This window comes from Eucalyptus grandis, chromosome 3, assembly GCF_016545825.1.
Source record: "Eucalyptus grandis isolate ANBG69807.140 chromosome 3, ASM1654582v1, whole genome shotgun sequence".
Taxonomy (NCBI): Eukaryota; Viridiplantae; Streptophyta; class Magnoliopsida; order Myrtales; family Myrtaceae; genus Eucalyptus; species Eucalyptus grandis.
In genome coordinates, this window is record NC_052614.1 from 3357987 (window position 1) to 3424991 (window position 67005).

Below are 67005 nucleotides of genomic sequence, written 5' to 3' on the forward strand. Positions count from 1 at the left end.
TAGCTTACTACATAAATTAAGTGAATCCATTTCCAGAAATATATACATGCTTAAGTAAAGGTGGACCAAATTGAGCGAATGAAGATCATGCAATCCTTATATTTACTTGGTAAATAACTAAATAAGGACTTTTGGAATTTTCAATGCGCCGACTGCCTCTTGTCTTATTACAACAAAGTCGAATATTTCCTTATTAAGTATTCTTAAAAAGTAATTCAAGAGCACTTGTCCCCTATTATAAGAATCAATGCACACAGAAATCATAGTTACATTGATCTAAGATGCTTATCTGTGAGATATGTGAATCGCATGCTATGTACTATTCATAGAATGAAATTATATATGCGGTTGACATCAAGTGAACTCATATACCACCGTCTCATAACTCCATAACGCAAAAGAAATCTTTCTACCCTGTGATTCAGAAATCAATTCTAACATACTTTCAACTCAAAGAATGGCAATTCGTTGGCCAAGCTTTCTAGATTCGTTAGGGCGGAGCAAAAGAGTCATACTTTATGTGCAGCTTCTGCAGTATACTGCTTAGGAAACCCCCACCCACAGTTTTTAAGGTTTTGGTACGTAAAACAGCTAATTGTTATGGGATGGCAAGTCACGCGTCATGATTGATTCTTAGCATAATACTGATGCGTTCTTGACATGATTTCTGCAAGTTATTCACGAAACATAACACACGGTCAGCAAGGAAAGAGGAGACTTGGAGGAATTACAAAGGGAAGGAGACAAATGAAGACCATACTAACCTCGGTTTCCCAAGGAAGACATCGTTGACTTCATCAGTCCTTGGCCTTCCATTGAATGTTGAAAGCAAGATGCACTCCTTCCCGGACGGCCTGATTGACTCGTTTGTACAATTCATAAGGGTAGGGGTAGGACATGCTGCAATGAAGAATTATATTTTGTTCGAACTTCATTGAAAACTAAAACAACTCCATCTTTGATTGACAGAGATATGAAGCTCTTTGAAGCTGAGAGATACTGATCAAACGGATATATTAAGCAAAAGCATAAGCATCAGCCTCTCTACATATATTAATGACACATCACGTGAAGTTCTGATTCTTGCCTCCGCGAGGAAGGAATCCAAGATTCTTACTTCCAACATAGTACGCGTCCAGGCTCAGCTATCAGGCAAACTAATAGATGGTCGAAGTTAGAAAATAATCTCCTTGAAAAGAACAGATAAACGAGTTCCAGAGAGTACTGATGTCTTGACATCTACACCATTAATGGATAAGATACTGTTTCGCACACCATCGAGAATCATATTTTCATGCATCCGGAATAAAATGCATACATCCACACACAATTTTCATTCTGAGAAAGCTTAGAAGTTCTTCTGCATTGTCCTTTTTCTTTGGCTAAGCAAGGGGATGGAGAAAGCACAAAGCAGTAAAGGCAAGACTTCTGGCGGTAAGGATGGGCCACGACCAAGGCCTATCCTCGATCGATTCTGGTTTAATTGCATGTAAATTCAATCATTACTTGTGCTCCAACAGTACTTGTACATGGCCATGGCTCTAGAATATGAGGTATGTGTCAGAGATCAGGCAAATTTACCTCGGAACACCCATAATTGGGTATTGAGTCCCGGCAAAATAGAGAAGCCGGAAGAAATAGTGATTCTCAATGATGCACCATACTGCAGTCTCTTGTCCCGTCCCATAGTCTTCAAAACAACTTTCAAGATAAAAAGAATCAGTTCAAATCTAAATCCATCTTTTTTCCACATATTAACATTGTACTTACTTGCATGATGCCACTGGAACCCGGTGAATCCAGGAGGAAAAGAGCCATGCTCATTAGAAAGAGGCAAAATATTTGTTGCAGACTCTGCTTCAACACTGGATGCAGGTCTGCAGTCAAAATGTTGAGCAATGGATTAAGGATGGATGGACATGCAAGCATTAGTTTGAAGAAATTGCATAGTTTCTTGGGGTCATTTTATACAAGATTTTGGCTAATATTTGTTTGAAGAATAGCTTACCCCTGTGACTCTGTAAAACAAAGAAATATGATGGCGAGACGATTTCTAGTAGTCTCTGTTTTTTTACTGAGCATATATTGACCAGCTGCAGGATATGGTTGCAGCCTCACTCGTAGGAAATTATGGGACAAGAAACATGGATACTTTCCAAACATTCGTCAGCTAAGTACTTCGCTAAAGTGCAATTAGAGTCATATTCCGGGCAATGAAAGCCTTCAACTTAACAGAAATTTCAGGACAAACCTTATGCCTAGGATTGATGAGGATGACCGGACGCATTGCCAGCAGATTCAGTCATGCCCCTAAGATCCTGCAATCTCAAAATCAAGTGGTGCTTAGCCATATAGTTGTGACACAAGTCATAAAATGGACATAATTGCAAAAGGATTAACGCAACACTTGCTATCAAGCTCCTTACATCACAGTAACCCACAGCTTTTTCAGGAGCCACTAAGGTAAAAATGTCATCTTGCTCGTCAACCTTTTTGGCACCTATTGCAGATTTAAGGCTTAGTAAAGTGATACATTGTGAAATAATTGCCCAATCAAATTGTTCTGAAAAGCGATACAAGCTTATGATATAAATGCTGCTATGAAAAAGAGGTGGAATAGCCATTTAACATCCAATGCATCAAATGCAAAGGCCATCAAAGCATAAGAGATTGATGTGTGAGTCCTCTCACTATCATAGACATTAAAATTATAAGCCCCCAAGAGTAAGAAAAGAAATAAGATAAAACACAACGTCTAAAGTTGAAAGTATGCACTTCTCACATGTTTTGGGCAAATTCTTGGAAGTCCCACACCATGTATACTTGGATTCTTTAGAGTCTATATATTTGGATCCTGCAAGTATTATGACGACAACCACTTTGTCCGCCAATGACCAAGGAGAGAAGTAGTCAATGGTGTGATCGCCCTAATCTTTTGACAGGCATATGTCATTTAGACAAACTCAATTTCCCAACCATATACCTATAGATCCAATCTTGACAAAGGTTCCTGATGCAATATGATCTCCCCAGTCCATAAACTCCAACATCTTGCGACTACCAGCAAGCTGCAGTGGCATTCCAGCAAGAGCACCTTCTCCCATGGACCCTTGAACACAAACCCGCATGGGATGATTTTCTAACAAATATGAATATAAACGGGTAACAACACCTAATCTTAACGTAGTAGAGGCACAGGAACTAAATCAGATATACCTTAACACGTTTTCCATCGTCAGCAAATGAAAGAGCAATAACCCTGACAAGTTCCATCAGAGTGCCTATTCTATAAACATCCTGTCCAGATTGCATCACTAAAATATGGTTAAATTCCTATTATCTGTTTGACGAAGGACCAAATGTTCTCATACGATCATCTTTCGATTTCTGGGTTTGGCTCTGGGATATTGATTTCTACCTGAAATGTTCACAAGAAGAGCAGCATGAGTTTGGCTTTGGGAGTAACATGCATAAGTTGATGAGGAAAACTCTAATAAGATGAAACAGGGCATATCTGTTTGAGTAGGAGGTTCCCCTTAAATTTCGAGCTTTGGATTCTTTTTTTATCAGTAAAATGGGATCAGCTTGATTTTAAGTATCAAAAGTCAATTTGTGGAACTATAAGAACAAATAAACATACAGAAAATATGATGACTTCGGACATCTAAATCTCTCGTTAGTATCTTTTTTCGAGTAATTCAGGCCAATGAAAACAGCATCAAAGACGAATATCCTACCTTTAGTCTTGTTTTTCCATCATATATGGCTCTCTGCGTAGCTTGAAGCACATCATCATAGAAATATGTCCTGATTTCTCTAGAATGAGGAATGTTATTCAACGTCGTAGGTACTCCCCACCATTTACCCTGTAGAATGCTAAAGCAAAATAAGTCAAGAATATAGCTCAGATATTAATAAAAATTCTGCAGATCCACGATGCAGCTTTCAAACTAGGAACAATGATAAATTATAGTATGAAGTACCTCCTTTTTAGTTGCCTGATTTGATGGCAGTGAGATCCCACATACAGGGTTCCCTGAAAGAAACGTCACAGGCTCACAAGATATTGGGATTAAGAAACTCGACATTTATGAATTGCAAAATCAACCCTTTTCTTTGACAGATCCCTCACAAAAGAACTTAGGTCGATTTTCTCAGCAAAGATAACAATTGTCCTGCAATACATTCCTTACCAGTCTTTCCACAGTACTTCCGTCAGAAAGCAAAACTAATCCTTTACACTGGGCTTCCAGAAGATTCCATGAGAAGTAACTCATCCTTCAAATCATTTAAAGTTAGCTATACTTTCCTAAGCTTTACTACTTAGTTGCTAATTCTACATCAACACATCCTTTTAGTCAATGAGTGGAAGTCACTATCCTTCATTTCTTTCTAAAAGTTGGTAGCCTCCCACTTCAAGGAAAAGAAAAAGAAACTCATGATTGAAGCATCAAAGTAGTGATTCCCGTTGCACTTAGGGTGATATTACTCATGCCTGGTTTTATTGATTTTGCTTTATCTTTTTGCACCCTTGACAGCAGTGAGTCTACTTCACTGAAAACCACATCTTTGGGGCGATTTCCATTAATCTGCACTCTCCAAAATGCAATCCATGACAGGTCGTTACAAATTGCCATACAATTCTTAATGAGAGGTGGAAGAAAGAGTCAGTTGAGAGCATGTGAGGACCTTATTCACTACGCTCAAGTAAGTCGATAATATAGCCTGAGCATTTTGCTTGTATATTTCCAAGCGTGACTTCACCTAATACAAAAATCAAAAGTGAAATTACACAGAGGAAATGCTGGTAGACGACCAAAAGTAGCTAATGAGGTCTATGCACTAATCAGAAAGTGACGGTTATCAGGAAGCATAAGCAGGCATATGTGTCATAGATTCCTAGTCACTAATAGATGTTAATGCATGCCATGTGGATATTCTGATTGTGTTGTGATTCTAGTGTAAGCTGGAGATAACGTTTGATTTTGATGCAAACTAGAATAGCTAGCAGTGGATTGGATCAACAACAATCAACACAAACCTAAGTTTAATATGGGATATGAAAAATTCAGTGGAAAATGATTGAATTCGACCTAATTATTTTACGAAAGGGAGAGGAGATAAAAAGGAAAATAAAAATTGTCAACCTTTTCCTCCTTTCTTTCATCAGGAAATTTAAAATTTTGAATATTAAATATTTTGGGCCAATATGAAAAATACAAATTAAAGAAGGAAGTAGAAAACCCGAATTTAAGTTGTAAGGGGCCTTCTGGTTCATGAAAATTATTTTCGCGTTTGTTTTCAATGAAAAGGAAACTGAAATTTTCCGACCAAAAAAATAAAAAGGAAACCGAAATTCCTTTTTCATTTATCCGAATTTTTTCCACCTATGGAGAACTTTTCCGATTTTCCCCCTGAAGTATCGCGTCAACTTCCAGGCCAGATGGAGCACCAAAAAAAAAAGAATTCCAAGGCAGTGTCTCCATTCCTTGAAATAATTAAAAAGCAAAAGTACAACAGCGGGCTATCAAGAAAAATCGTCTTACCAAATTTACGAAATGCTGATGAAATTGGCAATACATCTCGACAAAGAATAGCGTGACCTGCTTCTATCTGACTTCGAAAGGAAACGTGAATTGTTCCGACATTGTAGCCAAAGTGCTTGACTCATCGAAGCATTATTTTCATGGACCAATTGCTTCTCTGCCGCAGCAGAGCAATGAACATACGAGATTCTATCAAGTTTCATCGCTGAACGTCTTTTTAGAGTCTAGACGCCTTGAGTCCTGGACCTCCGTGATCTCCACAAGTTGATGCGAAATTCAACCCCATCATCATTCCATTAGATCTTTTAAATTTGACAGATGTGGCCAATTTGCTGAGGCCTTGCAGTTGAATCCCTCATTTCCACACATTTCGGACTTTCTCTAGGCCCTGAACATCACGAAGCTTCGAACATCCCACTATGTACAAAGTTTGCAGGTTATCGAAGCACGAGAGGTCTGGTAATGTTTCAATGGATGTGCAAAATCTGATATCCAGAAGTTCCAATTTTTTCAACCTCTCATGAGCTTTAATTTCGACTAGATTGTCGCAGTGGAGAGCAATTAAGCTCTTCAGATGCGTTAATTGTGAGAGGTCTGGTCTTATAAGGCACTCACAGCAACTTATATCCAGCACTTCCAAGTTTTTCAATCTGTCAAGACCCCGAACTTGAACTAGATCATCATTCACTAAGGAAGATGTCAAACTCAAGTATCTCAAGGACTCTGCATATTCAAGGCCATCAAGTTTGGATAACTTGCTTCCGGATACATCCAGATAGACTAAGGATTTTAGTAGTTCCAGACCATTGATTTCTGTTAGCTCAAGGCACCTTTTGATATCTAATCTTGACAACAATTCCGAACTTGACAAACTTGGCAACTCTCTCAACTCATTACAGTTATAGACGCAAAGCTTCGATATTGCTGAGGGAAGCTCTGGTATGGATTCCAGCAATTTGCATTCTGAAATAGTGAGCTCTCTTAGATGGATTAGGTGAGAAAGTTGCGGCAATGTGCGATGTTGATAGGTGACTTTCAGAACTGTTAAACAGCTAGGGAGCTCTGGTAGTGATTGAAGTTTGTAACAATATTCTAAATGAAGGGATTGTAGAGAAGGCAACTTACTCATGCTTTCCGGTAGTGATTGAAGCTTCCTGCATTCTCGTAAGTTGAGTTTCTCAAGACGAGAAAGCTTATCGAATGTGTTGGGGAAGCCACAAACGCCCGTCCAACTTAATGCAAGGATCTTTAGTGAAGACAACCCATCTATAGGAATTTCCCCTTCTAGATTCTTGCAAAGCACAGCATGCAATTCTTCAAGGTTGCTCAACTTGCTTATGGCACTCGATAAATTACTCAAGTTATTTGCAGAAATATCCAAAATTTTCAAGTTCTTCAAATCTCCAATGGATTCAGGTAATTCTCGAATGCTCGTACTTGGCATTATCAAAGAACTTCGTTCCCTCGCTTTGCCTAATGACAGGCGTCGCAATTTCACAAGAGATCCGATACAGTTTGGAAGTCTATCTAAGTTGACGCACTCACTTAAGTCAAGGTCCAACAAATTTATGAGATGGCTAATTGAGTCAGGAAGTCCAACCAATGATTCGCAATTATGGGCGTGAAGTATCTCCAGCTTCTTCAAAGAACCTATACATGGAGGAATTTCCTCTATAGCAGTCCTGCATATGTTTAGTTCCTTCAATTCTTCCAATTTGCCCATTTCTATGGGTAGCGCTCGGAGTTTCAAACATCGTGAAAAGTCCAAAGAGACGAGGGCCCTGACTTCTCCAATAGAATGGTGAATTTGCTTTAGATTAACACAACTTGCAAGGACTAATATCTCTAAATTTTGGAAGGCTGAGAGATCAGGAGTAATTTTGAAATGATTGCAATGTGTAAGATTTAGAACTTTCAACTCCTTCGCCTCCTGCAAAACAAAATGATCGGTAAATTTTCGCTAAGAATAAGCCATTAAAAACAAAAGACAAGACAACATGCTCTCCATCTGACCTTGAAATGACTCCAACCTTCCCAGAGCTCCGAAATTATACTCCATGATAAATCAAGTACGACTAACTTCTTTGGATGAAATCTAGTCACCGCAGGCGTAGCATGCGAGCTCCACTCGAGCCACCGCACCTCAGGAAGCAAACTTTTGGAATGTCCAATCAGATTTCCAGCACCCACTTGGAGGAACCTTAAGTTCGGTAGTTTTTCAAATTGTTTAGTTGTGAGTTCCGTGTTTGGGCTGCATTTGTCGAGACGAAGGGCCCGAACGCAAAGTTTTTCAATTCCCTGTGCATATTGCAACAAATCAGCTTGCAGCAGACTGATATCACTTTGCCCTCGTTCTATAGTGGTGAAGTTGACGCTCAGATCAGACTACATTTTATCATGTACACAAATACCTTTTTTTGGTTAATGAATAATATCACGTAATCTTCCCCTCTAGAGTTATTGCGAAACATTTTATATAATTGTCTTCATATCTTCCTTCTTTGGTTTACGCTATTTCTCACTTTTTCTTCTCTTATCCGATTAAAGAATAAGTGCAATAGGTCACTTCGTGGGAAAAAAAGCACGATGGTTTGAATAACGACAAAGAATGCATTCATGCTAACACCATGTGCATAAGTAACCACTAACGAGCAGGGAGTTAATTGTCTAAACCCAAAAGTTTTCTTTCCTTAGCCTGACAAGAAATGTCTACCATGTATAGATGCTAAGAACATTTCATCCTAATCACATCAAGGAAATAATATGAGGAGAATAATCTCGGCTGTGAGGTCTAAATTGATTCCAATTGAAAGAATTTGCATAAAAAAGAGGGCAGAACAATAGAGGTAACAATTACCCTATTTCTCTGAAGTACTTCCAAGGCTTCCTCATGAAACCACACCCTACTTCGATTCATAGGCGCATTGTAATCTTCTTGACGAACAATTTCCCTACCAAGATCTCTCAGTTGGTCATGCATCTTCAACTCATGATTATCTCCAATTTTTATTAGTGACATAAACCTCAATGTTTCAATCCCCATGCTCGGATAAAAATCACAGGCATCCCACATGTAGGATGCAATTCGTGAATCAGTTCCAATAAAGAAACAAGCAATATCCAAAAATATCTGCTGTTCCTTATAGTTCAGTGCGTCATAACTTATCTTTAGCTTCTTTTGCACTTTCTCATGCGGTACTTTCTTTAACATTTTCAATGCATCTCGCCAGAACAATATGTCTTTCCCACACAAAAATGAACCTATAACCTCGAGAGATAAGGGAAGCCCTCCAGCAGTGGATATGACATCATGAGATAGAGACTTGAATTCATGCGGAGGAGAGTCTCTCCGAAAAGCATGTCTACTAAACAAGATCAAAGATGGATCCTCAGCCATTCCTTTGAGTTCGTATTGGTAGTTGAGCTTAGCATGATCAAGAATAGACTTTTTTCTTGCGGTAATGATTATCCTACTTCCCCTCTTAAACCAGTCATGTTTCCCAATTAAAGCTTTTAGTTGATCGTGGTTATCCACATCATCTAAAAGAATTAGGACTTTCTCATGTTTAAATCTAGATTCCATGATCCTAATTCCTTCATCCTCATTCGATACTCTATCCTTTGTTCCCAGTATATCCCGTATTAATTGCTCCTGCAAACATGAAATGCCCTTGCGCTGCGAGGATTCTCGAATATCTGCAATGAAACTACGATGCTGAAATTGGTCGGAGAGCTTATTGTAGACGACCTTGGCTGAAGTTGTCTTACCAATACCTCCCATTCCGTAGATGCCAACAATTTGAATAGCATTGGGGTTATCATCCAACAATCTTAGAATATCTGCCACAGTATCATCAATTCCGACAAGTTGTTCGGTAACAACCAGCTGAAAGGCCTCTTTTAACTTGCTCAAAACTGTTTTGATGACAATTCTCACCAATTCTCCTTCTCGGCTGTTTATAAAGCATTTGAGCTAAAATGCATTAGAACAATCATATCCTGTTATATCTCATTATTACCACACTACAACTTATAAGAGTAAAAAAAGCAAGCACAAGTTGTGAAACATGAGATAGAATAGCCTCCTCTACAAGCAAGATCCTATTGGAAGAAACTAAATAAGTTTTTAATAGAAATTGAAATACCCGTTAGCAATTTTCTCCGATTCCCATCCCTTCAAGGAAGCCACTTCTTGGAGCGCTTCTTTCCATTTGGCAACGTCTTCCTCAGAATACTTCCCCCTTAAATGGGAGAAAGCCTCTCGAAAGCTCCCTTTCTGGTGTCGTACATCGGCCGGTTCAACTCGGTAAAATATGGGCAAGACAACTTGCCTAGCGCTCTTCATGCACTCAATCATTTGATCGAGCTCTTGAAGGCACCATTTACTCGAAGCGTAGTTCTGAGAGAGAACCGGGATGGAGATCTTACTATTCTTAATGGCCTGGAGAAGGTTGTTGCCGATCTTCTCGCCTTCGTGAAGCTCATCGTCGTCTCTGAACACGTAGATTCCAGCATCGACGAGGCCGTTGTAGAGGTGATCCACGAAGGTTTTGCGAGTATCCGTACCTCTGAAGCTCAAGAACACGTCATAGTTGTTACTTGCTTTTGGAGCGGCGGATGAGCTAGGCGCAGTGGTATCGTCTGCTTTTCGACGTTTGCTATCTTTGTTGCTCTGGACAAAATTGGATGCGAGCCAAGAGAAGAGACGTTTCATTTTTTGCTCCCCCAACAACTCTTGAACCGAGTCTCTCTGTTTGTATGAAAGATTAAAATGCCTAAAGTCAAGCTCTGCCCAAGAAGATGACCATGCGGAGCTGAGTTTTTGACAATTTCTACTTCAAGATGCACATGGATCAAGACGGGAGAAAAACAAGAAGAAGACGAATTAACGAAGAATGACCGAGAGTGAGTCGATGCGTGAAGAGGCTCGACTGGTGAAGAGGGCCTCCTTTTGCTTTTTGACAAATTTCATTTGTAGTGTGTTTCGAGCCACGGTGCCCTTTTCTTTTGGGTAAACTGGATGTAGCTGTGGCTAGCGTTCACCACTTCGTCCCGGAAATCGGAGTGGGAAGGACGTAGCGTCCTGTTCCACCTCAGACTCCACCAACACTTGGCCCACCTTATCAACTTGCTCTTCTTGAGGAGTCTCTAGTTGTTCGTCACTATTAAGCTCATTAGATTAGAAGGGAAGCACTGTTCTGCTGAAGAAATGCCTTTTTCCTCGTTCTTATCAGCAGATCGGTATTCTCGTTGTATAGGCTCACGAATCTTTCATTGAATGGAATCACATGATTGTCATTTATAAATTGTGCATGTTTATTATCTCATCTGATGCTTATTTGGTTTCAATGCAGGTTGCAACTTACTAAGGACTCTGTTCCCTATATTATTATAGGATGATGTTCGACTGGAATCAAATTTTCTCTTCTCATGTTATGGTTTCTGAACACGCTTGACTTGACCAAGAGCATCACCCCTCGTATGACACGTGTCACTCATTGAATGAGTGAAAATGACGTGACACCACTTGCAAATACAATATTTTTTCCTCGATATCTGTCGACGTCTAAATTTAGTTTTTTTACTTATAATTTAATCGCGTTGGAAATTAGGAAATAATTTTTAACCTTTAAACAAAAAAATAATTTTCAATAAATTGCCTCGCTTATAGGCATTAGGAATATTTGCATTACTAATGAAAATTATTAAAATTATAAAAAAAATCATCATTAAAAAAATTATTATTAAGGATTATTATTACTGTTAAGAAAAGGGGCGGACTGAATAGGGCCAGGTCAGGGCTGGGCCCGCCCGGCCCTCCTTTTCTCCTTTTCCCCAGCCCCGCCTCCTTCTCCCTTCTTCTTCTCTCCTCCGCGGCTCGCGTCTTGGGCGCTGGCTCCAAGACAAAAACAGGGGACGCGCGACGAAGGACGAAGGACAAACCAGCCTACCAGGACGGCAGCCGCGGAGAATGTCGCGCGCCCGACGCTCGGCAAGGACGACCTGCGGGCTGGCAACACAGATGGCGTCGTCCTTGGAGAGAGAGAGAGAGAGGGAGACGAGATAAAATGGGACAGGCAGCTCATTCGAGGAGAGGGTATTTTCTTTTTGCTTGTTCGGCTGAGAGAGAGCTTGGGAGAGAGAGAGAGAGAGAGAGCGCGAAGCCAAGAGAGTGGTCCGCCGTCGCCGGAGGCCCGACCATCGGTCGCCGTCCATTGCTACAGCTCATCCGAACCGGGTAGGCCTCCCCGAGCCGGCAGGTGCCCTGTTTTTTGGAAGCATCGGGCTGGAGCTTGCGGCCGACCAATTCTCACGAGCTCCGGTCTCGTCTGTCCTTCATTGATGCTACTGCGTGTTCTGGTTTGCTGTGTTAGGGACCTAGGTCCGTCTTGATTCTCGGTTGAGTCGGAGAAATTGTAATTATTTATATGGTTGTAGAGTAATATCTACTTTTTTTATGATATCATTTTGCCAATAATTTTACTGTTTTTACGTACGTCAATATAACAAAACATAATATCACTTACTTTTGTATTCCAAGTTGAGTTTGGTTGTTGATATATATAATATTTTGACAAAAGTTTCAAAATTATTCTTCCAATTCTAATCATGTTATAGCTTTCTAAAAGCTTATTTTTTAACCTTAAACTGGCCATGATCATTGATAAATTCTTCCCATAATTTTTTTGTATTTATAAATAATTAATAACTAACTGTATTAAAAATATGTTCTTTTGTTGCATTATGTATGATCCACATAAGAAATTATCACTGTCCTTTTTTTTAATATAATTTTCTTCTAAAATTCAATAAATACCAGTGGTTTAACAACACTCAAAGTCTAGTATATAATAATCAAACCATGCTAAGTACACTTTAAAGAAAATATGTGATCTTAACACGTGCAACGCATGTGACTAGTCTATTGAAAGGTAAATCGGCCCTCCAAAGAGGTGGTGGAAGATGTTGATTGAAGTTTATCTCAATTGAAGAATGAGTAAAATGAAGATATTAATTTACTGTGACAAAATCAGGGCACATCAAGAAGATGAAATCCTGTTTGATCAACTTGAATCTTGACCAGCCCATTTAATTTCCATAAATGTGTTCATATCTCAGGAGTAAATTGAGTTACTTAGAGATGTGCCATGAATTTAGGGCTGGTAAAATGACGCTCTTAGCTTAATGCATAAATTAAGCGATCCATGTCCTGAACCGTATATATATTTTAAGCAAATTGAGCAAATGAAGAACATGCAACGCTTATATTTTTAGCATTTTGTTAAGAAGGGCCTGGGACGTACTTGATACATAACTAAATAAGGAGTAGGACTGACTGTCCCTCTTGATATTCGCAATTAAAACTTTAAAAATTGAAAATTTCTTCATTAATTATGCTTAATGAGTGTTTTAAGGACACTCGTTAACAAGATCCATATTATAAAGAAACAATGCGCACATAAATCACACTTGCATAAATTCTAACATGCTCATCGGAGAGATATGTGAATTGCATGCTATGTACTGTGCATATGGAACCATATTGCGGTTAGCATCAAGAGAATTTTTGTACCAACCGTTGTCTCGTAATTTATAATGGCACAAAATCATTCAACCTGATTATTCGGACATCTATTTAAAGATACTCTATACACAAAGAATGGAATTCAATGGGCGATCTTATAGATTCATCGGGGCGGAGAAGTAAACTCGTACTTTATGGCGCAGCTTCCTGTCTACTGCAGTATACGGCTCAAGAAACTGCTACACACAGTTTAAGGTTTTGATATTAAGAAAAGCTCAAGATTAACGAATGGCAAATCACACGTAGTGATTGATTCTTACCATATTCTGGATGTGTTCTTGACTTCATTTCTGCAAGTGATTTACAAAACCATAAGATATGATCAATAAGTCAAGATGAGACTGGGAAGACAAAGGGAAGGAGAAGATTCAAGACAATACTAACCTCGGTTTCCCAACGAAGGCATCGTTGACTTCATCACTACCCCGGGAGCCTTCGAGTGCGACTCGCACACCTTGTGCCTCCGGTGGTACTCCTTGGCGTCTCCCAGCGCCACGTCTCCACTCCATGGGTCTTGCAACCGCCCGCTCGCTTGAAAGTGCCTCTTGCCTAGATGAGGCACGTATGCAGGTCGGCCCGTGCGGGCGGCAACGGCGCGCCCGGCACTCCTCCTCCGACCCCGGCGTTCCCAAAGTGGCGACCGACGACGATCGAGGAGGCAAGGTCAGCTGTGGTGTCCCAGGGGAGGTGGGAGGCGTGGAAGTGACCGTTCAGCGCTTGAGGGTTGGACAGGTACGTGGGCTGATAGGGGTAGGACATCCTGCAATGAAGAATTCATATGTCATTCGAATTCATATGTCATTCAACTTCATTGAAAACTGCAGCAACTCCAATTTTGATTTACGCAGAGATGAAGCTCTTTGAAGCTGAGAGATATTGATGAAACTGAAATATGAAGCAAAAGCATAAGCATTCGCCTCTCGACACATATCAATGATATATGACATAAGTTCATCTGATTCTTGCCTCAGTGAAACAAGAATCGACGATTCTTACTTCCAACATCCTGCGCGTTCAGGCTCAGCTACCAGGCAAACCAATAGACCTTTGAAGTTAGCCAACAATCTCCTTGAAAGAACAGATAAACAATATCTGGAGAGTACAAATGTCTTGACATCTACACCATTGATGGATAAGATAATGTTTCTCACACCATCGAGAATCACCTTTTCATGCATCCAGAAGGAAATGCATACTTCCACACGCAACTTTCATTCTGAGAAAGCCTAGCAATTCTTCTGCGTTGTCCTTTTTCTTCAGCTAGGCAAGGGGATGGAGAAAGCAGAAAAGGGAAGACCTCTGGTGGTAAGGACGGGCCACCCCAAAAGGCCAAATCTTGATTGATTCTAGTTTTATTGCATGCAAATTCAATCATTCATTGTGCTCAAACAGTACTTCTGCACGGCCATAATTGGGTATTGAGTTCCTGCATAATAGAGAAGCCGGAAGAAATAGCAATTCTCAAATGATGCAGCATACTCCAGTCTCTTGTTTTGTCCCATAGTCTTCAAAACAAGTTTCAAGATAAAGAGAATCAGTTCAAATCTATATCCATTTTGTTTCCCCATATTAACATTGTACTTACTTGCATGATACCACTGGAACTTGGTAAATCCTGGAGAAAAAGAGCCATGCTCATTAGAAAGAGGCAAAACATTTGTTGCAGACTCTGCTAAAACACTGAATGCAGGTCTGCAGACAAAATGTTAAGCGATGGATTAAGAATGGTAATAACATGCAAGCATTACTTTGAAGAAATTGCTCAGTTTCCTGGGGTCATTTTATACAAGATTTTGGCTGATTTTTGTTTGAAGAATAGCTTACCTCTGTGACTCTGTAAAACAAGGAAACATGACTGAGAGATGATTTCTACTAGTCTCTGTTTTTGTACTGACCAAATAATGACCAGCTGCTGGATATGGCTGCAGCCTCACGTGTAGGACATTATCGGACAGAAACGTGGATATTTATCATCATTCATTAGCTAAATATCTCGCTAAGTGCAATTATAGTCATAACCCAAGCAATGAAAGTGTTCAACTCAACAGAAAATTTCGGGACAAACCTTAAGCCTAGGATTGATGAGGATGACTGGACGCATACCAGCAGATTCAGTCATGCCCCTGAGATCCTGCAATCTCAAAATCAAGTGGTGCTTAACCATATAGTTGCGGCATATGTCATAAAATGGACATAATTGCGAAAGGATTAATGAAACACTTGCTATCAAGCTCTTACATTGATGATACAGTTACCCACAGCATTTTGAGGACCACTAAGATAAAAATGTCATCTTGCTCGTCAACCTAGATTTAAGGCTTAGTAAAGTTACACATTGTGAAATGATTGCCCAATGAAATGGCTCTTAAAAGCGACGTAAGCTAATGAGAGAAATGCTGCTATGGATCAGAGGTGGAAAAGCAATTTAACATCCAATGCATCTAATGCAACGACCATCTGAGCATACGAGATTGACATATGAGCCCTCTCACTATCATAAACATTTAAATTTGAAGCCCCCACGAGTCAAAAAAGGAAGAGAACACAAAAGTGAAAGTTGAAAGTATGCACTAATCACATGTTGGGCAAATTCCTGCATGGGGTTGAATGTCAGAGAGGAACTTGGAAGTCCCACACCATGTATACTTGGATTCTTTAGAGTCTATATATTTGGATCTCTGCAAGTATTATGACAACAACCACCTTTTCCGCCAATGACCAAAGAGAGAGTAGTCAATGGTATGATCACCTATTTTAGATAAACTCAATTTCCCCGATCATATACCTATAGATCCAATCTTGACAAAGGTTCCTAATGCACCATGATCTCCCCAATCTATGAACTCCAATATCTTGCGACTACCAGCAAGCTGCAGTGGCATTCCATTAAGAGCACCTTCTCCCATGGACGCTTGAACACAAACCAGCATGAGATGATTTTCTAACAAATATGAATATAAACGGGTAATCAACACCAAATCTGGCTACAGGAGAGGCAAAAGAACTAAGTCAGATTTACCTTAACACGTTTTCCATCAATGAAAGAGCAATAACTCTGACAAGTTCCATCAGAGTACCTATTCTATAAACATCCTGTCCAGATTGCATTACTAAAATATGGTTAAATTCATATTATCTGTTTGACGAAGGACCAAATGTTCTCATACAATCATCTTATCACTTCTGGGTTTAGCTCTGGGATATTGATTTCTACCTGAAATGTTCACGAGAAGAGCAGCATGAGTTTGGCTTTGGGAGTAACATGCATATTTTGATGAGGAGAACTGTAATAAGATGAAACAGGGTAAATCTTTCGAGTAGGAAGTTCCCCTTAAATTTCCAGCTTTGGATTCTTTCTTTATCAGTAAAAAGAGGATCAGCTTGATTTTAAGTATTTGGAAGTCATGATTGTGGAATTATAAAAACAAATAAACATATAGACTTAGGAAATCTAAATCTCTCGTTAGTTTCTTTCTTCAAGTAATTCAGACCAATGAAAACAGTATCAAAGACGAATATCCTACCTTTAGTCTTGTTTTTCCATCATATATGGCTCTCTGCATAGCTTGAAGCACATGGTCATAGAAATATGTCCCGATTTCTCTAGAGTACGGAATATTATTCAACCTAGTAGGTATTCCCCGCCATTTATCCTGTAGAATGCTAAAGCAAAATAAGGCAAGAATATAGCACAGATATTAATCAAAACTCTGCAGATCCATGATGCAGCTTTTAAACTAGGGACAAGGATAAATGTATAGTATGTTGAAGTACATCTTTTTTAGTTGCCTGATTTGATGGCTGTGAGATCAGATACAGGGTTCCTGAAAGAAATGTCACAGGCTTACAAGACATCGGGATTAAGAAAATTGACATTCATGAACATCAACCCTTTTCTTTGGATAGAAACCTCACAAAAGGACTTGTCTCATCCAAGATAATAATTGTCCTACAATACATTCCTTACCAGTCTTTCGACAGTACTTCCTTCAGTTAACCAAAACTAATGCTTTGAATTGTGTTTCTAGAATTCCATGAGAAGTAACTCATCCTTCGAATCATTTAAAGTTGGCTGTACTTTCCGAAGCTTTGCTACTTAGTTGCTATTGCTAATTCTACATCAACACATCCTTTCAGTCAATGAGCGGAAGTCAGTATCCTTCATTTCCCTCTAAAATTGGTGGCCTCACACTTCTAGGAAAAGAAAAATAGACTCACGATTGAAGTATCAAAGGAGAGTGATCCCAATTGCACTTCGGATGATATTACTCATACCTAGTTTTGTTGTTTTTGCTTTATCTTTTTGGATCCTTGACGGCAGTGAGTCTACTTCACTGAAAACCACATCTTTGGGCGATTTCCATCAATCTGCACTCTCCAAAATGCAATTCATCACAGGCTGTTGCCAATTGCCATACAATTCTTAATGAGAAGTGGAAGAAAGGGTCAGTTGAGAGCAAGGGAGGACCTTATTCAGTATACTCAAATAAGTCGATAATATAGCCTGAGCATTTTGCTTGTATATTCCAAATGTGACTTCACCTAATGCGGAAATCAAAAATAAAATTACACAAAGGAAATGTTGGTAGACAACCAAAGGTAGCTAATCAGGCCTATGTACTAATTAGAAAGTGACAATTTTCAGGAAGCATAAGCAAGCATATATGTCATAGACTTCTAGTCACCAATAGATATTAATGTTTCTCATGCAGATATTTTGATTGTGCTGTGATTCTGGTGCAAGTTGAAGATAACGTTTGATTCCGATGGAAATTGGAATAGCTAACAGTGGACTAGGTCAATACTAATAAGCACAAACGTAAGTTCAATATGGGATATAGAAAAAGAAAAATTAAGGTGGAAAATGATGACATATTAAGTGAAAATATTTTGATTGGAAAATGATTAAATTCGACCTAATTATTTTATGAAATGGAAAGAAGACAAAAGAAATTATCGACCTTTTCCTCTCCTCTTTCATCAGGAAATTTAAAATTTTGGATATTAAGTATTTTGGCCCAATGTAAAAGATACAAATAAAAGAAAAGAACTAGAAAATCCGAATTTAAGTTGTAAGGGCCTTTTGGTCCATGAAAATTATTTTTTGTTCGATTTCAACGTAAAGGAAACTGAAATTTTCTGACCCAAAAAAAAAGAAAAAGAAAAAAAGAATCTGAACTCCCTTATCATTTTTACGATTTTTTTTTCACCTGTGGAGAACTTCTTTGATTTTTTACCCTGAAACATCGCGTCAACTTCCACGCCAGATCGACCACCAAAAAATAAAAATAAAAAATCCAGGCCAGCGTCTCCATTCCTCGAACTAATTCAGAGACAAAAGTACAACAGCAGGCTATCAAGAAAAATCGTCTTACCAAATTTATGAAATGCTGATGAAATTGGCAATACATTTCGAAAACGCGAATCGTTCCAACATCGTAGCCGAAGTGCTTGACTTGTCGAAGCATTATTTTCATCAATCAATTGCTTCTCTGCCGCAGCGGTGCAATGAACATACGAGATTCCACTAAGTTGCATCGCTGAACGTCTTTTAGAGTCTAGACGCCTTGGAGTCCTGGAGCTCTGTGACCTCCACAAGTTCATGCGAAATTCAACCCCATCGTTCCGTTGGATTTTCGAAATTGGATAGTTGTGGACGGTTTGCTGAGGCCTTGCAGTTGAATCCCTCATTTTAACACATATCCGACTTTCTCTAGGCCCTGAACATCACGAAGCTTCGAACATCCCAAAATCTCCAAATAGGTCAGGTTATTAAAGCACGAGAGGTCTGGTAATGTTTCAATGGATGTGCAGCTCTGGATAATCAGGAATTCCAATGTTTTCAACCTCTCAAGGCCTTTAATTTCAACTATATTGTGGCAATGATAAGCGTCTAATCGCTTCAGATGTGTCAATTGCGAAATGTCTGGTCTTATAAGGTTTTCACAACCACTTACATCCAGCTCTTCCAAGTTTTTCAATCTGTCAAGGCCTCGAACTAGATCATCATTCACTAAGGAAGAACTCATATTCAAGTATCTCAAGGACTCTGCATGTTCAAGGCCGTCAAATTTGGATAACTTCTTGCTTCCAAGAACACTCAGATGTACTAAGAATTTTAATGCTTCTAGACCATTGATTTCTGTCAGCTCTCGGCAGTTTTTGATATTTAACTGTGACAGCAATTTCGGACTAGACAAATTTGGCAACTCTTTCAACTTATTACAGCCGTGGACAAAAAGCTTCGATATTGCTGAGGGAAGCTCAGGCATGGATTCTAACAATTTGCAATCATAAACAGTAACTTCTTTTAGATGGATTAGGTGAGAAAGTTGAGGCAATGCGTGATGTTGACAAGTGACTTCTAGAACTGTTAAACCACCGGGAAGCTCTGGTAATGACCGAAGTTCGTAACAACCAATCAACTGAAGGTGTTGCAGATAAGGCATCTTACTCATGCTTTTCGGTAGAGATTGAAGCATCTTGCATCCGCATAAGTCTAGTTTTTCAAGGCGAAAAGCTTATCGAATGTGTCGGGAAGCCGAAACGTTCGTCCCACTTAATACAAGAATTTTCAATGAAGACAACCCATTTATAGGAACTTCCCCTCCCAGACTCCTGCAATGCGAGGCATGCAATTCTTCAAGGTTGCCCAACTTTCCTAATGTACTTGGTAAATTATTCAATTTACTTGTAATATCCAAAATTTTCAAGTTTTTCAAATCTCCAATGGATTCAGGTAATTCTCGAATGCCCTTACATGGCAATTCCTTTATAGTCATCCGATTCAATTTCCTAATTGAATAAGGGAAGTGATTTCTTGAAATGTCAATTAGGGTAACCCAAGGAGGTGTATCCTCCTCCTTGCCTAATGATAGGTGTCGCAATTTCACAAGGGATCCAATGCTCTTTGGAAGTCCAACTAATGATTTGCAACCACGAGCGTGAAGTATCTCCAACTTCTTCAAAGAACCTATATCGGGAGGAATTTCCTCCGTAGCAGTATTGTCTATGTTTAGTTCCTTCAGTTCTTCCAATTTGCCTATTTCTTTGGGTAGCACTCGGAGTTTCTTACATCCCGAAATGTCCAAAGAAATGAGGCTCTTCATAGAGCCTATCCATGGAGGAATTTCCTCTATAGCAGTCTTGCTTATGTTTAGTTCCTCAAGTTTTTCCAATTTGCCCATTTCTCTAGGCAGCACTTGGAGATTATGACATTTCGATAAGTCCAAAGAAACAAGGCCCCTGACTTCTCCAATAGAATGGTGAATTTGCTCCAGATCAATACATCCTTCAAGGACTAATATCTCTAAATTTTTAAGGCCGAGAGATCGGGACTAACCTTTAAGCAATTAGAATGTCGGAGATTTAGAACTTTCAACTCCTTTGCCACCTACAAATAAAATGACTAATGAATTTTTATAAGAGTAAGCCATTAGAAACAAAAGACAACATGCTCTCCTCTTACCTTGAGATGACTCCAACCTTCGAAAGCTCTAAATTCCAAGATAAATCAAGTATGACTAATTTCTCTAGACTAAAACTAGTAGCCCAGGATGCATTCCACTTGCGGCACTCAAGCCATCGCAACTTAGGAAGCAAGCTTTTGGAATCTCCAATTAGTATAGAAAATAAAGGCACTTGAAGGAACCTTAAGTTCGATAGCGTCTCCAATTGGTCAGTTGTGAATTCATCGAGTAAGCTTACTCCGTCAAGACGAAGGGCCTGAACGTGAAGTTTTTCAATTCCCTGCACAAATGTTGCACCAAATCAGCTAACGGTGGATTGATATCATTTTGCCTTCGTTCTATAGGGGCGAAGTTGGCGTTTAGATCAGACTAGATTATATCATGTGGCTAGTATTATTTTCTTTTTTTCCCTTAATGAATGATATCATGTAATCTTTCCCTATGAATTTACTGCGAAACACATTAAATATTAATCTTAATGTCTTCCCTTCTTTGGTTTGTGCTATCTCTCCCTTTTTCTTCTCTTATGTGATTAGAGACTTAGTGCAATGTGTCATTTCGGGGAATAAGCACGATGGCTCGACTAACGACTTAGAATTAATTGATACTAACACACACCAAGTGCACAAGTAACCACTAATGAGCTAGGAGTTTAATGTCTAAGCCCAAAACTTTTCTTTCCTTAACTTGATAGGAAATGTTTACCATGTATAGATGCTAAGTAGATTTCATCCTAACCACATCAAGAAAATAATATAAGGAGAATAATCTCAGTGGTGAGGTCTAAAATTGATTCCAATTAGAGGTATTCGTGTAAAAAAGAGAGTAGTGCAATAATAGAGGACACAAGTACCTTATTTCTCTGAAGTACTTCCAAGGCTTCCTCATGGAACCACACCCTACTTCGGTTCATTGGCACAATGTAATCTTCTTGACGAACAATTTCCCTACCAAGGTCTCTCAATTGGTCATGCATTTTCAGCTCACGATTATCTCCAATTTTTATTAGCGACATAAGCCTCAATATTTCAATCCCCATTTTTGGAGAAAAACCACAGGCATCCCACATGTAGGATGCAATTCTTAAATCAGTTCCAATAAAGAAACAAGCAATATCCAAAAATATTTGTTGTTCCTGATAGTCCAGTGCGTCATAACTTATCTTCAGCTTCTTGCGCACTTCTTTATGTGGTACTTTATTTAACTTTTTCAATGTGTCTCGCCATAACGATTTGTTTTTCCCACACAAAAATGAGCCTATAACCTCGAGAGATAAAGGAAGCCCTCCGGTAGTGGATACGATATCATGAGACAAAGATTCGAATTCATGTGGAGGAGAGACCCTCCTAAAAGCATGTCTACTAAACAAGATCAAAGACTTGATCCTTAGCCATTCCATTGAGTTCGTGGCAGTTCACATTAGCATCATCGAGAATAGACTTTCTTCTTGTGGTAATGATCATTCTACTACCCCTCTCAAACCAGTCACCTTTCCCAATTAAAGCTTTTAGTTGATCATGGTTATCCACATCATCTAAAAGAAGTAGGACTTTCTTATGTTTAAATTTGGATTCCATGATCCGAATTCCTTCATCCTCATTTGACACTCTATCCTCTCTTCCTAGTATATCCCTTATTAATTGCTCTTGCAAACATGAAATGCCCCTGTGTTGTGAGGATTCTCGAATATCTGTAATGAAACTACGATGCTGAAATTGGTTGGAGAGCTTATTGTAAACGACCTTGGCTAAAGTTGTCTTACCAATACCCCCCATTCCATGGATGCCGACAATTTGGGTAGAATGGTGGTTATCATCCAGCAATCTTAGAATATTTGCCACAGTATCATCAATTCCGACAAGTTGTTCAGTAACAACCAGTTGAAAGGCCTCTTTTAACTTGCTCAAAACTGTTCTGACGACCATTCTCACCAATTCTCCTTCACGGCTGTTTATAAGATTCGAGCTAAAATGAATTAGAAGAACAATCATATCCTGTTGTATCTTATTATTACCACACTACAGCTTACAAGAGCTAAAAAAGCAAGCACAAGTTGTGAAACACGAGATAGAATAGCTTTCTCTACAAGCAAGATCCAGTTGAAAGAAATTAAATAAGGTTTGTATAGAAATTGAAATACCCGTTAGCAATTTTCTCCGATTCCCATCCCTTCAAAGAAGCCACTTCTTGGAGCGCTTCTTTCCATTTGGCAACGTCTTCCCTAGAATACTTCCCCCTTAAATGGGAGAAAGCCTCTCAAAGCTCCCTTTCTGATGTCGTACGTCAGCCGGTTCAACCCGGTAAAATATGGGCAAGACAACTTGCCCGGCGTTCTTCATGCACTCAATCATTTGAACGAGCTCTTGAAGGCACGCTTTGCTCCAAGCATAGTTTTGAGACAGAATTGGGATGGAGATCTTACTATTCTTAATGGCTGCGAGAAGGTTGGTGCTGATCTCCTCACCTTCACAAAGCTCATCATCGTCTTTGAACACGCAAATTCCAGCATCGACGAGGTTGTTGTAGAGGTGATCCACGAAGGTGTTGCGAGTATCTGTACCTCTGAAACTCAAGAACATGTCGTAGCCATTACTTCCTTTCGGAGCGGCGGACAAGCTAGCCGCAGCAATATCATCTGCTTTTCGACCTTTGCTATCCTTGTTGCTCTGGACAAATTTGGATGCGGACGAGCTAGGCGCAGCGGTATCATCTGCTTTTCGACCTTTGCTATCGTCGTCGCTCTGGGCAAATTTGGATGCGAGACAAGGGAAGAGACGTTTCATTTTTTGCTCTTCCAACAACTCTTGAACCGAGTCTCTCTGCTTATATGAAAGATTAAAATGCCTAATTTCGGGCTCTGCGCAAGAAGGTGACCATGCGGAGCTGAGTTTTTGACAATTTCTACTTCAAGATACACATGGATCAAGAGGGGAAAAAAGAAGAAGACGAATTAATGAAGAATGACCGAGAGCTAGTCGTCGGGAGAAGAGGCTCGACTGGGGAAGTGGGCATCCTTCGTCCCAGAAATCAGAGTGGGGAAGGACGGAGCCTCCTGCTCCACCTCAGACTCCAGCGACGCTTGGCCAACCTCATCAAATTGCTCTACTCGAGGAATCTCAAGTTGTTCGTCGCTTATCATTAAGCTCGTTCGATTAGAAGGGGAAGCACTGTTCTCCCGAAGAGATGCCTTTTTCCATGTTCTTATCAGCCAATGGGTGTTCCCCTCGTATAAGCCCACGAATCTTTCATTGAACGGAATTATACGGTTGTCATTTATAAACTGTGCATGTTTATCATCTAATATGTTGCTTGTTCCGCTTCAGTCGCAACTTCAGCCAAAGCTAAGAACTCTTGTTCACTCTATCATTTGATTGGGTTCAAATCCTCCCTTCTCACATCATAGCTTCTAATCACGCTTGACTTGACGAAGAGCATCTGCCTTATTTCTTAGGGCTTAATAATGTAGAAAATTATGGATTAATTTTAATTCCTTGTAAAAATAATTTTCTGTAAATTGCATCAAATATAGACATTAAGATTAGCATTACTAGCGTTAAATATTAAAAATATTTTTAAAAAATTAATTAGTTAAAAAAATTCAAAGTTAAAAATATGATTATTTATTAAAAAATCAAATAGGGCCCGGTCAGGGCTGGGCCTACCCGGGCCTCCTTCTTTGTGCCCCGCTCTTTTCACCCCGCGCAAGGCGGGCCCACTCTTCCCTAGCCCGGCCCGCTCATCACTTCCTTCTTCCTCCTCCTTCGCCGGTTTGGCTGCAGGCATAACGACAAACAGATGGCGGACGTCGTACGAGCGAAGGACGACGAGGAATGTCGTGCGTGCAATGCTCGGCAAGGTCGATCGGCGTGCTGGCAACACAGCTGGCGACATCCTTGGAGCTCAAGGGAGGGGTTTTTCGCTTGTTCGGCCGAGGAAGCGCAACGCAGAGGGAGTGCTGGTGAGACTGAGAAGGCCAGAGAGAGAGAGAGAGAGAGACCGGTGTACTCGATGAGGACGATATGCCAGAGGATGAAGCTTTTGATTCCGAATCAGAATTGGATGCAGGAGAAGAGGAAGATGTGAAGTCGCCCGAGGCTAAGGAAAACGTCGTATACGACAGGGACCGCATTATGGATAAGCTGGGAGACACGAGCTGGCCGCAGGATGTGCCCTGGGATTTCAAAGATTGTCTATTTTTCCGAAGTTCATCAATTCTGCTGCGATTCAAGTTCAATCCGGCACGGTTCCAATGATCTCTTTGGAGCATCAATCATCATCATTCAAGCTCGGTTACCTTCGACTTGCGGCTTTCCAGCAGAAAAATCAGAGCTAAGTCTCCTTTGTTTTTCTCTGGCTTTTGATTCTGGCTCAATCTATAGTGCCGAACTCTCGGTTTCGTTCTCGTGTTCTCAGAAATTCCGTTTTCCATTCTGGAGTTCATCTTCACGGACGTGTTCGTACCCTCGTCCGACCGAACTGAAGATCATGGCAATTAATTAAAGCCAAGTGATTCGGGTCCTGCCTCTGGTTTCAATCAGCACAGATTCCGCATTGATTTTACGTGTGTCTCTTGTGGAACAACAGCTCCATCACCAATGAACGTCAGACAAATCTGAAGGTTAGTAAAACTTGCTTAAACTTCATCAAACATGCTCGATTGTTGCTGAGGTTTGTTCGATTCGTCCTTAGTGTGATTAAGACTTGTGTTAAACCTTGCCGATATTCGAAGGTTCTCACCTTTGAAGTTAGCCAACAATCTCCTTGAAAGAACAGACAAACAATTTCCGGAGAGTACAGATGTCTTGACATCTACATCATTGATGGTTTTGCACACCATCGAGAATCATTTTTTTCATGCATCCAGAAGAAAATCCTTACTTCCACGCAGAATTTTCATTCTGAGAAAGCTTCGCAATTCTTCTGCGTTGTCCTTCTTCTTTGGCTGGGCAAGGGGATGGAGAGAGCAGAAAAGGCAAGACCTCTGGTGGTAAGGATGGGCCAACCCCGAAGCCAAATCTTGATTGATTCTAGTTTTATTGCATGCAAATTCAATCATTCCTTGTGATCAAACAGCGCTTCTGCAAGGCCATGGCCCTAGAATATGAGATGTGTCAGAGATAAGGGAAATTTACCTCAGAGCACCCATAATTCGGTATTAAGTTCCTGCATAATAGAGAAGCCGGAAGAGTAGCAATTCTCAAATGATGCAGCATACTCCAGTCTCTTGTCCCGTCCCATAGTCTTCAAAACAAGTTTCAAGATAAAGAGAATCATATTAACAATGTACTCACTCGCATGGTTCTAGCAAAAAAGAAAAAAAAATGTACTTACTTGCATGATAACACTGCAACCTGGTAAATCCTGGAGAAAAACAGCCATGCTCATTAGAAAAAGGCAAAACATTACTTGCAGACTGCTAAAACACTGGATGCAGGTCTGCAGACAAAATGTTCAGCAACGGATTAAGAATGGTAAGAACACGCAAGCATTATTTTGAAGAAATTGCTCAGTTTCTTGGGGTCATTTTATACAAGATTTTGGCTGATTTTGGTTTGAAGAATAGCTTACCCCTGTGAATCTGTAAAACAAGAAAAAATGACAGAGATGATATCTATTTCTCTGTTTTTGGAATGACCAAATAATGACCAGCTGCAGGATATGGCTGCAGCCTCACTTGTAGGACATTATGGGACAGAAACGTGGATATTTATCAACCACTCATCAACTAGATACCTCGCCAAGTGCAATAGTCATAACGCAAGCAATGAAAGTGTTCAACTCAACAGAAATTTCAGGACAAACCTTAAGCCTAATCAGCAGATTCAGTCATGCCCGTGATATCCTGCTATCTCAAAATCAAGGGGTGCGTAACCATATAGTTGCGACACAAGTCATAGAATGGACGTAATTGCAAAAAAATTAATGAAACACTTGCTATCAATCTCCTTACATCGATGATACAGTTACCCACGACTTTTTGAGGAGCCACTAAGTTAAAAATGTCATCTCGCTCATCAACCTCTTTGGCACCTATTGCAGATTTAAGGCTTAGTAAAGTTACACATTGTTAAATAATTACCCGATGAAATTGTTCTGAAAAGCAATATAAGCTAATGATAGAAATGCTGCTACGGATCAGAGGTGGAATAGCAATTTAACATCCAATGCAACGGCCATCAAAGCATACGAGATTGATATGTGAGCCCCCTCGCTATCAAAGAAATTAAAGTTATAAGCCCCCAAGAGTTAAAAAAGGAAGAGAACACAAGGTCGAAAGTTGAAAATATGCACTAATCACATGTTTGACAAATTCTTGCATGGGGTTGGATGTCAGAGAGGAACTTGGAAGTCCCACACCACGTATACTTGGATTTTTTTCGACAAGTACTATGACAAAAACCACTTTGTCTGCTGATGACCAAGGAGAGAAGTAGTCAATGGTATGATTGCCCTAATTAGATAAAACTCAATTTCCCCAACCATATACCTATAGATCCAATCTTGACAGAGGTTCCTAATGCACCATGATCTCCTCAATCCATGAACTCCATTACCTTGCGACTACAAGCTGCAGTTGCATTCCAGCAAGAGCACCTTCTCCCATGGACCCTTGAACACAAACCTGCATGAGATGATTTTCTAACAAATATGAATATAAACGGGTAACCAACACCTAATCTTAACGTAAGAGAGGCACAGGAACTAAGCTAGATATACCTCAACACGTTTTCCATCCTCAGCAAACGAAAGAGCAATAACCCTGGCAAGTTCCATCAGTGTACCAATTCTATAAACATCCTGTCCAGACTGCATCAATAAAATACGGTGAAATTCCTATTATCTGTTCGATGAAGGACCAAATGTTCTCATACAATCATCTTACAATTTTTAGTTTTAGCTCTGGGATATGATTTCTACCTGAAATGTTCACAAGAAGAGCAGCATGAGTTTGGCTTTGGGAGTAACGCATATGTTGATGAGGAAAACTGCAGTAAGATGAAACAGGGTAAATCTGTCTGAGTAGGATGTTCCCCTTAAATTTCCGGCTCTGGATTCTTTTTTTACCAATAAAAAGAGGATCAGCTTGATTTTAAGTATCAAGAGTCGTGTGTTTGGAACTTTAAGAACAAATAAACATATAGAAAATATGATGACTTAGGATATCTAAATCTCTCGTTAGTTTCTCTCTTTGAGTAACTCAGGCCAATGAAAACAGCACCGAAGACAAATATCCTACCTTTAGTCTTGTTTTTCCATCATATATGGCTCTCTGCGTAGCTTGAAGCACATCATCATAGAAATATGTCCTACCTTCTCTGGAGTGAGGAATGTTATTCAACCTCGTAGGTATTCCCCGCCATTTACCCCGTACAATGCTAAAGCAAAGTAAGGCAAGAATATAGCACATATATTAATCAAAACTGCAGATCCACGATGCAGCTTTCAAACTAGGAACAAGGATAAATTATAGTATGATGAAGTACCTCCTTTTTAATTGCTTGATTTGATGGCAGTGAGACCATAGATACAGGGTTCCTGAAAGAAATGTCCCAGGCTTACAAGACATTGGGATTAAGAGACTCAACATTTATAAATTGCAACATCAATTCTTTTCTTTGATAGATCCCTCACAAAAGGACTTGGGTCAATTCTCTTAGCAAAGATAATAATTGTCCTGCAATACATTCCTTACCAGTCTTTCCACAGTACTTCCTTCAGTTAAGCAAAACTATTCCTTTACATTGTGCTTCTAGAAGATCCAATGAGAAGTAACTCATCCTTTAAATCATTTAAAGTTGGCTATACTTTCCTAAGCTTTGCTACTTGCTAATTCTACATCAACACATCCTTTCGGTCAATGAGTGGAAGTCACTATCCTTCATTTCTTTCTAAAAGTCGGTGGCCTCCCACGTCAAGGGAAAGGAAGAGAAATTCATGATTGAAGTATCAAAGTAGAGTGATCCCAATTGCACTTCGGATGATGTTAGGCATACCTAGTTTTGTTGTTTTTGCTTTATCTTTTTGAACCCTTGACAGCAGTGAGTCTACTTCACTGAAAACCACATCTTTGGGGCAATTTCCACCGATCTGCACTCTCCGAAATGCAATCCATGACAGGTTGTTACCAATTGCCATGCAATTCTTAATGAGAAGTGGAAGAAAGAGTCAGTTGAGAACGAGGACCTTATTCATTACGCTCAAGTAAGTCGATAATATAGCCCGAGCATTTTGCTTGTATATTTCCAAGCGTGACTTCACCTAATACAAAAATCAAAAGTAGAATTACACAAAGGAAAAGTTGGTAGACAACCAAAAGTAGCTAATCAGGCCTATGCACTAATCAGAAAGTGACGGTTTTCAGGAAGCATAAGCAGGCATATGTGTCATAAACTCCCAGTCACCAACAGATGTTAATGCTTGCCATGCAGATATCTGTTTGTGCCGTGATTCAGGTGCAAGTTGTAGATCACGTTTGATTTTGATGCAAACTGGAACAGCCACTGGGTCAACACCAATCAACACAAACCTAAGTTCGATATGGGACATAGAAAATAAAAAATTCAGATGGAAAACGATGACATATTAAATGAAAATATTTTGAGTGGAAAATGATAAAATTCGACCTAATTATTTTACGAAAGGGAAAGGAGACAGAAAGAAAAAAAAAAAAAGTATCGACCTTTTCCTCTCCTCTTTCATGAGAAAATTAAAAATTTTGGATATTAAGTATGTTGGCCCAATATGAAAAATACAAATTAAAGAAAAGAACTACAAAACCCGAATTTAAGTTGTAGGGGCCTTTTGGTTCACGAAAATTATTCGTGTTCGTTTTCAATGTAAAGCAAACTGAAGAAATTTTCCGAACCAAAAAAAAAAAAAAAAAAAACTGAAATTCCTTTTTATTTTTCCCATTTTTTCCACCTATGTAGAACTTTTCCGATTTTCCCCCGAAGCATCAGCGTAAACTTCCAGGCCCGATCGACCACCAAAAAAAAAAAAAAAACTGAAATTCCTTTTTATTTTTCCCATTTTTTCCACCTATGTAGAACTTTTTCCGATTTTCCCCTGAAGCATCAGCGTAAACTTCCAGGCCCGATCGACCACCAAAAAAAAAAAAAAAAAAAAACAGAGGAAATTTTAGGCCAGCGTCTCCATTTCTTGAACTAATTAAAAGACAAAAGTACAACAGCGGGCTATCGAGAAAATCGTCTTACCAAATTTACGAAATGCTGATGAAATTGGCAAAATACATCACGATGATGATTAGCGCGACCTGCTTTTATCTGACTTCGAAAGGAAACGCGAATTATCCCGACAACGTAGCCTAAGAGCTCGACTCATCGAAGCATTATTTTCATCGACCAATTGCTTCTCCGCCGCGGCAGTGCAATGAACATACGAGATCAACCCCATCTTTCCACTGAAGTCTAGACGCCTTGGAGTTCTGCAGCTCTGTGATCTCCACAAGTTGATGCAAAATTCAACCCCATCGTTCCATTAGATCTTCGAAATTTGACGGATGTGGACAATTTGTTGAGGCCTTGCAGTTGAATCCTCATTTTGTCACAAGTGCGACTTTCTCTAGGCCCTGAACATCATAAAGCTTCGATCATCTACTAATGATCAATTTGTACGGGTTATCGAGCACGAGACTCGATATCCAGCCATTCCAATTTTTTCAATCTCTCAAGACCTTTAATTTCGATTAGATTGTGGCAGTAACCAGCACTTAATTGCTTCAGATGTGTTAACTGCGAAAGGTCTGGTCTTATAAGGTTCTCACAGAAACTTATATTCAAGTCTTCCAAGTTTTTCAATCTGTGGAGACATCGAACTAGATCATCATTCACTAAGGACTTACTCATATCCAAGTATTTCAAGGACTCTGCATATTCAAGGCCGTCAAATTTGGATAACTTTTTGTTGTCGAATACTCTCAGATGTACTAAGGATTTTAATACTTGCAGCCCATTGATTTCTGTTAGCTCACGGCAGCTTGCAATCACTAATATTGACAACAGTTCCAAACTTGACAAACTTGGCAACTCTCTCAACTCATCACAATCGTATACATAAAGCTTCGATATTGTCGAGGGAAGCTCTGGTATGAATTCCAGTAATTTGCATTGGTAAACAATGAGCTCTTTTAGATGGATTAGGTGAAAAAGTTGAGACAATGTGCGACTTTGACAAGTGACTTCCAGAATCGTTAAACGGCTAGGAAGCTCTGGCAACGATTGAATTTGGCAGCATGAAACAAAGTTAAGGCGTTGCAGAGAAGGCAGCTTACTCATGCTTTCTGGCAACAATTGAAGCATCTCGCAGTTGCGTAAGTTGAGTTTTTCAAGATGAGAAAGCTTATCGAATGTGCCAGAGAAGCCGAAATGTTTGTCCAACTTAATATAAGGATCTTTAATGAAGACAATCCATCTATAGGAATTTCACCTTGTAGACTCCTGCAGTTTGAGGCATCTAGTTCTTCAAGTTTGCCCAACTTGCCTATAGTACTTGGTAAATTACTCAATTTACTTCCAGATATAACCAAAATTTTCAAGTTCTTCAAATCTCCAATGGATTCAGGTATTTCACCTTGTAGACTCTTGCAACTTGAGGCATGTAGTTCTTCAAGTTTGTGCAACTTGCCTATAGTACTTGGTAAATTACTCAATTTACTTCCAGTAATAACCAAAATTTTCAAGTTCTTCAAATCTCCAATGGATTCAGGCATTTCACCTTGTAGACTCCTGCAGTTCAAGAATTGCAGTTCTTCAAGTTTGCCCAACTTGCCTATAGTACTTGGTAAATTACTCAATTTACTTCCAGAATAACCAAAATTTTCAAGTTCTTCAAATCTCCAATGGATTTAGGTAATTCCCAAATGCCCAAATATGGCAATTTCCGACAAAATGGTATATCGAGAAAATATCGTTTTCAATGCCTAATGACAGGCGTTGCAATTTCATAAGGGATCCAATGCTCTTTGGAAGTCTATCTAAATTGATGCAAAGTTACTCAAGTCAAGGTCCGACAAATTTACGAGATGACTAATTGAGTCGGGAAGTCCAACCAATGATTTGCAATCATGGGCGTGGAGTATCTCTAGCTTCTTCAAAGAACCTATACATGGAGGAATTTCCTCTATAGCAGTCCCACTTATGTTTAATTCGTTCAGTTCTTCCAATTTGCCCATTTCTCGAGGTAGCACTCGGAGTTTCACACATTGTGAAAAGTCCAAAGAAACGAGGGCCTTGACTTCTCCAATAGAATGGTGAATTTGCTCCAGATGACCACAACTTGCAAAGACTAATATCTCTAAATTTTGGAAGGCTGAGAGATCAGGAGTAACTTTTAAGCACTCGCAACCTTTAAGATTTAGAACTTTCAACTCCTTTGCAACCTACGAAACAAAATGATTGGTAAATTTTCGCTAAGAATAAGCCATTAAAAAACAAAAGACAAGACAACATGCTATCCATCTGACCTTGAAATGACTCCAACCTTTCCAAAACTCTACAATTTTACTCCTCGATAAATCAAGTACGACTAATTTCTTTGGATGAAATCTAGTAGCCGCGGATGCAGCACCGCAGTGCCACTCAAGCCATCGCAACTCAGGAAGCAAGCTTTTGGAATCTCCAATCAGATTTCCAGCACCCACTCGAAGGAACCTTAAGTTCGGTAGTTTTTCAAATTGTTTAGTCGTGAATTCAGTGTTTGAGTTGTATTCGTCGAGACAAAGTGCCCGAACGCGAAGTTCTTCGATTCCCTGCACATATGTTGCACCAAATCAGCCAACAGGGAACCAATATCACTTTGCCTTCGTTCTATAGTGGTGAAGCTGTCACTCAGGTCAGACCAGATTTTATCATGTACACAAATAATTTTTTTTTTTGGTTAATGAATAATATCATATAACCTTTGGTTAATGAATAATATCATATAACCTTCCGCTCTAGAGTTATTGTGAAACATTTTATATATTCGTCTTCACATCTTCCCTTCTTTGGTTTACGTTATTCCTCACTTTTTCTCCTCTTATCTGATTAAAGAATCGGTGCAATAGGTCATTTCAAGGGATAAAAGCACGATGGGTCGAATAACGACTTAGAATGAGTTCATACTAATATCAGGGGCATAAGCAACTACTGACGAGCAGGGATTTTATTGTCTAAACCCAAAAATTTTCTTTCCTTAGCTCGATAGGAAATGTCTACCATGTATAGATGCTAAGAACATTTCATCCTAATCACATCAAAGAAATAATATAAGGAGAATAATCTCCGCTGTGAGGTCTAAAATTGATTCCAATTGAAAGAATTCATTTATAAAAGAGAGTAGAACAACAATAGAGGAAACAAGTACCTTATTTCTCTGAAGTACTTCCAAGGCTTCCTCATGAAACCACACCCTACTTCGATTCATAGGCACATTGTAATCTTCTTGACGAACAATTTCTCTACCAAGGTCTCTCAATTGGTCATGCATTTTCAGCTCATGATTATCTCCAATTTTTATTAGTGACATAAGCCTCAATATTTCAATCCCCATTGTTGGAAAAAAGCCTAAGGCATCCCACATGGCGGATGCAATTCTTAAATCAGTTCCAATAAAGAAACAAGCAATATCCAAAAATATTTGTTTGTCCTCGTAACTCAATTCATCATAGCTTATCCTCAGCTTCTGTTGTACTTCCTCATGTGGTACTTTCTTTAACCTTTTCAATGTGCCTTGCCAAAACAATATGTTTTTCCCATGTAGAAACGAACCTATAACCTCAAGAGCTAAAGGAAGCCCTCCAGTAGTAGAAACAACATCATAAGACAAACACTCGAATTCATGTGTAGGAGAGTCCCTCTGAAAAGCATGTCTGCTAAACAAGAGCAAAGATTGATCCTCAGCCATTGCTCTGAGTTCGTACTGGTAGATCAACTCATTAAGATCAAGAATAGACTTTTTTCTTGTTGTAATGATTATCCTACTTCCCCTCTCAAACCAGTCATGTTTCCCAATTAATGCTTTTAGTTGATCATGGTTATCCACATCATCTAAAATTATTAGGACTTTCTTATGTTTAAATCTAGATTCCATGATCCTAATTCCTTCATCTTTGTTCTTCAATCTATCCTCTATTCCCAGTATATCCCTTATTAATTGCTCCTGCAAACATGAAATGCCCTTGTGCAGCGAGGATTCTCGAATATCTGCAATGAAACTACGATGTTGAAATTGGTCAAAGAGCTTATTGTAGACAACCTTGGCTAAAGTTGTCTTACCAATACCCCCCATTCCATAGATGCCAACAATTTGGGTAGCACTAGGGTTATCATCCATCAATCTTAGAATATCTGCCACAGTATCATCAATTCCGACAAGTTGTTCAGTAACAACCAGCTGAAAGGCCTCTTTTAACTTCCTCAAAATTGTGCCGACGACTATTCTAACCAATTTTCCTTCGCGGCTGTTTATAAAATTCGAGCTAAAATGAATTAGAAGAACAATCATATCCTGTTAAATCTCATTATTACCACACTACAGCTTATAAGAGTACAAAAAGCAAGCATAAGTTGTGAAACACGAGATAGAATAGCCTTCTCTACAAGCAATATCCAGTTGAAAGAAATTAAATAAAGTTTCTATAGAAATTGAAATACCGGTTAGCAATTTTCTCCGATTCCCATCCCTTCAAGGAAGCCACTTCTTGGAGCGCTTCTTTCCACTTGGCAACGTCTTCCTCAGAATACTTCCCCCTTAAATGGGAGAAAGCCTCTCGAAAGCTCCCTTTCTGGTGTCGTACATCGGCCGGTTCAACCCGATAAAATATAGGCAAGACAACTTGCCCAGCGCTCTTCATGCACTCAATCATCTGAACGAGCTCTTGAAGGCACCATTTGCTCGAAGCGTAGTTTTGAGAGAGAACTGGGATGGAGATCTTACTATTCTTAATGGCTGCGAGAAGGTTGGTGCCGATCTCCTCACCTTCGCAAAGCTCATCGTCGTCTTTGAACACGCAAATTCCAGCATCGACGAGGTTGTTGTAGAGGTGATCCACGAAGGTGTTGCGAGTATCTGTACCTCTGAAACTCAAGAACACATCGTAACTGTTACTCCCTTTCAGAGTTGCAGACGAGCTAGGCGCACCGGTATCATCTGCTTTTCGGCGTTTGATCTCTTCGTCGCACTGGAAAAAATCGGGTGCGAACCCACGTTTCATTTTTCACTCCTCCAACGACTCTTGAACCGAGTCTCTCTGTTTGTATGAAAGGTTAAAAATGCCTAAATTCGGGCTCTGCTCAAGAAGATGACCATGCGGAGCTGAGATTTTGACGATTCCTACTTCAAGATGCAGATGAATCAAGAGGAAAGAAAAACAGGAAGAAAACAAATTAATAAAGAATGACCGAGAATGAGTCGTCGCGTGACGAGGCTCGACTGGTGAAGTGGGCGTCCTTTTGCTTTTTGACAATTTCATTATTGGCGTGTTTTGAGCCATGATGCCCTTTTCTTTTCTTTTGGGTAACCGGATCTAGCTGTGGCTGGGGCCTGCGAATGGAGGGGGAAGATCACCAATTAATGAGGAGAGGGGATGCAAAAATTTGAAGAATGGACATCAGATGTATGACCTGGTGGAGTGGGGCCCATACTGACACGTGTCGCGTTCTCGCTGTCTTCCCATTTGCCACGCTGGAGCAATATTTTCTCCGAGACTGGGAGAACCCTCTCAAAGCTTCCTCACGAACGAGCCGGCTCTCTCTTCCTCCTTCTGTCCCTCTACCTTAAGCTTTTCGCCCTTTTATCTTTTGAACAGCTAGAGCCCATCAGCGCGTTTCACATTGACCCTAAAAAGAAGAGATGCGTAGCCTCGGAGACTGGGAAAGAAGAACGGTAGAGACTTATTAGAAAAGTCGCCGACCAATGCTTTGGTAGTCGTGGGAGGACGAAGAAGTTGTCTTGGAAAACAATCAATTCTTAACATGATGCAAGAACCACGAAAGCCGTGTTGAATGTTTGCAACACGGCTCGTTGGAAGGCACTGTCCCCTAGGAGCGGGGAACCGAAGGTGATACAAAGGTGAAAATATTGTATACACAAGTGGTGTCACGATATTGTGTCATACCAGGGATGCTCTTCATCAAGTCGAGCGTATTCAAAGGTCATAACATGCGAAAGGAGGATTTGGATCCAACCTGTAATGATATGGGAAATAAAATCCTTAACCTTAGCTGAAGTTGCAACCTGCATTGAAGCAGAATAAGAGTCAAATTAGATGATAAACATGCATAGATTATAAATGGCGATCATATGATTCCGTTTAATAAAAGATTCGTGGGCTTATACGACGAGAATACCGATTTGCTGATAAGAACATAGAAAAATGCATTTCTTCGGGAGAACAGTGCTTCCCCTTCTCATCGACTGAGCTTAAAGAACAGTGCTTCCCCTTCTCATCGACTGAGCTTAATGATAAGGGACGAACAACTTGAGATTCCTCGAGTAGAGCAATTTGACGAGGTGGGCTAAGCGTCGCTAGAGTCTGAGGTGGAGCAGGAGGCTCCGTCCTTCCCACGCTGGTCCAGCTTGCGTTTGTACGAGCTAGTTTGCCCCAAGTGCTTCACGTGGGATGTGAGAAAATAAATTGTACTAGCGAGCGGGAGCTCTTTATACTATTCTTGGGTAACGTGTAATAGCTGCGCTACCCAAAACTCTATTTGTATGTGATATTTGGACTGCATTTCGATATGAATGTGCCTCGATCTATCCATTGTGATTTTCTCGTGTTCACCACCATGACCATGCTTCGCAGCCAACAACCGGCATCAATGAATGATATATGATATTGACTTTTGGAAGAGAAATCAACCTTTCTCGGCTAATTAGGATGCATTCATAATTACAACCACAGAGCTTTATTCTCCATGAGTTAAAGCCATCTTAAAAAAATCTCAGTTACTCCAGCAAGAGTGGTTTCGATCCTGAAGCGGTCAGCTCAAAGTGGGGTGCTCTGCCAATCATTGCCTTCTCCTGCATTTATGGAGCTCTGGACTTTCAGAAAAGAGAGCACGGGACTCATCAAAGCTAAAAGAAAGACTGAACTACTGCGACATAGAATGTGCAGGGCATTCCATATGGGACGCGCTGGATTTAAGCTGCTTTTTATCCAAGTTTCCTGGCTTCCACAACCATTCCCTGCCCTCTGTCGGACTGGGTCGTTATGTCATTTTCAAAGAACGTTTGTGGTCGCATCCCCTATTTGGTGTCACAATGTTAATGTGCATTGAAGTACATAGAGACTAGCAAAATCCTAGCGTCCTCTCGGCTTAAAAAACTGAAGTTGCTTGTAATTTTCAAACACTAAATTAAACTCTTATCTGGGTCATCCAAATATGTTTATTAGATCATTCAGAATTACGTAGCATCATAATTTAATAAATTTTACTTTCGAATTGACTAACTATAATAAGAAGTTGCTCACAATTCCTTCTTCTTTTTATATTTCCAAGGAATGTTGGGTTACCGGCTATTATTATTAGTTTTTTTTTGGGTCGGTTACAGGCTATTATTTAACCATCCACACACATCCCGAGGGACCTTCCAAACTGACTTATATATTCTTGAAGAAGTATAGCTGTCAATGTAATTTATATGATTGTAAAGTAATATTAATATTTTTATCACTGATATCATTTTGCCGATAATTTTATTGTTTTTATGTATGTCAATGACTCAATATAACAAAACATACATCACTTACTTTTGCATTCCAAGTTGAGTTTGGTTGTTTATATATATTTTTATTAATATATTGATAGAAGTTCCATAATTATTCTTCCAATGCCAGTGATATTATAGCTTTCCAATAGCTTTTTTTTTTTTTTAATCTTAAACCGGCCATGATCATTGATAAATTCTTCCTATAATTCTTTTTGTAGTTATAAATAATTAATAACTAATCATAAGTTCCTTTATCGCATTATGTATGATCCACATAAGAAATGATCAGTTTCCTTCTTTTTCCTAATTTTCTCCTAAAATTAAATAATTACCGGTTATTTAATAACACTCAAAGTCTAGTACATATTAATCAAACCTGCTGAGTACATTTTAAAGAAAATATGTGACCTTAAAACGTGCAACGCACGTGACTTGTCTATTGAAAAGTAAAGCAGCCCTCCAAAAAGGTATTGGCAAAATCATGGCACATTAATTCGGCGATTATTCGAAGATGACCCGTTTGATCAACTTGAATCTTGACCGGCCCATTTTATCCGATTAATGCGTTCATATCTCAAGAATAAATCGAGTTACTTTGAGATGCGCCATGAGTTTAGGGTTGGTAAGTTGGCGCTCTTAGGTTAATACATAAATCAAGTGAATCCATGTCCCGAACTGTATGTACCAAAATAAACGTGGAGCAAATTGAGCAAATGAAGAGCATGCAATGGTTATATTTTAAGCATTTTGTTAAAAAGGGACCGGGACACACTTGACAAATAACTAAACAAGGAAATAGGATCGACTTTCTCTTGTGAAATTCGCAATTAAAACTTTGAAAATTGAAATATCCTTCATTAAATATGCTTAACAAGTGCTTTGGGAGCACTCATTAACAAGATCTATATTATAAATATCAGTGCACACATAAATCAACACTTACATTGAATCTAACATGCTCATTTGAGAGATATGTGAATTGCATGCTATGTACTGTGCATACGGAACCATGTTGCTGTTAACATTGAGCGACTTCATATACCAACCACTGTCTCATAATTTAGCGAATTCATATACCAACCACTATCTCATAATTTAGTAACGGCAAAAAATCCTTCAACCCGATTATTCGGACATGTATTTAAAGATACTCTCTACACAAAGAATGCGATTGATTAGCTGAGCTTATGGATTCATTAGGGCGGAGAAGTAAAGTCGTACTTGATGCGCAGCTTCCTGTCTACTGCAGTATACTGCTCAAGAAACCCCTACACACGGTTTAGGGTTTTGTTGATTAGAAAAGCTTATGATTAATGAATGGCAAGTCACACGTAGTGATTGATTCTTACCATATTCCGGATGTGCTCTTGACTTGATTTCTGCAAGTGATTTACATACCATAAGATATGATCAATTATTGAAGACGAGACTTGGAAGACAAAGGGAAGGAAAAGATTCAAGACAATACTAACCTTGGTTTCCCAAGGAAGGCATCGTTGACTTCATCAATACTTGGTCTTCCATCGAATGTTGCAAGCAAGATATACTCCTCCTTCCGAGATGGCTGATCGACTCGTTTGTACAATTGGTAAGGGTACGGGTAGGACATCCTGCAATGAAGAATTCACATGTCGTTCAACTTCATTGAAAACTGCAACAACTCCAATTTTGATTGACAGAAAGATGAAGCTCTTTGAAGCTGAGAAATATTGATAAAACTGAAATATGAAGAAAAGCATAAGCATCAGGCTCTTGACACATATCAATGATATATGACATAAAGTTCGTCTGATTCTTGCCTCAGCGAAACAAGAAACCACAATTCTTACTTCCAACATATTATGCATTCAGGCTCAGCTGCCAGGCAACCCAATAGACCTTCAAAGTTAGCCAATAATCTCCTTGAAAGAACAGATAGACAATTTCCAGAGAATACTGATGTCTTGACATCTGCGCCTTTGGTGGATAAGATAATGTTTCGCACACCATCAAGAATCATTTTTTCATGCATCCGGTAGAAAATGCACACTTCCACACTCAACTTTCATTCTGAGGAAGCTTAGCAATTGTTCTGCGTTGTCCTTTTTCTTTGGCTAGGCAAGGGGATGGAGAAAGCAGAAAAGGCAAGACCTCTGGTATTAAGGACGGGCTACCCCCAAGGCCAAACCTTGATTTGTTCTAGTTTTATTGTATGTAAATTCAATCATTCCTTGTGCTCAAACAGTACTTGTGCACAGCCATGGCTGAGGTATGTGTCAGAGATTGGGGAAATCTACCTGAGAGCACCCATAATTGGGTATTGAGTTCCTGCATAGTAGAGAAGCCGGAAGAAATAGCAATTCTCAAATGATGCCGCATACTCCAATCTCTTGTCCCGTCCCATGGTCTTCAAAACAAGTTTCAAGATAAGAGAACCAGTTCAAATCTATATCCATTTTGTTTCCACATATTAACATAGTACTTACTTGCATGATACCACTGGAACCTGGTAAATCCTGGAGAAAAAGAGCCACGCTCATTATAAAGAGGCAAAACATTAGTTGCAGACTCTGCTAAAACACTGGATGCAGGTCTGCAGACAAAATGTTAAGCGATGTATTAATAATGGTAAGAACATGCAAGCATTACTTGAAGAAATTGCACAGTTTCTTGGGGTCATTCTATACAAGATTTTGGCTGAATTTTGTTTGAAGAATACCTTACCCCTGTGACTCTGTAAATTAAGAAAATATGATTGAGAGATGATTTCTATTAGTCTCAGTTTTTTGTACTGACCATTTAAAGACCAGTTGCAGGATATGGCTTCAGCCTCACTTGTAGGACATTATGGGACAGAAACATGGATATTTATCAACCATTCATCAGCTAAATACCTCGCTAAGTGCAATTAGAGTCATAATCCAAGCAACAAAAGTGTTCAACTCAACAGAAATTTTAGGACAAACCTTAAGCCGAGGATTGATGAGGATGACCGGACGCATACCAGCAGATTCAGTCATGCCCCTGAGATCCTGCAATTTCACAATCAAGTGGTGCTTAACCATATAGTTGCGACATAAGTCATAAAATGGACATAATTGCAACAGGATTAACGAAACACTCGCTAACAAGCTCCTTACATCGATGATACAATTACCCACAGCGTTTTGAGGGGCCACTAAGATAAAAATGTCATCTTGCTCATCAACCTCTTTGGCACCTATTGCAGATTTAAGGCTTAGTGAAGTTACACATTGTGAAATAATTGCCCAAAGAAATTGTTGTGAAAAGCAATATAAACTAATGATAGAAATGCTGCTATAAATCAGAGGTGGAATAGCACTTTAACATCCAATGCATCAAATGCAAAGGCCATCAAAGCATACGAGATTGATGTGTCAACCCTCTCACTATCCTGGAAATTAAAATTATAAGTCCCCAAGAGTTAAAAATGTAAGAAGAGAAAACACGTCTAAAGTTGAAAGTATGCACTAATCACATGTTGGGCAAATTCTTGCACGATTTTGGATGTCAAAGAGGAACTTGGAAGTCCCACACCACATATACTTGGATTTCTTAAAGTCTATATTTTTGGATCCTGCGGGTATTATGACAACAACCGCTTTGTCCGCCAACGGCCAAGGACAGAAGTAGTCAATGGTATGATCACCCTAATCTTTTAACAAGCATATGTCATTTAGATAAACTCAATTTCCCCAACTATATACCTATAGATCCAATCTGGATAAAGGTTCCTAATGCACCATCATCTCCCCAATCCATGAACTCCAATATCTTGCGAGTACCAGCAAGCTGCAGTGGCATTCCAGCAAGAGCACCTTCTCCCATGGACCCTTGAACACAAACCTGCATGAGATGATTTTCTAACAAATATGAATATAAACAGGTAACCAATGCCTAATCTTAACATAGGAGAGGCACGAGAACTGGGTCAGATATACCTTAACACGTTTTCCATCGTCAGCAAATGAAAGAGCAATAACCCTGACAAGTTCTGTCAGTGTACCTATTCTATAAACATCCTGTCCAGAATGCATCACTAAAATATGGTTAAATTCCTATTATCTGTTTGATGAAGGACCAAATGTTGTCATGCAATCATCCTACCATTTCTGGGTTTAGCTCTGGGATATTGATTTCTACCTGAAATGTTCACAAGAAGAGCAGCATGAGTTTGGCTTTGGGAGTAACATGCATATGTTGATGAGGAAAACTGTAATAAGTTGAAACAGGGTAAATCTGTTTGAGTAGGAGGTTCCCCTTAAATTTCCAGCTTTGGATTCTTTTTTGTATCAATAAAAAGGGATCAGCTTGATTTTAAGTATCAAAAGTCATGTGTGTGGAACCATAAGAAAAAATAAACATATAGAAAAATTGACGATGTAGGATAACTAAATCTCTCTTTAGTTTCTTTCTTCGAGTAACTCAGGCCAATGAAAACAGCATCAAAGACGAATATCCTACCTTTAGTCTTGTTTTTCCATCATATATGGCTCTCTGTGTAGCTTGAAGCACATCATCATAGAAATATGTCCTGATTTCTCTAGAGTGAGGAATGTTATTCAACCTAGTAGGTATTCCCCGCCATTTACCCTGTAGAATGCTAAAGCAAAATAAGGCAAGAATATAGCACAGATAATAAAAACTCTGTAGATCCACGATGCAGCTTTCAAACTAGGAACAAGGATAAATTATACTATGATGAATTACCTCCTTTTTAGTTGCTTGATTTGATGGCAGTGAGATCCCAGATACAGGGTTCCCTGGAAGAAACATCACAGGCTCAAAAGACATTGGGATTAAGAAACTCGACATTTATGAATTGCAACATCAACCCTTTTCTTTGATAGATCCCTCATAAAAGGACTTGGGGCAATTTCCTCAGCAAAGATAATAATTGTCCTGCAATACATTCCTTGCCAGTCTTTCCAGAGTACTCCCTTCAGTTAAGCAAAACTAATCCTTTACATTGTGCTTCTAGAAGATTCCATGCGAAGTAACTCATCCTTTGAATCATTTAAAGCTGTCTATACTTTACTGAGTTTTTCTACTTAGTTACTAATTATACATCAATACATCCTTTAAGTCAACAAGTGGAAGTCTCTATCCTTCATTTTTTTCTAAAAACTGGTGGCCTCCCACTTCAAGGAAAAGAAAAAGAAACTCATGATTGAAGTATCGAAGTAGAGTGATCCCAATTGCACTTCGGATGATATTACTCATACCTAGTTTTGTTGTTTTTGCTTTATCTTTTTGCACCCTTGACAGCAGTGAGTCTACTTCACCGAAAACCACATCTTTGGGGCGATTTCCATCAATCTGCACTCTCCAAAATGCAATCCATGACAGGTCATCACCAATTACCAAACAATTCTTAATGAGAAGTGGAAGAAAGAGTCAGTTGAGAGCAAGTGAGGACCTTATTCATTACGCTCAAGTAAGTTGATAATATAGCCTGAGCATTTTGCTTGTATATTTCCAGTCGTGACTTCACCTAATACAAAATTCGAAAGAAAAATTATACAAAGGAAATGTTGGTAGACGACCAAAAGTAGTTAATCAGGCCTATGCACTACTCAGAAAGTGATGGTGTTGATGAAGCATAAGCAGGCATATGTGTCATAGACTCCTAGTCACCAACAGATGTTAATGCTTAGTACCTAAGAGAAAACTAAAATGGTGCTGAGACTGCAGTTAAAATCTTATGTAGATGTAGGAGAAGAATGATAAGATAGTTTCTTGTAATTATTAGAGAGCAACTAACAAGCCTCAATAATCATTGTCCACAAAAAAGCTATCACATGGAGCTCTATAAGAAAATCTCTGACTCCCTCAATCCTTCTCCTTTCCCTTGTCCAAGCACCATCGGCCCTTAAATTAATCAAAAGGGGTACACAGTAATTCTAGCAATTTCCCAGAAAATGTGACAACTAGGGGCATAAATGTTACTGGGCAATAAATGTGCTCAAGGACCTCAAATTTCTCTTGTTTTAGCATGCAATCACAATTACCAGGCAGACATAATATTGTGAGCTTCAACAATGTTGGTGTTGCATAATCTCCCAACCATCCCTGACAGTTTTACACCTGTGCAAGATACTGAATACAAAAAGACAACAATTGCCAGAATGAAGTGATTCTTACCTTTTCCTCTGTGTCATCAGGACGGGTTACAAGTCTTGCTTTAATCTCCTCTGTCTCAGGAGGAAAATTTTTGATATGGTAAATCTTCCCTGTCAGTGGGTCTAGCCGTCTACCAACACATCTGTCGATTAGAATTTCATCAGGAACCTGAGTATTAAAAATATTTTTTGCGTAAATGTTCAACTCAATGATACTTGCTCTCATTATGGCAAAGAAACCAAACAGAGAATAGTTACAGACAAAGCCACTAGCCTTCAAGTTAAAACTTGACAAAGAAGATTTCAAACTTGACAGTAATAACCCATGCACATAATAAAATCCCAATTATCTCTATCTGGTTGTGAGAGCACCCACACTACCAGTTCTTGATTGATGCTCCGTGTCAGAAAAACAATGAGGATGTAGTACCTAGTTTGTTCACTAATCGTGCTCACCACACACAATCAACATTCTAACAGGAACAACAATAATCCATTTGAAACACTGCAGCCAGCAATAAATTGTGACATGTTCAGTATTTGTGAAAGGCCATTCCTCCCTAGGCACTAGACATGGGTTCTAAGCCGCACTAGATTTCCAAGAAAAGAACGCTTGTCCACTTCCATATTCATAAACTGTCTGTCCATTTGAAGGAAATGATGGAATTTAGGATTCGTTTCTCTCTCAAAAAGTTCACTTGGGGAGGTATAAAAGATTCATTCTTCTAATCAGTGGCCTGATTCTTCGAATATGCAAGAAACAGATTCTTTGCACAAAAAGAGTAGCGTATAAAGCAGGTGCAATTCAAAAGCAAAGATTGTGTATATGCAGGGGTCACAAACCTCTAGCACAATGTAAATGTCTGGTCTAATCTTCCTTTCTTCCAGGCTTTGTGCTTGAGCATAACTTCGTGGATACCCATCAAGAAGCCACCCTTTTTCTTGAGCATCTGGAAGTGATAATCTTGCCGTGACCATCTGCAAAACAATAAGATTGCCAATCTGCTTGAACTTTCAAAACCAGTAAAATTTATGATACATTGCAAAATGGTAAAGTTATCCATACAGCTGTCACAATTTCATCTGGTACAAGCTTTCCCGCATTCATGAACTCTTTGGCTTTGTTTCCGATCTCAGTCCCAGCAGATACTTCAGCTCTCAGAAGATCACCGGTGGATATGTGGACCAAGCCAAACTAAGAAGATTCAAGACAAACTTTAAGAAAACCCTACGACAATTATTGTAAAAGTAATCTATTTCAAGAGACCTTTTTCATCCGCCAACTGCATTATGCAAAAAGAAAAAAAAAAAAAAGGTGCTCAGAGTAGCTTGCTAATAAAAAGGAGAAGAGCATTGAACCAACATCATGAACTCTAGTAAACACCACTAAAGAAATTGGCGTCTAGGGTCATATCCATCAGCCGAATTCATAAGCACACAAATCAAAGTTACTATCGAGACGAAATCAGCCTTGTTGTTACGAAACCAAGTTGAGGCCGTGGCCTTGCAGTGCTAAAGTGCTACAAGTAACCATATGATACACTCACACACACACACACACACACACACACACACACACACACACACATATATATCAACAATTTTGCATCTTTTTTGGGTCAATTCTGCAATGAAAAATACAAAAAAGGTACCTTCTTGACGATCAATTCACACTGGGTCCCCTTCCCAGATGCTGGTGCACCAGATATCATCACCTTCAACGGCTCACCAGCCGAGCAGTTCACCTTCAGTCCCTGCCACGCAAGAATCGATAATTAGCAGCACAAACACCCACCAACTATAGCAAGAGAAACAGAGAAAAAAAAAAGGTGAAAGAACAATTGCCAATCAGCGAGCAAAACGTTACAGACCATAGATTTCGACTTTGCTCTCAAATGGGTTTTGGCGGGCACGGAGAAGGAGAGGACATGGCGAGACCGAAGACAAGTTGGTCGAGCAGAAGATGGGGAAGAAGGGTAGAGAGAAGGAGAGGAGAGACGAGGCGGGGAGGGAGATGGAGAGGCGCTGCTGCAGTGGAGGGACGACAGTGAAGCGTGTAACATGGTGGCAGACATAGGACAGAGAGAGAGAGAGAGAGAGAGAGAGAGAGAGAGAGAAAGAGAGAGAAGTGACTGGTGGGATGAGGGCGTGTGAAGGAGATCCAACTTGCATGCAAGGAATGGGAGAGAGAGAGATCCGGGTAGAGGTGGAGATGGAGTCTCCTGATTTTTGGCGGGTGAGGGTGGTGGCAACGGACCTTCCACGTGTCACGGTGGAACTGGAACAGAATGAGTAGACCCGACCCGAGTGCCTGGCCGGGCTCGGGCCGGGCCCATATGAGCCCGACTTCTGGAGGCCTTGCCGGGCCCGAGCTTGCGGGCCTGATCAAGAACCCAAATCCGCCGAGCGAAAAAGCATGGCCGACTAAAACAAGGATGGAATTTAGTGAAATTTGTTTTTGTGTTTTTTTTTTACTTAGATGTTCGTTTGTTTAGAGAGATTAATGCATTGCAAAATCCCACGGAAGTGCAGTTGAGTTTTCAGACTTTTATTTTTTTGGGCAAAGTCTTAATACTTTCGAAATGTGCAATTATGTCATAAGATCCGTCACAAAAATGCAATTGAGTACTAAAAATTTCAAAATAGACAAACAAATCATAGAACTTATCAAATTAGTTCAATGAAATCTTTTCACTGATTGCATTTTTGGAAATTTTTAGGATTCTATTGCACTTTTGTGACAAATTTTGTAACATAATTACCACTTTTTGAAATTTTTACAACTATATTGCATTTTTATGACAAGTTTTGAGATTTCCACTACACTTATCCCTTATTTAAACTTAAGCATATGCAAAAGGCATTTTTCACTTTCCGTCAAAATCTAATATATTTTCGAAATTTCTAAGAATTTATGGAAAAATTATATGCATACCCAGGTATTAATATTTATATGTCGTGAAGGTTTCGTGTATTTTAGACTAAAAATAGTGAAGATACATATAAGGGTGATGGGTTCGACGGTGGGTTGGAGGATAGGACCGAATAGGACAAGTTCAGCCTAATGTATGGAATTGGAAACCTGTCCACCCTGGAATCGGACCAGGTGGTCATTGTCCCTAGGAATTGGTGGTGCTATTTTTTTAATTTCTATTGTCTTTCTCAAAAAGTTCCTAAGTATATTGAAAGTTATTTTATTGTAGGATTAAATTATTAATCACATGGAAGTTGCTACTAAAAGAAGAGATTACAATCACAAATAATCCATACCTTTTGCCCTTGTTGAATAAAAATAATAAAAAGGCTCTAAGCTAGTTCCACCAGTTTGGTCTGGTTTCTCCTTAGGAATCGGGAACCAAACCAATTCCCACAGAGGCCAAACTAGCCAGTTTAGTCTAGTCTGGTTGAGATCAATTGGGATCAATGTACACCCCTAAATACATGCATCCAAAGATTAAAGTTATACAAAAGAAATAAAAATAAGAACCAATACTTGGAAAAAAAAATTAAATGTGCCTAGACTAGCCCAAGGATCATCACATGTGAAACCAATGTCTGATCAGGATTTCTAACGTAAACTCGGTCAGGGAAATATTAAATCCCCAGATAGGCCCGCCACAAATAGTAATGAAAATAGTTCGGACTAATGTGCATGCTTTGGACTGATCCTTCTCAACAGCATCATCGAGACCCTGGAGGACATGGAGATCTTGCAAGACGCAGGGATTAAATACCAATCGACGGACGAAGACGAAGAGGTGGTCTTGTCAAATTTCAGCTCTCACGTTCTGAAATCGGCAATGTCTTTTCATTCATTCTACCATTCAGAGAGCTGCAATTAAGAGAAAGAGCCTCTGCACATTCTAACTCATCCTGTAACACCCTCGATCATTCTTTTTTATACTAATTCATTTATCCATGTATTGCTCATGCAATTACATCCATTGTGGTGATGCAATTAAGATCATTCTGATGATCAAGTCGATCCCTTTTAGTTCAAGGAACCGAGACACTGAACCGATCGACTTTATCCATCGGGTCGTTGTTGAATTAATTCATCACATTGTTGAAAACTTCTTAGCAGTTTTCACATTTTGACTAGATACTCCCAATCTCATATTGCAAATAATAAGTGCTTTTCTTACCAAAGGAGACAACGGCCAGAACCACATTATTGATTTATTATTGCGGACAATTTTACCATCGTTTCAAAAAGAAAAAAAAAATGACTACTTTCTGCCATTGTAATAAATTCTTGAAAGGGTTGATAAACATGGAAAGCTATCGATAAAAAAGTTAGCTGTCACATGATCTTCCGAAAACTTATTGGCCGACGCTTTTATGACATTCCTAACCCTTTTTGAGAGCATACATATTATCAAATTTTGTTTATGTTTGACTAATTTCGTAAAAGTGCTGGTGAATTACCGGCAAATTAATTGAAAAATGTAGTCACCCCCGTCTTCTTTCTCTATACTTATCCTCTATTCAGCAAACAGTCTTTCAAAAAAAGAAAAGGAAAAGACGTGTTCGAGGACTATCCCTACTTGTGCGGATGGAAGACATAACGGTAATGTATAAGGACAAAACTTTGCATTTTTGTGTGAATAGGAGTCATTTGTATGAGTTTAGAAGGTAGAAAGTTAATGTCCCTATCAAAATTACCATTGAGTTTGATGATTGTCTTTATGCGTAGCTAGCTCTATGCTTTACATTGTCATAATATTAATTTAATGTGCGGACGTTGGCTCTCTATCCGATGTTTCACGAAACTAAATTAAATTGAGGTAAAGTTTCTACGCAAGGGTAGAACGTGAATAATAAGTGAATCTATTAAAATAGCAAAAGCAAGTACTGTACGATTAAATAATGAAGATTGAGGTTGAAGTAAGATATTTTGAGTATTATAGCACTAGAAAGATTGACGGGAACACGACAAGCATAAGGAAAACTTCAGTGGAGATTGTGCTGGTGATGTTCTAGAGACAAGCCACGCGAAGGACTGACCTTGAAACATGGTTTGCTTTTTTCTTCCGTACGAAAAATACAACCTAGAAAAAGAAAAAGAAGATAACAGATTCGAGGTGGTGTTATTACATATGATATTGCATCGCAATAATCAAAGGTTTAATCAATAATCTAATCCGGTTTCACACTTGATGAGCCTGTGGTCGTGCTCGACACATCATGTATTTGTCTTTGCTGACCAGCTCGATCTCACAGGGGATGCAACCCAATTAGAAAATGACTCTTTTAGACACACCATGGAACAAAGATCCAAAAAAATTTCATCAGGATAACCCGATGTGGTTATTTTCATCATGTTTTTTTCTTTGGGTAAGTCGACCTTTTTTTCATCCCATATCCTCATTAACTTAAAGATGTTCAAGATTCATATACGAAAGAAGAAGCACGGTTTCGTACCTCTTTTTTTTATATGCCGCAATGTATCGTGAATTGTAGAATCAGAAGGTACCAAAATATCATAAGTTTCATCAAGTAACTCTTCAGTAATCTAAGAGACCAGAAAATAATAGATTAGGAACTTTTATGGACCAGTAGATTTGAGAGGAAGTTGTGGGTTATAAGTTAGAACTTCCTTCTATTTGGCACATGCGACATTTTGAAAGAATTCTTGGTCTCATTAGGTCTCAGGGCTTGATGAATTTGGTCAATTCCAAGGAGTATGAAATTATGAATATACTTTACTTGCAGGTATCACTATCAAGATGGATTGCATATTATTAGGTCAGCCAATGATCATTTCCTTAGCCGGGAAGCATATTCCTCTTTCAAGAAGATGGAACGAAGTTTTTGCGCAGACATATAGGAGGTCGACACGCGCATGTGACTAAAGTTGAAGAAATGATTTTACAAAAATTAGACACATCTTAATTTCGAAATCATTGTCGATATTTATTGGGATTTTGATTGGTAAGATGTATGCTAATTAATCGTAATAATACATGCAAAAATCTTAAATATAGTATCAGCGAACAAAAGAAATGACGTCGAAGTAGTTCTCTCTTTACCTTTAGCTTTTGCATGTGCGTCGCATCTTGCTTTCTTTCTTCTTTAGCTTTGTTTCTCATATGTAAAGTTATGGTTAATAGTAATCCGTCAGATATATATGCAAAAAATATTCTAAATGATACTTTGCCTCCGGACAAATATGACTCCTGGGATCATTTCAGACTCTTCCAAGATGCTGCTTAGTTTTGCATTTGAGAAAGGTACTATCACAAATGAATGCATAAATTATATTGAAACTTGAAGGCCAAAATGTTACTTCTGGACCCTAACTTGAACTATTTAAACTTCCGTTCTATCTAAACCCGTGATGCTTAAATCTCTATTCTATGTGACTGCTGGTGTTCATTTGCATATGGGAAATTCTCTTCGAGTATTAATCGAGAAGGGAGAAACTACCTTTCAAGATGTCTTGGAGATCATGAAGAACAAGACGCGCAAATTTCAGGGAAAGCTGAGAGCGAGCGAAGAGGTGACGGCCACCAGGGATCCCCAGGGAAATCATGCAACTGATGACGAGCCCTATTTTAGCAAGCAGTGGTCGATCTTTAGGGTTCCGGAGCACATTCGCGAGGTGGACGAGAAGGCATACAACCCTCGGGTTGTTGCAATTGGTCCATTCCATCGGGACAGGCCAGAGTTGAAGGCGATGGAAGCTCAGAAGCTGAGGCTGTACGAGGAACTCGTGAAGCAGATTGGAGATGAGGGACGCGAAGTGGGTCTCCGGACAGTGATCAAGAAGTTGGAAGGCAGGGCAAGGAAATGTTATTCGGAGGAGTTCGACTATATCAGCAGCGAGGAATTCGTCCAGATGATGGTTCTCGACGGTTGCTTCATTGTCGAGCTCATGCGGTTGTATCATAAGAGCAATCAGGTACCTATTAATTCCCATCCCAAATACCATCCAACGCAAATTTATCCTAGCTTGGATTCAAATCGATTGCTAATGCTTTCTTGTGTCTGTCCATTTATCTGTTTGGAAATTAGGATGGTGAACATTTGGAAGAACCGATATTCGCGACAAGATGGATGCTTCCCAGTATCACTAGAGATCTACTAATGCTCGAGAACCAGTTGCCCTTTTTTGTGTTGCAAGAAATCTACAAGCTCACCACCGTCAGTGAGAAAGAAACCCCACTAAACAAGCTCGCGCTCCTGTTCTTCGAGCCACTACGACCCCAAAAGGGCGAATACTCCGAGATAAAGTTGCAAGACCAAGGGAAGCATCATCATCTCCTTGCTCTATTTCACTCTAGTTTCCTCCCGTGTGATTACCACCGTCCTTCTCCAAGGCGAGGCATGAGATGGAACAGACAGGAAAGTCTTCCGGGGAAGTTTTGGCTGGACGAAGTAAGAATACTTAGGAGATCCGGCATTAAGCTCAGGAGCAACCCGGGTAACCTCCTCAACATAGAATTCGAGAACAGGGAGCTCCGAATCCCGACCCTATTCATCGATGACTCCACGGGACCTTTGTTTCGGAACTTGCTGGCTTATGAACAGTGCAATGCCTTTGCTGCGCCGTATTTCACCTGCTATGCAATCTTCCTCAACAGCATCATCACCATGCCAGAAGACATCGAGATCCTTCAAGACACGGGGATCATAAAACAGTCCAAGGCCAGGGACGAAGAAGTGGTGAGCCTTGTCAATAGCCTCACTAAGGAGCTCGTGTTTGATTTGCACGACATGAATGACTGCTACATAGCACAGCAAATCGAAGACATCAATGCCTTCTGCAGAACTTGGATGAGTAAATGCATCTACCAGCTCTCGAAGATCGATTTCATCAGTATCGGATTATCATTCATATTCCCTTCTTTCAAATAATTGTATATGCGCCATTTTCCTAGCCCTCCATGTAACACAAATACTAGACATACTTATAACCTTGCATCTATTCCTTAATATTTGTTCTAAGAGACTCATTCCATGTACTAATCCAATACTCTTGCACTAATTGGTAAGGGCATGTTGTTTAAGCACATCATGTTTGAGAGATTATTCAAACTTTGCTGCAAATGGAAAAGCTTGTGATCTGTGATCCGCATTAGATCTCTGAAGTTCCTGCTCTTTTCCCATTGAGTCGCACCAGGCTTTACTTGCGAGGGAGTAAAGCAGAGAATAACTTCCAAGTATCGTACTCAAAGTTAATCATTTTGAGACATTGTTTTCGTTTAGTAGAGAGCACTCATTACCAACTTTTTGTACGGTGAATGGTACTTTTCAAGAGTAAAACATGAGAGACGGGGACACCTTAAAAACAAGGGGACAGTCTACACAAACTGATGAGTTCTTTTTTTTTTTTTTTTTTTTGGTAAAAAACTGATGAGTTCTTTTGTGACTAAGTAATCAAATAATTAATTATAATTACCAGTTGAGGCTTCTCACATCAGTTAGTGCCGCACTGTAGCGCTACCTAGGGGACCTGGAATTGATAACAGTCTTTTTCTATTAATTTGCATTGAGCATAGTTACAATGTTTAAACCTAGTAACAGTAAATAATGGATTATAAGTTGAAATCAGCTTAATTATTTTGTTGACGTGAAAAAATGAACAAGTTTTCAAGTATCGACTCGGTTGACAGAAGCCGAGAAAGAAGTGCTGGAGGGGAAGAATCGCTAACTGTTAAGTGCTATTAGTTGACGATAAAGCCAGTGTTAAGTGCTATTAGAATCACCAACTGTTTCTTCCTTTCTTTCCCTTTAGCCTGAGGCCCGTGCTCGGCCCTTTCTTCGGATTCAACAAGGGCTCAACCCTCATTGCTAAGGCAAGGTCGCCCTCACCAGATCCTGAAGTTATGGAGGGAGGCAACGACGTCTGAACTGCAGGGGATTTTGAGGATGCAGGGGCTAAGGGAGGGCTCGGGCTACATATGACGGGAGGCTTGGGCTTGTTCTTAGACCTGGGGGGTGGCCGCAGGGTCGGGGGTGGTGAATGACCTGTGGAGGGAGGTGACGACATCAGAGCTACAAGAGACCTCGAGGATGCTGGGGCTGAGGGAGGGCTACGGGTCGTAGGTGATGACGACAGGAGACTTGGGCTTGTTCTTGGACGCGGGGCGGCGAACGACCTCAATGGTGGAGCCATCACCGGAGCGAATCAGCAGACGAGGCAATGGCGGAGGTGATGAACAAGGTGGAGGTAGAGGCAGCGGATGAGAGAGAGCAGATCGTGAGTCGGGAGGGAGAGATAGGGAGAACAGAGAGTGTCGTTGCATGAAAGAGGGAAGTGACTTTCAGACTTTCAAAATTTATGCCTATATATAAGGATGACACGGGTCATCCATCCAATGAACTATTGCAAATCTAATGCGGCATCACTTATGTACCTAATATTTTGTCAAAATATTTGGTACACCTCACTTTTCAAGTTAGCAATAAATCATTCCATTCATGATCAAAATGTGGCCGATGAGGCCCCAAAATATTGAGTAAACCTCGTTTACTTCTTTCATTGATGTGTCGGTTTATATAGAAGAGAGAAATTCTGAAAATCTGAAATGTGGGTCCCATAAAACGCATGTGGACCAATAAATAGGGTGATATATTGTTGACTTGGCAAGTGAAGTGTACTCAATGTTTTCTCAAAGAGAGGGAAAGAGAGGGTGTAGATTGTTTTAGGAACAATGGAGAGAGGGAGGAAATTTCAAAATTTCTACGTGGCGGGATCCGTTGGTACACTTATCGTGCTGTGAATGGATTATCTCCTTGCTAACTTGGCAAGTCTGTCCTACATAACATCTTTTCTAAAAACAACACCACCCGTTCGAGTTTCAGAGTACAATTTCTTTTTCATGGGCATAATTGTATGAGTCTTGGACCGGAGTAAGTCCTTAAAAAAAAGGCTTGAGGAGGAAATAGGCGAGAGAACCGCCATGGGGTGGGAGACCCCGTGTTCTCATCCGTATTCACTCTCTGTCGTAAGACAAAGATAAACATAAAATTATGGGGTTTTATGATGAATGTAGATTCCACGTCAGGATGTGCTTGCACACACTAGTTACCATCGGGTAGGTTGGTATAGTAACCATTTGCGTCTGAGGTGAGTAAGGATAGGTGGAAGGCCTATTGTGGAGCTAACACGTCTTACGACACTGCATACAACTGCAGGCTAACTCCGTACCCGGGTTGTGTGCCTATGTGGGAGATCGTATGTTGCCTTTTGAAGACCTCAAAGTGGGCGCCCACCTTATTTTTAGTGAGCTATTTCCTCTTTTTTACTACCGTCAGCCCTTACTTATAGAAAGAAATTCATCAAATCTCATTTCCCCTTTCATTTCTTTATCCCAAATCCACCAAATAATTCACCCCCTTCAAAATTTGACGAAAATTTTCCCTGTGCGCTCCTACAAAATATCTTCACTCATGACCGGGCTTCTCTATTTCCCTCAAATCCACTCTTGGCCGGAAATCCGCTTTCATTTCTGGGTGTTTGTGGAAAACTTGCTCTTCAAGAATTGGAAAATATATGACCATGCGATTAAGTTTAGGGCTTCCCTACTCAAGTTCCATTACTCCGGTTTGATTAAAATGAAAATGCCCTTAACATGCAAATTGAATTTAACGAATATTTTTACTTAGGGGTCATGGTCGATCCCAAATTTTTCTATGCAAAGAATAATCAAAAGGATCACCGAAATTTAAGTGTTACCGGCTTGAAATTGCAAGAATGTAAAGTTATTTATTTAGTCGTCACAGTCTTATCTAGTGCAAGCTTTCCCGCATTCATGAATTCTTTGGCTTTGTTTTCAATGTTAGTTTCAGCGGATACATCCGCTCTCAATAGATCACCGGTAGAAACTTTAACAACACCCTATCCTATGACAAACATTGGAAAAGTAACCTATTTTAAGAGATCTTTTCATCCACTAATTGCATTATGCAAGGGAGAAATGTGCTCAGTAATTCTGAAAAAAAGGAGAAAAGCATTGAACTAACATCACGAACTCTAGTATCAGACTGCAATGACCAAAGAGATTGGAGTCTACAGGTTATACACTTCAGCCGGATTCAGACACACACAAACTAAAGATAACATCAAGACGACATCCGCCTTGTTGTTGGAGGATCAGCGAAACCAAGTTGCGGCCATGGCCCTGCAGTGCTGAAGTCCTACTAAGTAACCATATGATCACTCTTTTATCAACAAGTCAACAGTTTTGCATCTTTGTTTGGTCAATTCTACGATTAAACATACAAAAAGATACCTTCTTGACAATCAATTCACACCGACGCTGGTGCACCAGGCATCATTCCCTTCGACAGTTAGCCAAGCAATTCACCTCCAGTCCCTGCCATCCAAGGGTCAATGAGTAGCAGTACAAATGCACAATCTTAAAGAAGCAAAAGAAGAAAAAAACGCAAAAAATTGCAAACCAGACTCGCGAGACCGAAGAGAAGTTGGCTGAGCACAAGATGGAGATGGTGGGGAAGAAAGGTGGAGAGGGAGGAGTGAAGAGACAAGGCAGAGAAGGGAGATGGAGAGCCATTGTTGCAGTGGAGAGAGGAAAGTGAAGCGTGTACATTGACGCAGACGGAGAAGAGAGACCATACAGTAGACCTGAGTGTCTGGTCTGGCTCGGGGTCGGGCTCCGCCAGGCCCAAGCTTGCCGGCCTGAATAAAGAGCTCCAATTTGCCTAGCCTAAAATAAGACTGAAATTTAGTGAAACTTTGATCTTAACTGGGTGACTTAATTTATATGGAAATGATTTATGTGATGATTAAATTTTTACGGTTAAAGAAAATAACCATAGTTAAAATTGATAATAATGATATTTCCATCCTAAAAGGAAGAAATCGTTTTCCCGAGCTATTTTCCACAGGCAGGTCACAAAGGATGGAGAACCATTCTCAAACGACGTTTTATGAGCATCGAGATTAAGCTTGTTAAGTATTTATATTTTCAATTTTTTTGCCATCTTTTTTATGTTGCTTTATTCTATAAATTAAAAAAAAATTAATACTTTTACTTTACATAAGGGTAATATACATGAGATAAAATGTAATTATAACATAAATTAATTTTTGAATGTAACATCAAAAAATGTTTTCTATCTCACTTTCATATATTGCCGAACAATAAAAAACTGGTCGTTCTTCTTGAAGATGTTTTTCACGAAAAGGATTTTCCTCCGCTAAGAAGTTTTCCGCAAACATGTCATAAATGCTTGTTTGTTTAAACTTATGCATATGTCAGAGGTATTTTTCACTTTCATGTTGAAATCTAAAATGTTATTGAAATTTCTAAAAATTTATAAATAAGAAAGGCGTATCAAAATGCCAGTATTTATATGTCGCGAAATTCTTAGGTAGTTCAGATTAATAAAAGGCCAAAGTGCGTGCCTGCCTCGTAAGATTTAAGGTAAGCATATATAATGAAAATCAATTTGTCGGCAAGAAAATTGTTTCGGCTTATAAATTTCGAGGATGGGCCGGAAAAGGACTAGAATGTGCAGGAACTGGCCCAAGGATTACAAAAATATAAAATATGACTTGTGAAACCTAACTTTGATTAGGACTTCGAACGTGGACTTGGTCAGGGAATATTCAATACCGAGATATGCACGCCACAAATAATTAATGAAAAGAATTAGGACTCATGTGCTGGCTTTTTCGCTAATAGCGACAAAGGATGATCCCACCAAGATGATTAAAGCATCGAAATTTTTATTTCGTTTCTCGATGATTAGGGTCGATTTATGACCTTTTTGTAGTGATGCGATGAATAATTTAATCTCGTTTCACACTTAGTGAAAGATAAGATATAATATGTCATCACGTCCTACCTCATTGTATGTAAGAGGTGTACAAGGAAAATTTGATAAATAGATTTGATTTACATTGAGCATAGTTACGATGTTTGAGTCTAATTGAAGCAAATAAAAGTGGGTTATAAGATGAAGAAACCAACTTGATTATGCATATGATCAAGTCTTCGATAGCACGGAGATATTTATTCCTGTCACTTTTGAACCATAAAATGATCATGATACGTGTGGTCACATCGCGATTGCATGGAGAGATTGTGTGAAATCAGCTTTCATGGCCTCCTCTTGAATCTTCGATTTAGCACTTAAGGTCTGATACTACGTGACGTTTATACTGATGATGAGGATGACGATGAGGATGATGATGATGACTTTTACCTCTTCTTCCATGACTCACTAATTCAATAACAAATTTTCAATCTTACAAAACAATCTCATGTTTACGCAACCTGCCCGGCGACTCGCATCATGACAGGTTTGAAACTCAGGGTGCATCCCCCAGCTTTCTTGTTTGCCAGGATAAAGAAAACCTAATTGATTCGCATCTGCCCTAATCTCTCACTTATATTCAGTAAACTATACGAGAAAAGCCAGTAGGATTCCTTGAACATGTCACCTTAACAAAAGGGCCTTTGGTTTGCTTCTGGGGGAATACCTGTCTGGCAATTTAGCATGAACCTGAAAAATCATAATTTTAAAACAACCAAATTGAAAAGAGAAAAAAAAGACTCGACGACAGAGTCCGATTTTCTAAACCCTAATTCTTTGATTTCGCTTTTTTGACCAGATATTCCAAACGTAGTTGAACTGTTCAAACTTGGCCTGTCAGGCCCCCGAAAACCTTCGCGCCGCCACGTGAGTGCTGCTTGTTTTTCTGCACAGAAAGTAGTGATTATTCACTGGGAATCTTAACCTAAAAAGATTATTAACCTATTTAAGAGCCTTGAAGACTGAAGAGCGAGTCTCCTAGATGGGCAAGAAGCGCAAAGCTCGAAGAAAGCAAGAAGAGGAAGACAGAGATATGACGGTGGTCGCCGAAGATTTTCCCGGCGACATGGCTGCCGATCATGAGCCCCGCCGTTCCATTTCCCAGTGGTCGATCTTTAGGGTTCCGACGCACATTCGTCAGATCGATGCGAAGGCGTACAACCCTAGGGTCGTCTCGATCGGTCCGTTCCATCGGAACCAGCCTGCCTTGAGAGCCATGGAAGCTCAGAAGATGAGGTTCTACGACCGACTCATGGAGCGGATGGCCTACGAAGATCGCGATGTGGGCATCAAGACGGCGATGAGGAAATTGGAGCCCGACGCGAGGAGGTGTTACTCGGACGAGTTTGAAGATATTAGCACCGATGATTTTGTCGAGATGATGGTTCGTGATGGTTGCTTCATTGTGGAACTCTTGAAGCTTTCCTATGAGAGCAATCAGGTACATGATTGACTACTCTTATTAATTCCAATATCTAGGATTTATAAATGACTCCTGTGATCTGTTTGATTTCCTTTCAATGAAATTAGTGATCTTGCTCATGATTCATTTATGCGTTCTTCTGTATGTTTTTTGATTGAGATTAGGACGAAGAGGGACAATTTGTGGAAGAGCCGATCTTTGCAACAAGATGGATGCTACCCAGCATCACCAGAGATCTTCTCATGCTCGAGAACCAGTTGCCGATGTTCGTGTTGCAAGAGATCTACAACCTCACGACATTCGACAGGGATGCGGTGTCTCTCAACAAGCTTGCCCTCCTATTCATGGAGCCGCTGAGTCCGCAGAAGGGACAATACGATGAGACAAAGCTGGACGACAAGGGCGAGCATCACCATCTCCTCGCCCTATTCCACGCGAGCTTCATTCCTTCCGACATTCAGCCTTTGCGAATGGACCGAGGCCCTCGATGGAACAGGGAAGATCACTTCCCGGGGAAGTTGTGGGTCCACGAGGCGAAGAGGCTACGGAGAGCCGGCATCCGGTTCAAGTACAACCCCGGTAGCCTCCTCAACATAGAGTTTTCGAACCGCGAGCTCAAGATCCCCACCCTCTTCATCGACGAGTGGACGGGACCGCTCCTGAGGAACTTGCTGGCTTACGAGCAGTGCAACTCGTTCGCCTTGCCGTACATCACGTGCTACGCGATCTTCCTCAACAGCATCGTCGAAGACCTGAAGGACATGGAGATCTTGCAAAACGCAGGGATTATTTACCAATCGGTGGACGAGGACGAAGAGGTGGTGGACCTCATCAATAGCCTTACGAAGGAGCTCGTGTTTGATATGCACGACATGAGCGATTGCTTCATAGCCGACCAAATTGAGGACATCAACAAGTTCTGCAAATCCTGGCAGAGCAAGTGCATTTACCAGCTCTCTCATTGTGCAAATATCCTGTCATCACTCTTACCATTCAGATAGTTGTAATCTCTTTCTTTACATTCTTCGATTCACATTCTAACCTCATCTTGTAGCGCACTCGACCATTCTTTTTATACTAATTCGATACCCCTGTTTTGCTCCTGTAATTGCATTCATTGTTGGGAACCATTAAGCCAATTCCGCTTAGTTTTTTTCGATTAATTTTTGTGAATTATTAGTCCTCCAAAGTGATTGACTTTGTGTATCGAGTGGTCTCATGAATTGATCTGCCCCAGATCAAGCGTTTTTCTTAGCAGTTTCTGCAATTTGACTAAATGCTTCTGATCCCGCCTTCGAAGTAATTGCGGAAACCAGACAACAAAGGGCGGCGACTGCTTTTTTTATTTAATATTGTGGACCACACCACACTACTGCCGTTCCAAAAAATTCTAAACAACTTTTTCATAAGGTTAAATTTATATAAGAGTTGGAAAGTGCGAAAAAAACGTGGGTAAGGAAAGGTTACTGATTTTCAAGTAAATTACTAGTGACTTACCGACACTTTTGTGAAATTATTGACCCCTTTTTTACGGTTTAAAGTGGAAAAATGGTTCAAAAAAATCCTAAACCTTTATACGGCTACCAATTTAGTCTTAAACCTTCGAATTTTGACTAATTTATTTCTAAACTTTTGCGGAAAATTCCAATGTAATCTATTCAATCAATTAATCATTGATGTGATGGTTAAATTAATTATGGTTATCTTATGTGACACGGCCAGTAATCTAACATATTTCACACTGCTCAAATCGACATCACTTTTTAAGAAATGTTATAATTACTTTTAATCTTTCTTTTATCTTTTTCGCTTTCCTCACTACTCATCTTCCCCGAAAGAACGAGGCGTTGCCAAGGCTTGCGAGCCTAGCCGGCCAAGCGACGGCTGCGACCCTCGCCCACACGTGGTTCTGCGTTGTGTGGCTTGTGTGCCTGCAAGTCCTCGCTGGTTTCGTTCCTCATTTTGAGATGAAGAGCTCTTCTTCACCTTCCATTCAACCTTGTCTCTGTTTCGTCATTCTCGTTCTTCCCACAATAATGACATATGCAGAACCAGAACAGGCACCAGAAGAAGCTAAAAAAATAAAAAAAAATAAAATAAAAAAAGGGACAAAAAGGAATATATATATTACGGCAAAGCCAAAATGTAAGTGCTCGCTCGCCTCACGGGGGAGACCATAACACGATCTCCAAGGCAGGACTGATTTTGACGGCCTAATCATTTGCAGCCAAACAAGCGATCGGTAAGTTAGACTATTCACTTCGACGGTACCGATTTCCTCGCCTAGGCCAGCTAGGATGTGGCCGGGCGGCGAGGGTTTTGACCCTCGCCTGTGGGTGAAGAAGGTGTGGCTGGTGAGGGTGGTGTCGACGAAGAAGATGAGCAATGATATAGAAAAATATTAAAATAATTAAATGTTAAATCAAACCTCCATCTAATAGCTAAATTAAGGTCAAAGTTTAATCTAGAAGGAGTGTTTTGAATAATTAAGTAGTAAGTCATGTGTTCTTTGAAGTTTTTATGGACGGCGGATACTGTACGCTAAATTATGAGGACAAATATTGAAGTAGCAACTTCATCTCATGGCACGTTGGCTGCGTGGATGAGACGTGACGCCGACAATAACAGTGAAAAATTCCAGTGGAAATCGTGCTGGCAATGTGCTGGAGACAAGACAAGCGAACGACTGAAATGTGTTTGCTTTCTTCCGTAAGATAAAAAATATTACAAAATCGAAAGCCAATCAAGATTCAAGGTCGTGATTTACTATGATCTTGCGTCATAATAATCAAGACATCAATCAATAATCTAACCTGATGTATCTGGTCCCGGTCGGCACATCTTGTTCTCCGTGTTTGTTGGCCAACTTCATCTCATGGGCGACGGCACGCAAGTTAGAAAATGACCTCCCTTTGGACACCACCATAGATGACGTTCCAAGACTTTGCATCAACATAACCGATGTGGTCATGTTCCCTTTTAAAATACTGTACCCAGAAGAATATATAGCTTAATTAACGCATTAATAAACTTGACAGGTGTAATCACAATTCGATTTTTATTTTTTTTTTTTACAACCCGGCCTTTTCTTCACTGGAAATCCTCGTCAACTTGAAGCAAAGGAAAATGGTCCCAACCCTCTTTCTCTCAAATGCTGCGATGTGTCGCAAATTGTAGAATTAGAAGCCACTTAAATTTCTTAAATTTCGCTAAGTAACTCTTCACCAATCACAGAGACCATCAAGCAATAGATTATGGACTTTTATGGAGCATAATTTAATTTTAGAGGAGGCTGTAGATTAGAAGTTAGAACTTCCTTCTTCTAAGCACATCTGATATTTTGAGAGAAGTCTTGGTCAAAGTACAAACAAGGGCTGCTCATTACATGTCAGGGTTTTATTTGATGAATTTGGTCAATTCGGAGGGGGACTATTTGAAGTCATAACCATGCCTCACTTTACTTGCAGGTATTACTATCGAAATGAGCTTGGTCAGGCAATGATCATTTCCTTAGCCAGCAAGCATGTTTCTCTTGCAAGCAGGGTGGAGGGAGGCTTTTCATTTAGGGGGTCAACCATACCACGTGTCGCGGATTGTAGAATTAGAAGCTTTTAAAATTTAATGAACTTTCCCAATTAACTTGTTCACTAATCTCAGAGACCATCAAGCGATAGATTACGGATTTTATTTTAAGAGGAAGTTGCGGATTAGACATAAATTATTATTGATAGTGAAAACATTATTTATTGATTAATTATATCAAGTAATACAAGTGATCAATATTTGAAAAAATATTTCTCAATTTTATTTTTTATTTTTTAAGAAACAAAAAAAAAAATGATTCCAGGCGTAACTGATATTTTGAAAGAACTCTGTTCAAAGTTCAAAAAGGTTGCTCATCATGTGTCAAGGTTTTATCTGATGAATTTGGTCAATTCTGGGTGGAATTATGAAATCATAACCATACCTTACTTTACTTGCAGATATCACTATCAAAATGAGCCTGGTCAGAGGCAATGATCATTTCCTTAGCCAGAAAGCATATTTCTCTTGCAAAATGGGAGGAGGTTTTTGCATACGACTTTTAGGAGGTCGACCATGTGTATGTGACTAAAGTTAAAGAAATGGTTTTTGATTTTTTTGGGCATTTTGATAGGTTAGACAAATGCTTTTTTTTTTTTTTTTTTTTTTTTTGAGATTTCTATTAGTTAGGCACATGTTAATTTCTCGTAATAATGCATCTCGTGATTGTTTCACACTATTGATGGACAAAAAGCAATGAAGTCGAAATATTTCTCTCTTTACCTTTAGCTTTCGCATCGGTTTTGTTTCTTCTTTATCTATGTTTTTACCTAGTTTCACTGAAAAAAAAAATAATTAAGTAATTGCACTTATTTCACTTCGATTATGAATATTTTAAATTTGTTAATTGAATCATAAACCTTTTTACATTTTGCTAATTGAGTCCATCTAGTCAATTTGATTGAAAATTGCTAACATGGATATTAACCATATTACATGGCATAGCCGGCACTGATGCAAATAAGTTCTAATAATGTTTTAATGTTTTTCGAACATCTATTTTTCCTTTCTTCAAGTTTTTTTTTTTTAATTATGGCTGGCAAGGGTCATTGGAACCTTGTCGGCCACTAAGTGAGGGCCACAAAGCCCTTGCTAGTCTCAGGCAAGGAATTGGACACCCTCATTTGGCCACGCACAGACCTAGGTGAGGCCATTGCGGCCTCGCTCGCGACCACAAAGCCTTCGTCAACTGCAGGTGAGGTCGCAACCCTCCCCTAGTAGCCGTTTGGGCGAGGGCTTCGCCTGCCATTGGGAAGGGTTTCATTGCCCTCACCCAGTGGCCAGTGAGGTTCCAGCGACCTTTGCTAATCGCAGTTAAAAAAAAAAACAAAGAAAATTGAAGAAAAGAAAAAATAATTGTTAAAATATATTAAAATATTATTAAAACTTAAGCACATCATGCTGGAGAGATTTCTCAAATATGGCTGCAAATGGAAAATCTTGTGACCTGTAATCTGCATGAATCTCTCAAGTTTCTGCTCTTTTCTCATGGAGTCACACCAGGCTTCATTTGCAAGGAAGTAAAGCAATATACAACTGCTGAGTCTCATACTCAAATTTAATTATTTAACACAAATGCTAATGTAGACTAGAGAGCGCTATTCATCTGACTTTCTGTTTGGCGGAAAGTACTTTTCCCGAGTAAAAGAATTGTAACCCGGACACTTTAATATACTAGAATTAGAAGCTACTAAGATTTCATAAGTTTCACTAAATAACTCTTCACTAATCTCAGAGACCATCAAGCAATAAATTATGGACTTTAATGGAGCACAATTTAATCTAAGAGGAAGCTGTGGATTTAGAAGTTAGAACTTCCGTCTTCTAGGCACATCTGATATTTTGAGAGAAGTCTGGGTCAGATACATGGGGTTGCTCGTTACATGTCGGGTTTTTATTTGATGAATTTGGTCAATTCCGAGGGGGATTATATGAAGTCATGACTAGACCATTTCACTGCTTGCCGAAATGAGCTTGGTCAAAATGAGCTTGGTCAGCCAATCATCATTTCCTCAGCTAGAAAGCACGTTTATCTTGCAAGAAGGAAGGAGATTTTTGCGAACGACATTTAGGAGGTCGACCATGCGTGTATGACTAGAGTTAACGAAATGATTATTAATTTTTTTTGGCATTTCGATCGTTTAGACTAATGTTTTTTTTTTTTTTTTTTTTTTTGAGATTTCGATCAATTAGGCACATGTTAATTTCTTGTTATGGGGCATCTCATAATTATTTTTACATCGTTGATGGACAAAAAGCAAGTACGTTGAAATATCTCTCTCTTTACCTTTAGCTTTTGCATTAGTTTTGTATCTTCTTTATCTATATTTCTATGTAGTTCTTTTAGGAAAAATTATCTAAAAAATTCTGAATCTATAAACCTTTTCATTTTTGTTGGTTGAGACCTAAATATTTTCATATTTTGGCAATTGAATTCATTTGACTAATTTTGGTTAGAAAAATGTTAACGTAGAATGCGAATGGTAACGTTTTTCTTTTTTTTTGTTCCCGGGACCGGAAACAAAAAAAAGTGTTTTCGTTCCTAACAATTTTTGAACAAAAGAACGCGTTTGGTAACGTTTGGTCCGGGAATAAAAAATGAAAAAACACATTTGGTAAATTTTATTCTTTTTTTGTTTCTTTTAATTTTTTAAACATTTTTATTTTATTTTTCATTTTTTCCTTTCTTTTATTTTTCTTTTTTTTCCGGTCGCCGGCCTCCTGGCGACGGCCGACGGGGCTTCGGCCCTCGCCCAGCCACGGCGAGGCTCGCCGGCCCTCGGCGAGGCCGAGCCTCGCTGTGGTTGGGCGAGGCTCGGCCTCGCCTTGGCCGGGCGAGGCTCGGCCTCGCCGGATTTGGGGCGAGGCTCGGCCTCGCCTTGGCCGGGCGAGCTCGGGCTCGCCCGGATCCGGCGAGGCCGAGCCTCGCCATGGCCGGGCGAGCTCGAGCTCGCCCGGATCCGGCGAGCCCGAGCCTCGACGGGCCGGTTGCCGGCCATGGTCGAGGCCGGCGACCGCGAAAGAGAAAAGAAGAAAAAAAGAAGAAAAGAAGAAGAGAAGAAGAAGAGAGAGAAGAAGCTCGCTGGAAATGTTTCTTCATTTTTGTTTCGGAACAAGAAACGACAAATTGTGGTTTTTTTTTCGTTCTTATTTCGTTTAAACAAGAAAACAAAAGAACAAACGCAACCAAACGCGTTTGTTCTTTTTTGTTCCCGAACACTTTCCGTACAGTAGTGTTCCGAAACACTTTTTGGAGTGTTTCCATGCACACCCGTAGATACCAGCCATCTTATGCAGCACAATCGACACTAATTATGACATATTTTAACAATATTTTAGTATTTATTTTATTTTCTTTTTTCCTTTTTTTCTATTCTTGTTTATATGGTCAGTGAGGGTCCGGAACCATGTTGGCCACTCAACAAGGGTTGTGAAGCCTTGTCAGCCTTGGGCAAGGGCCGAGACGCCCTCATTTGGCCTCACACAAATCTAAGTGAGGCTAGATGGTTTGGACGAGGATCCGGCGACCCTCGTTGGCCAAAAAATTCAAAAAAAAAAATTAAAACTCATCCATGTTAAAGCCAGTTATGCTACATAGAATAGCAAGTATCAATATGAGCGATTTTCCAACCAAAATTTGGCAAAACATGAAAATGTATATGACTCCATTGACAAAAGGTTTAGTAATAAATGACAAAAGTGCAATAGGTTTAATATTTTTTGGACAATTTTCCCTAATTTCACTTCAACAAATAGATACACTTATAAATAGTTATGGGTTAATATTAATCCGTAAGATAAGTGCAAAATTATTCTACAAAATAATGTGCCGCCACTCAAATAAGATTCCTCGTTCCATGTCGGACTCATTCAGGATGCTGCTTAGTCTTGTATCTGAGGAGGTTCTCATCACGCACGATTGCATAAAGGTATTGAATCTTGAAGACCAAAATCTATATTTCTGACCCTAACCTTTTGAACTATTCAAACTTTTTTCTATCTCAACCTGTAATGTTTAATCTTTATACCTCGTGACTGCTTGTGTTCCAGCGCCTGCTGGAAATATTCTTTCATTGTTAATCGACCATAGAGAGAGATGGCCTTTTGCGGTGTCTCTGAGATCATGAAAGACAAGAAGCGCAAATCTCTGGGAAAGGTGAGAGCAAGTGAAGAGATGACGGCCGCCGGCGATCTCCATAGAAATCATGGGACGGGCCACAAGCGTCGTTTCGGCGAGCAGTGGACGATCTTTCGGGTTCCAGCACACATTCGCGAGGTCGACAAGAAGGCATACAACCCTCGGGTCGTCTCGATCGGTCCTTTCCACCAGAGCCGGCCAGAGTTGAGGGCGATGGAAGCTCAGAAGCTGAGGATGTATGAGCGACTCATGAAGCAGATTGGTGATGAGGGCCGCGATGTGGGCCTCGAGACTGCGATCAAGCAGTTGGAAGGCAGGGCAAGGAGAAGTTACTCAGAGGAGTTCGACCACATCAGCAGCGAGGAATTCACCCAGATGATGGTTCTTGACGGTTGCTTCATCGTCGAGCTCATGCGGTTGTATCATGAGAGCAATCAGGTGCCTATTAATTCCTATCCCAAATGCCATCCGACACAAATTTTTTTCCTTGCTCTGATTCATTGATTGCTAATACTTTCTCGTGTCTGTCCATTTGTCTGTTCGGGAATCAGCACGGCCAACATGTGGAAGAACCGATATTTGCAACGAGATGGATGCTTCCCAACATCACCAGAGATCTGCTAATGCTTGAGAACCAATTGCCCTTTTTTGTGTTGCAAGAAATCTACAAGCTCACCACCTTCGACGAGGAAGCGATCCCGCTAAACAAGCTCGCGCTCCTATTCTTAGAGCCTCTACGACCCCAAAAGGGCGAATACACTGAGATAAGGTGGCACGACCAAGGGAAGCACCATCATCTCCTCGCTCTGTATCACTCTAGTTTCGTCCCAAGTGATTACCATCCTTCTCAAAGGTTCCGAGACGCGAGATGGAACAGACACGAAAATTTTCCAGGGAAGTTTTGGCTGGCAGAAGTAAGGATACTTCGGAGATCTGGCATTACGTTCAAGAGCAATCCCGGTAACCTCCTCAACATAGAATTCGAGAACAGAGAGCTACGGATCCCGACTCTCTTCGTCGACGACTCCACGGGGCCTTTGCTTCGGAACTTGCTGGCTTACGAGCAATGCAATGCCTTCGCTGCGCCATATTTCACCTGCTATGCGATCTTCCTCAACAGCATCATCGATGTGCCGGAAGACATCGAGATCCTTCAAGAGGCGGGGATCATAGTACAGTCCGAGGCCGTGGACGAAGAGGTGGTCAACCTTGTCAATAGTCTCACCAAGGAGCTCGTGTTCGATTTGGACGACCGGAACGACTGCTACATAGCACGGCAAATTGAAGACATCAACGCCTTCTGCAGATCTTGGAAGAGCAAATGCATCTATCAGCTCTCGTGCATCGATTTTGTCCGATTAGGGTTGTCATTCCTGTTCCCCTGGCTCAAGTAATCGCATGCACGCTATTTTCTTAGTCCTCCTTCGGGCAACGCAAATCACCTTCATATCTGTTCTCAGAGACTAATTCTTTCTACTAATTCAGTAGTCGAACACTAATAGTAAGGAGATATTGTTTAATATACTAGAGGAGCAGAGTCTTGACGAACTGACAAGTTCTTTTTCTAATTAAGTAATCAAGTAATTAATTATAATTACTTGTAGATGCTTCTAACACCAGTTAGTGCCTCCCTGTGGTGGT

General features: G+C 39.8%; 9 protein-coding genes and 4 long non-coding RNA genes across 17 annotated transcripts; 3 read left to right on the forward strand and 10 right to left on the reverse strand.

Annotated features, from left to right (window-relative positions):
• Positions 1-245: 245 nt before the first annotated feature.
• LOC104438851 (adenylate kinase 5, chloroplastic-like) lies at positions 246-17109 on the reverse strand. Its single transcript, XM_039309053.1, has 12 exons — positions 16656-17109; positions 16313-16345; positions 15586-15588; positions 3217-3297; positions 2984-3122; positions 2783-2878; positions 2427-2500; positions 2252-2318; positions 1771-1877; positions 1582-1690; positions 765-900; positions 246-667 (listed from the first exon to the last, which is right to left on the reverse strand). Exons 1-8 carry the CDS (start codon positions 16692-16694, stop codon positions 2259-2261), a joined length of 525 nt encoding a protein of 174 aa, XP_039164987.1. The 5' UTR covers positions 16695-17109; the 3' UTR covers positions 246-667; positions 765-900; positions 1582-1690; positions 1771-1877; positions 2252-2258.
• On the reverse strand, positions 12972-13639 carry LOC120291525. The gene is made up of 3 exons (XR_005549618.1): positions 13516-13639; positions 13392-13421; positions 12972-13307 (listed from the first exon to the last, which is right to left on the reverse strand). It is a non-coding gene; the product is annotated as an uncharacterized LOC120291525 (long non-coding RNA).
• Positions 13784-15357, reverse strand: LOC120291523 (adenylate kinase 5, chloroplastic-like). 3 transcript variants are annotated; one of them, XR_005549616.1, is made up of 4 exons: positions 15197-15357; positions 14717-14746; positions 14298-14557; positions 13784-13891 (listed from the first exon to the last, which is right to left on the reverse strand). XR_005549616.1 is itself a non-coding variant. In XM_039309054.1 (4 exons), the coding sequence occupies exons 1-3, from the start codon at positions 15293-15295 to the stop codon at positions 14499-14501; spliced, it is 267 nt and encodes an 88-aa protein (XP_039164988.1). In that variant the 5' UTR covers positions 15296-15357; the 3' UTR covers positions 13784-13891; positions 14298-14498. The 3 variants fall into 3 exon arrangements, 1 of the variants encoding a protein (XP_039164988.1); XM_039309054.1 differs by having other exon boundaries at positions 14298-14636; XR_005549615.1 differs by having other exon boundaries at positions 14298-14823.
• Positions 17110-18818: 1709 nt separating the features above from the next.
• LOC120291406 (probable disease resistance protein RPP1) lies at positions 18819-20318 on the reverse strand. Its single transcript, XM_039308703.1, has 2 exons — positions 20105-20318; positions 18819-19408 (listed from the first exon to the last, which is right to left on the reverse strand). Exons 1-2 carry the CDS (start codon positions 20316-20318, stop codon positions 18819-18821), a joined length of 804 nt encoding a protein of 267 aa, XP_039164637.1.
• A 1643-nt stretch (positions 20319-21961) lies between these two features.
• LOC104438853 (disease resistance protein RUN1-like) lies at positions 21962-24491 on the reverse strand. The gene is made up of 4 exons (XM_039308720.1): positions 24263-24491; positions 22926-23457; positions 22741-22836; positions 21962-22547 (listed from the first exon to the last, which is right to left on the reverse strand). Exons 1-4 carry the CDS (start codon positions 24489-24491, stop codon positions 21962-21964), a joined length of 1443 nt encoding a protein of 480 aa, XP_039164654.1.
• Positions 24492-25306: 815 nt separating this feature from the next.
• Positions 25307-26012, reverse strand: LOC120291526. Its single transcript, XR_005549620.1, has 3 exons — positions 25932-26012; positions 25733-25841; positions 25307-25627 (listed from the first exon to the last, which is right to left on the reverse strand). It is a non-coding gene; the product is annotated as an uncharacterized LOC120291526 (long non-coding RNA).
• Positions 26013-26996: 984 nt separating this feature from the next.
• On the reverse strand, positions 26997-27961 carry LOC120291524. Its single transcript, XR_005549617.1, has 4 exons — positions 27838-27961; positions 27519-27586; positions 27318-27407; positions 26997-27222 (listed from the first exon to the last, which is right to left on the reverse strand). It is a non-coding gene; the product is annotated as an uncharacterized LOC120291524 (long non-coding RNA).
• Positions 27962-28084: 123 nt separating this feature from the next.
• Positions 28085-30153, reverse strand: LOC108953990. Its single transcript, XR_005549619.1, has 4 exons — positions 29816-30153; positions 28785-28859; positions 28595-28688; positions 28085-28136 (listed from the first exon to the last, which is right to left on the reverse strand). It is a non-coding gene; the product is annotated as an uncharacterized LOC108953990 (long non-coding RNA).
• Positions 30154-31593: 1440 nt separating this feature from the next.
• LOC104436133 (disease resistance protein RPV1-like) lies at positions 31594-34812 on the reverse strand. Its single transcript, XM_039308722.1, has 4 exons — positions 34253-34812; positions 32964-34077; positions 32083-32367; positions 31594-31998 (listed from the first exon to the last, which is right to left on the reverse strand). Exons 1-4 carry the CDS (start codon positions 34810-34812, stop codon positions 31594-31596), a joined length of 2364 nt encoding a protein of 787 aa, XP_039164656.1.
• Positions 34813-38322: 3510 nt separating this feature from the next.
• LOC104436131 (adenylate kinase 5, chloroplastic) lies at positions 38323-45645 on the reverse strand. 2 transcript variants are annotated; one of them, XM_039309051.1, is made up of 20 exons: positions 45560-45645; positions 45304-45525; positions 45085-45186; positions 44499-44627; positions 44276-44410; positions 43455-43601; positions 42730-42804; positions 42536-42629; positions 42021-42073; positions 41775-41903; positions 41418-41453; positions 41252-41332; positions 41018-41156; positions 40430-40509; positions 40256-40321; positions 39776-39805; positions 39587-39696; positions 38783-38920; positions 38660-38689; positions 38323-38578 (listed from the first exon to the last, which is right to left on the reverse strand). In XM_039309051.1, exons 1-20 carry the CDS (start codon positions 45602-45604, stop codon positions 38551-38553), a joined length of 1869 nt encoding a protein of 622 aa, XP_039164985.1. In that variant the 5' UTR covers positions 45605-45645; the 3' UTR covers positions 38323-38550. The 2 variants fall into 2 exon arrangements, with proteins under 2 accessions (XP_039164985.1, XP_039164986.1); XM_039309052.1 differs by lacking the exons at positions 38323-38578; positions 38660-38689; positions 38783-38920; positions 39587-39696 and having other exon boundaries at positions 39792-39882.
• A 4134-nt stretch (positions 45646-49779) lies between these two features.
• Positions 49780-51341, forward strand: LOC104438859 (UPF0481 protein At3g47200-like). Its single transcript, XM_010052015.3, has 2 exons — positions 49780-50336; positions 50450-51341. Exons 1-2 carry the CDS (start codon positions 49818-49820, stop codon positions 51290-51292), a joined length of 1362 nt encoding a protein of 453 aa, XP_010050317.3. The 5' UTR covers positions 49780-49817; the 3' UTR covers positions 51293-51341.
• A 5737-nt stretch (positions 51342-57078) lies between these two features.
• LOC104436139 (UPF0481 protein At3g47200) lies at positions 57079-58778 on the forward strand. Its single transcript, XM_010048869.3, has 2 exons — positions 57079-57662; positions 57809-58778. Exons 1-2 carry the CDS (start codon positions 57204-57206, stop codon positions 58643-58645), a joined length of 1296 nt encoding a protein of 431 aa, XP_010047171.2. The 5' UTR covers positions 57079-57203; the 3' UTR covers positions 58646-58778.
• Positions 58779-65055: 6277 nt separating this feature from the next.
• On the forward strand, positions 65056-66780 carry LOC104436141 (UPF0481 protein At3g47200). Of its 2 annotated transcripts, XM_010048871.3 has the most exons (3): positions 65056-65155; positions 65277-65802; positions 65916-66780. In XM_010048871.3, exons 2-3 carry the CDS (start codon positions 65323-65325, stop codon positions 66756-66758), a joined length of 1323 nt encoding a protein of 440 aa, XP_010047173.2. In that variant the 5' UTR covers positions 65056-65155; positions 65277-65322; the 3' UTR covers positions 66759-66780. The 2 variants fall into 2 exon arrangements, with proteins under 2 accessions (XP_010047173.2, XP_010047172.2); XM_010048870.3 differs by having other exon boundaries at positions 65073-65802.
• The last annotated feature ends 225 nt before the right edge of the window (positions 66781-67005 follow it).

Excerpts from the sequence above, each read along its gene's own strand:
- LOC120291523 (XM_039309054.1), bottom strand. The coding sequence starts at position 15,295 with ATGGTTAAGCACCACTTGATTTTGAGATTGCAGGATCTCAGGGGCATG. Across the intron at positions 14,747-15,196 it reads TCATCAATCCTAGGCTTAAG|GATTTACCAAGTTCCAGTGG; the intron begins GTTTGTCCCGAA and ends CTTTTTCTCCAG. Across the intron at positions 14,637-14,716 it reads GTTCCAGTGGTATCATGCAA|ACTATGGGACAAAACAAGAG; the intron begins GTAAGTACAATG and ends CTTGTTTTGAAG.
- LOC104438859 (XM_010052015.3), top strand. The coding sequence starts at position 49,818 with ATGGGAAATTCTCTTCGAGTATTAATCGAGAAGGGAGAAACTACCTTT. Across the intron at positions 50,337-50,449 it reads TGTATCATAAGAGCAATCAG|GATGGTGAACATTTGGAAGA; the intron begins GTACCTATTAAT and ends TTTGGAAATTAG.
- LOC104436133 (XM_039308722.1), bottom strand. The coding sequence starts at position 34,812 with ATGAAACGTGGGTTCGCACCCGATTTTTTCCAGTGCGACGAAGAGATC. Across the intron at positions 34,078-34,252 it reads TCGGAGAAAATTGCTAACCG|CTCGAATTTTATAAACAGCC; the intron begins GTATTTCAATTT and ends AATTCATTTTAG. Across the intron at positions 31,999-32,082 it reads AAGGTTGGAGTCATTTCAAG|GTTGCAAAGGAGTTGAAAGT; the intron begins GTCAGATGGATA and ends TTTGTTTCGTAG.
- LOC104436141 (XM_010048871.3), top strand. The coding sequence starts at position 65,323 with ATGGCCTTTTGCGGTGTCTCTGAGATCATGAAAGACAAGAAGCGCAAA. Across the intron at positions 65,803-65,915 it reads TGTATCATGAGAGCAATCAG|CACGGCCAACATGTGGAAGA; the intron begins GTGCCTATTAAT and ends TTCGGGAATCAG.
- LOC120291406 (XM_039308703.1), bottom strand. The coding sequence starts at position 20,318 with ATGGGCAAATTGGAAAAACTTGAGGAACTAAACATAAGCAAGACTGCT. Across the intron at positions 19,409-20,104 it reads GGAAATTCCTCCCGATATAG|AATCCATGCCTGAGCTTCCC; the intron begins GTTCTTTGAAGA and ends GCAAATTGTTAG.
- LOC104436139 (XM_010048869.3), top strand. The coding sequence starts at position 57,204 with ATGGGCAAGAAGCGCAAAGCTCGAAGAAAGCAAGAAGAGGAAGACAGA. Across the intron at positions 57,663-57,808 it reads TTTCCTATGAGAGCAATCAG|GACGAAGAGGGACAATTTGT; the intron begins GTACATGATTGA and ends GATTGAGATTAG.
- LOC104438853 (XM_039308720.1), bottom strand. The coding sequence starts at position 24,491 with ATGTCGCCAGCTGTGTTGCCAGCACGCCGATCGACCTTGCCGAGCATT. Across the intron at positions 23,458-24,262 it reads GCACAAAGAAGGAGGCCCGG|AGCCCGAAATTAGGCATTTT; the intron begins GTAGGCCCAGCC and ends CTTCTTGCGCAG. Across the intron at positions 22,837-22,925 it reads GAGTGCATGAAGAACGCCGG|GGGGAAGTATTCTAGGGAAG; the intron begins GCAAGTTGTCTT and ends CTCCCATTTAAG.
- LOC104436131 (XM_039309051.1), bottom strand. The coding sequence starts at position 45,604 with ATGCAAGTTGGATCTCCTTCACACGCCCTCATCCCACCAGTCACT. Across the intron at positions 42,630-42,729 it reads ACTTGAGCGTAATGAATAAG|ATTGATGGAAATCGCCCCAA; the intron begins GTCCTCACTTGC and ends TGGAGAGTGCAG. Across the intron at positions 41,333-41,417 it reads CAGAGCTAAACCCAGAAATG|GATGTTTATAGAATAGGTAC; the intron begins GTAGGATGATTG and ends CATTCTGGACAG.
- LOC104438851 (XM_039309053.1), bottom strand. The coding sequence starts at position 16,694 with ATGCAGAGAGCCATATATGATGGAAAAACAAGACTAAAG. Across the intron at positions 16,346-16,655 it reads ATGGAAAAACAAGACTAAAG|GTAGAAATCAATATCCCAGA; the intron begins GTAGGATATTCG and ends TGAACATTTCAG. Across the intron at positions 2,879-2,983 it reads TGTCAAGATTGGATCTATAG|TGGTTGTCGTCATAATACTT; the intron begins GTATATGGTTGG and ends TGGCGGACAAAG.